A 60,948-nucleotide genomic window follows, 5' to 3' on the forward strand; every position below is an offset into this window, starting at 1 on the left:
CTCCAGGGTCAGTGTTGGCTGAGCCCAGCAGCATCTCATCCCACATGGGTTACATATGGGTGGTAATCCCTTTTAAAGAATCATAGTGTAGGCATACGGCCAGGGCTTTTTTCCTCAGGTGATTTTATACCTCCCGAGAGGTATGTGCTGAGGAGCTCAGATTTATTGCAAAGGAGTTGGCACCACACATAAACCACCCTACATTGTGTTCAAACAATCCTTACAACAAGTCTCTCTAAGGCGCTGTTTCTGTTTGCTGGCAGCTTGGAGTAATTCAGATGAAAAAGCATAGTGAATTTTTGCATGCTGAAATCTCCCCATGCCCTAGCACAACCTAGGAATAGCTCTGCAAGATTAAAGTCGCCTGAGAGCAGCACTGGCAGGGGAAGTGATTTATCACAAATCCTTGTAGATTTAGAGGTGAAGTAAACCTGCAGCTGTAAGGCTTCAGTTTTGGGGTCTTGAGCCTCTGATGCTTGTGCCAACACTTGCCAAGGGATGCGTGGTGTCGGACCCTATCCAAGGGCTACCACTGGAATTGGTGTCCTTGGGGACAAAGGCAACCCTGACTGTAGTGGGGTTACAGTGAGGGCTGTAGAGACTGATGTTAGTGTGCTAGTTCACTTGAGGCTTGCTGGGCACAGCCTTCAAAGGTTTTTGTCCTTTTTGGACTTCAGATGGAGCTCCCTATCTGCACAGAAGTATTGTCAGTGTTATCTTCCCCTCCCCTCATCTGTGGCACCTTTGAAGTGTTTGGGCAGGAAAACATCTCATTGCAGGAGCAGTTCTTTTAGTGCTTTTGTGTCCTCAGCTGCTTTCTGTGGGCTCTCTGGCACGTTGTGGTGCCCCTGCTGTTCCAGTTCTCTTTGAGAATCCACATATCCTCACTTTGTCTCACTCACGTGTTTGCTGTCTCTCACTTTTCCTTCCTCACACCTCCCCAGCCTCACTGGATATCCATTCCCATGGCCCAGACCCCTTCTCCCCCCAACAGGCAGGCTGCTCAGGGATTTACTGCTTTGCTTATCATATCTCTCCTATCCAACACTAGCTTTTTAAAACAGCATATTGCTTCAGGATGGTATAGAGCTTTCAGGTCCATATGGACACATTCAGATATAGATTTTGATGATTTCTTAGCCTAAGAGTGCTGAAGCTTCAGGTTTTGCCATGGTTCACTGCAAAGATAGAACCATGCGAAATGCAGCCTGAGGGATGGAGTACACTGAGGGAGAGTCAGGATTTTGGGGATTGAGTCTGAATGCTTGAGCTTCAGGTTTCTCAGGCTGCAAAGTGAATAGAACTGAGCCCATCTGCAGACTTCTCACAGCCTTGGGGTGTCTTTGCTGTGCACAATGCCTCCCAGCAGCACAGCCCAACTCATAATGCGCCTTCAGCTCCCCTCTAGGAGCTGTGCCTATTCTCACAGTTCCGAAAAGGAATGTCATCTCTGTCCTCACAGCTGCTGCCAATGCTCCTTCCAAATGATTTTCAGGTGTTATCACTGCAGGTTGCATCCACTGGCTTCCCTTCCAGAAAGGACCAGATGTAATTACTCCGGTTTCTTCTAAGAGCCTGTATCTCAACAGGCTGAGCTGCAATCTCTCCTCGGGCTCCCCACAACTATCATGTATGCAAAGTGCATTTCTTCCTGCCAGAAGCTTGAAGAGTCCTGTGCACCTGTTATAATATGACTCTGGGGCAGCTTTCGGGTGTTTCATGTGAAATCAGAGCTTTTCTACCCTGTGAGATAACTCTGCCTGAATTAGGGAGCTTACTTCCCAGATTTTTGTTATTCGGAATTTAAGCTGGTGGCATTTCATGCTTTAAAAGGCTTCTCTGAAGAAGCTCATATGAAGTCTATTATTAGGTGTTATTTGAAAAGCATTTAAACTAGCTCAGCTCCATTTTCTCCCAGACTATTTGGATGAGAGTATGCGGCACCAGTCTTTTGTGCTGAAATCAGAAATACCCGTGTCTAGAGAAGTGATGACCAGCGGCGGGCAGAGACATTTGCAGGCTTTTGTGTCTGGGAGAAGCAGACTGTTCAGCTTGTTTTGAGGTGGGATTGTCAAAAAATGCAATTGCAGGGAGCATCATTGTTAAGGAGGCATTAAAATGGAGCATTTCCCTGTAGCGTGAAGGCATCCACACTGCAGCTCCATTATGTCTCAATCCATTGATATTGCTCTTTCCTAGCCTGAATCCTTTGGCAAATTTCATGCATTTCACTAGTTATTACCCATTTCCACATTCATCTGATGATTATAGCTACCCAGTGCTTCATTTATGCTTTTCTATTCCTGTGTCACAATTACATAGTTCTTGACAACTCGCCATATCTTTAAAGCCATTATTACCTTCTTTTCTTCCAAAACCTGAACAAATTCCAAAGGAACAATTTTAGCTTTAACTTAAAACTGTGGAACCCTCTGGTAGCATTGTTTCATAGTAATATCTCTGCTTTACTGCCTTTATTTACTCTGTTTAGCAATGTTTTCCAGTATGACACTTGTCTGAGCACCAACCCAGTTTATGGCACACCCAGGTTACACTGATCTCTAATGAAAGAGTTAATCCCTCTCAACTGGCTTTTGTGGACATGCTCTCAGTGTACAATTCCTTTCTCCATCAGTTTGCATTTCCCTTGTTGGCGTTCTCTGTCACTTCTGCTAATTTGACTGCAAATACTTGGAAAAATGGTTGTATTTCCTGCTGTAGTTGTAATCCCTTCCCTCTGTCACTTGCAGCAATCCCTGTGGAATTTGGCTTGAATTTTTATGTTGCTGTGTTGGTTCCCAGCTTTTTTTCCTGCCTGGATTAGTGCCAGGTATGGTGCCAGGATTAGCACTGACTTATCTGCAAGTGATGCTTCCATTATCAGAGCTTCAATAACTGGATGGGTGGTAGGGCAGCGAAGAAATGGGAAACCCCACTTGTAACTACTTAAATGTTTAATAGTAAGGTTTTATGGCTGGAAGAATCAACAACTTGCTCATTTCTTGGCTCTTGAGCTTTCTTGCATCCCAAGAAGAGCATAAATGGCATCTAAGCTCCTGTTTGCTGGGAATTTTATTTCTTCTACAACTCTTCATGCAAAGCAATGCAGTCTCAGCCAGCCTTTTGCTGAACACTGACTGGTTTTCAAGAACATACAAGATAAACCCTACTCCCCATAGTACCTCTGGGGTGAACTAAAAGCCTTACTGCTTCCAAGGGGTTTGGTTTGGTCTGGCCATCGTTGTCTCTTCCTGAACTAGGAAATGGTGCTATGTTTTAAGGAAGGCAACAATAAAGTGTCAGGGTCAATAAACTGTCAACAGGCTGCCAAATGCTGGTTTAGGATTAGCCGGCTGTGTTCAAACAGCCTAAACTCACACATCCTGCCGGGTCTCAAACCAGGCAGTCGCAACGTTCTGCTTCAGTTGAAGCAAAAGTCAGGCCGAGCTGCTGGGGCATGTCACTGTGATGCTCCTCAGTGGCTGAGTCTTGTAGCCAATTTTGTGTGTTTTAGCTTGTATTTCATTATCTGTCTTGCAGAGAAAGTTTTCCTTATCTTTCATTTAAGAAAGAGCACTTTTCTCACTGAGTTTTCTATTTGGAATCAGCTGGAGCTTCCCATTCATTTCCCTGCTGAAATTAATTGAGCTGCTTTCATGGAAGATCAGTAGCACGTGGGAGCTCTCGCTCTGTGACACATCACAGACTTCACGTGCTGGGTTTGGAAAACAGGTAAAGCCATGCCGATAAGTAATGGTGCATTATGTAGCTGGGTCTGCAGTGCCAGAGTGTGATGAGCTTAATACTGAAATGCTTGTATTTGTGTGGCTCCTGTTTGTAGTTTTTCTTATTTATACTATGAAAGCTACATTCTTCCATTGGGAGATGGGTGCAACTGGAGTCGGTAGCATTACTGGAGTAAAGGCAATATTCTCACCTCTTTTTGTTGATTCAAACTGCAAGTCTTTTCCACTCAAAGGATTACTATTAGTTTGGTTTTCCAGCCTTGCTAGGAAACGTCCTGTATCCTTTGGAAATAGGAACATTTGAGTTGCAATTGGCATGGACTGGGGAAGCCTTTATTAATGCACCATTCTGTTTTTCTGCTGTAACCTTCATGCCCTTGGAGTTAGGAGCAGGAGGCAGCACTTGTGGGCACTGGCCTGTCACACATTGCAGGGCTGAGGTGGGAGCTCAGCTCCTCTAAGGGGTCAGCTCTAATTCAAGCCATCTGGCCACAAATGCGATGGTCATTGTGCTTGGTTGTGACAACACTGGGAATCAGGAGCTCCAATAGCTTGTTCATTGATAGGAAGAATTGCTGTAAATCTGCTTTGGGGCTTTCTTTAAAAAGAAAGACATATTTGTTCCAGTAAGAAACACTTCATGCAGCTGAAGCTATAAGTAGAAGCAAGAAGGAATGGTGGAATTCAGTGCATGATGTTATTTATACAAATGTCTTTCACATTTCTGTGGTTTCTTCAACCTGGAAAAGCAAATTTGCCCGTGTTTTTATTTCCTAAGAGGAGATAAGAACCCCATTCCCTGGAAAAAGCCACTGAAATGCTCAGCTTTGATGTGTGCAAGCTTATAAAGCATGGCTATATGTAAACCGCATAAATGGAATGTAATTGCAAACTTCTTCTCCCTCCTATATATATATACAGTGACTAGACAGTCTGGTCAGCTCTATCCAAAACAGGGATTTGTCTTGAGTGAACTGTAGCTGTCTGGGTGTCTGCTCACCTCTCTCTGTCCCTTCTCTGCCTCCTTGCTACATCCCAGACTCCTTTCTCATCCTTCCCCTACAGTTAGGGGAGGACCTGATGCCCTGAAAATAGATGAGAGCTGAGAGTGGGAATGGGTGCAAAGGAAGATGATTTACTCTACTTTGCAAAACTGCAATCCTATTTCTACTGTAGCCCTCTCTGTCTAGCAGAAATGTTCCTGTAAGCTGCAGGAAGACCTGCAGAATGGGGGGTAGCACAGTTGAGTGGCAATGCTCAATCTGTAGTGGGGTTTAGAGAACACATCCTTCATCTTTGGTCCTCATCCCTGACACATGGTCCAGCTTTTTTGTGTTTTTCCGCTCTGAATCTGAGCCCTCGTCACCCCATTAAATATTTGATAGCCCAATAGGTGGCACAGATCTCCTTTTGTGTTCTGGACTTACCCTGGATGTGTTAAATTGGTTCTTGTTGCTCCAGCCCCCAGAGGTGGTGGTTGGAAAGCAGCTGTCTGCTAAACCCTCTCGCATCCCCTGTGGCCATGGCCTCTGGGTAAGAGGCTGACTTTAGATCCCAATTCTTCCATCTCTGTTCCTGAGAATTTTGAAAGTAAGCTATAGTGCATTCCCACCAACAGTGGCCTCAAGTGTCTAAACTCATAGAATCTTGGAATGGTTTGTGTTGGAAGGGACCTTAAAGCTCACCCAGTTCCAACCCCTGCCACGGGCAGGGACACCTTCCACTAGAGCAGCTTGCTCCAAGCCCCTGTGTCCAACCTGGCCTTGAGCACTGCCAGGGATGGGGCAGCCACAGCTTCTCTGGGCACCCTGTGCCAGCGCCTCAGCACCCTCCCAGGGAAGAGCTTCTGCCTAAGAGCTCATCTCAGTCTCCCCTCTGGCAGGTTAAAGCCATTCCCCTTGTCCTGTCCCTACAGGCCCTTGTCCCAAGCCCCTCTCCAGGTTTCCTGCAGCCCCTTCAGGCACTGGAGCTGCTCTAAGGTCTCCCCTTCAGGAGCCTTCTCTTCCCCAGGCTGCCCCAGCCCAGCTCTCTCAGCCTGGCTTTGTCTCTTGTAATGCTTACTCCTCCTGTACAGTATCATTTGCTTTGTCTTTCTGCATTGTTTAGCTGTGTCATGAGATATGATTATTTGGCTCCTGGTTATCAAGAGCTAAACCGATTTAGCTTGTTGTTTTGTCTTTGCTGCTGCTGAAGCAGTGACTTTAAAGAGCAGTGACCTCAAGAGGATTATGGTCTTTGCAGTGCTTTGTCTCAGCAGTGTGGAGGCTGCTTTGCCCCAGTCCAGCCTCCAGCTTTGCTAGTGGCAATGCCAGATGGGCCAGAGGACAGAGCCGCCACTGACCCGTTGCTGTGTTAAACCACATCCTCAGGGCTGTGCTTATTTAGACTGTGCAAACAGCACCTTGAGCTAAAACCTCAAAGATGCTAGCTAGGTACACTGAGTATTTAGTGCTGTCTATAGGGGCAGCTGAGCCTGGATTTGGGTAACCTGAAGGCATCACACCTAGGGAGCACAGGCAGGATTAAAACCTTCCCCTCTCTCAGTAACGTGATCTCTGAGGGAGGCTGCGCCTCCATCCCCAAGGCTGGAATTGCCTTTTCCAGGCTTTCAGCCTGTAACATCCTTGCAAGCTCCTGTCCCGGGTCGTACCCTATGGGCTGGGAGTTCCTGCCTGCTCACAGCTCCACAGTCTTGGACCAAGTTCATGCAGGCCACAGGAAAAAATACCCAGCTTTTAGCTACTGCTGCCTTGAACTGGGTTTGAACTGGAGCGGATCTATAAATAAAAGACCTTGCAGTCCATTACCAGTCCTCTGCAAGCCTTCAGCCTAGCTGTATTTACAAGGTAGCTATTTAAATAAACTCAATATTTTATGGACATATACACTTGCCCTTTCATGTCAACCATTTAGGATCATGTGAGCCTTTAAAAGCTTTCACAGGCTTGAATTGCCTGAGCTGATTATGCACAAATCTGATTTGGGTGCTGGCTCTTATTCCTGTTGTTATCCTATTGCATTTCAGCCACCCATTCAGTCTCTTTCAGATCATGGAAACCAGATTCATGGGCCTTTGCCAGGGCTTCAAAGAAAACCTGTCTTGCTGAAGCTGCTGGCCATCACAATCTGAACCTGATTGCCAATGATAATTAATCTGTTCAGCAGAGCTCCTTTTGCAGAATTGCAGAATCATAGAACAGTTAGGGTTGGAAGGGACCTTAAGATCATCCAGTTCCAACCCCCTGCCATGGGCAGGGACACCTCACACTAAACCATGGCACCCAAGGCTCTGTCCAGCCTGGCCTTGAACACTGCCAGGGATGGAGCATTCACAACTTCCCTGGGCAACCCATTCCAGTGCCTCACCACCCTAACAGGAAAGAATTTCTTCCTTATATCCAATCTAAACTTCCCCTGTTTCAGTTTGAACCCGTTACCCCTTGTCCTGTCACTACAGTCCCTAATGAAGAGTCCCTCCCCAGCATCCCCATAGGCCCCCTTCAGATACTGGAAGGCTGCTCTGAGGTCTCCATGCAGCCTTCTCTTCTCCAGGCTGAACAGCCCCAACTTCCTCAGCCTGTCTTCATACAGGAGGTGCTCCAGCCCCTGATCATCCTCGTTGCCTCCTCTGGACTTGTTCCAACAGTTCCATGTCCTTTTTATGTTGAGGACACCAGAACTTGTGAAGTTGTGCTTTCACTTCACCAGCTATCAACATACATCCCAGTCACGTTATTCCCTTCTTGCTCTGTTTTATGTTTGTTTTTTCAACATGGAAAATAACATCTGCTTCTATATGCAAAGCAATAACTATGTTTTATAACACAAGAACATGCAGGTCTAGCTGTATTTCAATAAAAGAGACAATTAGAAGTTAATTTACGCTTGGCAAGCACAGAGACGGAGCAGGAGTATGCAAATCAGGTACTGAATCTTAGGCTGTCAAGAAATGAATGTTTAATGGCAGAAGTTTTTTTAATGGAAGTAAAATGGTATCTATTCCTTAGACACATATACCTGCTGCCAGAATTTGGGGGAAAAGTGCTGTGTAATCATTTTTCCCCATGATCAACAAAAAACTCTGTATTTTTTCACTTCCTTTTAACTCCTGTTTAAAGCTGCCATAATCCCCACCCCACCCATTCCCTTTAGGTTTACTTCTGAGTAGGACTTTTCTCTCCCTTTATTTAGCAGGACTAACTGGCGCCTCCCTTGTGCTCCTGTTTTGGGGGGCTGCAGACAGGATGTGCTGGCTGGAACTGATGCTGCGCTCCCAGGCATGAGGATGGGGGAGCTGCAGCTGTAGTTCCCCCATACAACAGCACTATACAAAGTTGTCTTCTGAAAGACCTTACATAAAGAAGCAGTAAAGGGTATAAACTTTTCTCTTTTTATTCTCTGTAAACCCATAGAGGTTTCAAAGTCTTTGGGAAAATGTCCAAAAAAAGAAATGAGGTGTTTAATAGTACTATTTTTGTCCTGGACTCTGAATTCCTCATGTCTTCTCCTCCTCCTCTCTCTTTCTTCCCCTGATTTGCACTTTGGGATTAATAAACCTATCCAAGTGCAGATTTGGAACCAGAAGGGTTGTTTCTCTTTCCTGCTGAAGTATATTCTCCTCTTGGCCAAGCTGGGGCCTGACCTTGATTCCCAGGCAATTTGATGGAGCAATGAGGGAGATACTGTTCACCACAAACCAGGATGGGCTTTCTGAAGGTGGGTGCATCACCCATCTGCAGAAATGGACCACGGAGTTTGTGTTGTCTGAAAGCAGCAAGAAGAAATGGTCACAGCAATCACTCCTTGTGCTGCTTGTCAGTGAGCTTCATCACCGAGATGAGAGACCATGTCCATAGACCAGCCCCAAAGGGGGACCCCATAAACCTCTATCAATGACATCTTTAGTTTTTCCTCAGCAAATTCAAGGTTCAAATGCATCATGAAGTTTCTCCAGCCTCCCTGCCTGACAGTAGCCTGGTGCAGCTGGTGTGAGCAGCAGTGTAGCGCAGAGAACATGGCATCACCAGCACGCTTGAATGCTTGTGCTCCTCTGTCTTGATGCTGACAGTTTTGTCTTCTGATATCAGACAGCGGTAGCTCAGCAGTCCTGCACCGTTCTTCCTATAGGCAGGATTTAATTCAGTCTGAACCGCTGGTAGAAAACACTGCAGGAGGTGAGGCAGTAAGCATATACAGGGGTGCAAGGCTGAGACCAAGCTCCTCTGGTTCCTTTGTCTCTCCTGCAGAGCTAACATGTCTTTCCACATGGGTCTCCTAACAGCCCTGCCATGGCTGATGGAGAAAGATCATTCCTTCCTTCCTTTCTTCTCTTCTGGGACAACTTGTTGTTTTGCTGCTTCACTGGTTTTTACATTTCACATTTCAGCATGTTTTCTCCCTTGTGCCAGTACATTGCCCATTAAACTTCTTTCCTCAGAGTACTCATTAAAAATATTAGCATCTACAGTATGATTTATGACAATCTTACAAAATCACTGAAGGTTTTTATTATCCACATGATCACCTTTTAGAGAAAGAACAGATCTGCAGCTGGAGACTGAAAGCTGTCCTCTCTGCTTTGCACTTGGGTGAATCAAGCCTGGGGCTCTGCCATGGAAAAGACCAGTATGGGAAGGTCCCGTTCCCATTTGCAGGTGGTGTGTGTCATCACCTAGTTTGGTGGGATGGCAATGAGGTTTCTCCAGAGACAGACCAGCCTGGGCTGTTATCAGCTCCTGTTTGGTTTATGCATTGTTTGAATCGTTCAGCAAGTTTCCACCAACAAAAGCAGCTGGGTCACAAGGTGCTGTGGAAGATGTGGCAATGGCTGGAAGGAATCCCCTCCCCTGGTTTTTAGGGTCTTATTATGGTGAGAAAACAAAACAAGTTTATATGCAGATCCAGCCGAAGATAGCTGGAGCATCACAATGTGCAAATCACTGCGGTATAATAAACACAGGAGAAGCCTGAGTGAGTTTGTTTTCATGACAGAACTCCTCTATAACATAGTCCTTGGAGGCTTTACTAACCCGATGCCGGGGAGACAAAGAGTGTCACAGTCCAGGAAGAGAATATTCCTTTTGTTTAAATTAATCTAAATGGTTTCTGAGTATTTTCCTTTCCTGAGGTCCCTCTTGCCTAAGTGCCTAGCTTATGGCTGTGCTTCTTCACCGGCTCTGCCAGCAAACATGTCAGCGACCCGGGCCCTCAGGACAAGTTATGGGTTTACAGCTGTTGATGTTGGCTCACGTGTGAGAGGTCTGCGTAGCTGGAGGTGGAGGCCCCGGCTTCTGCTTTCCCCCAGACCAGTGTGGGAGCAGCATAAGGATGCATTATGTCACATGCAGCTTGGAGGAATCCTGCAGGAGCGGCTGCAGATTTCATCTGCCAACAGTCCCCGAGTCCTTTATGCGTTGTGCTGATGAGCAATAAATGAGGCAATTATGGAAATATCAGTTATTGCAGCTGGGAAGATAACGGGGATCCACTGCATTTTTGGAAGGTGTTAATAATGAACTGGTACAAACAAGGATGATCCATCCCAGCTGTGCTCATGGATGTGCCTTATGGGATCTGCTTGTCTTGGGGTCATCTGTAAGCTTAAAAGATGAAAATGGCCCTTGATGGGCTGCAGAGAGACTTATGTTTTGTGTTGGGGGTCATGTGTGGTAGGGCCAGTTCTCGAAGAGAGAGCAAGATGATCCTTGAGGTCCCTTCTAACCTTGTATTCTATGATTCTATAATGTTGCTATGTGAGTTTTAGAGCTCTGAAGCTATGTTTCATGAAGGCACAAAATGGGAACATAGCACATCAGCTGGATGGGATGGACTGATACAGGATCATCCACAGACAAATCCCCCCCCTCCTTAGTAGGCCAATTTTCCCTTCCAATCTTGCTCTTTGTCCAGCAGGTTTTGGTGGTTCCTGGTTTCCACCAGCTCCACACAGTCACTTCCTTCTGTGGTTCCAGAAGAAATCTGATTTTCGTATGCCTTTATGGCTTAGGTGGGTATTTGGTACTGGGAGCCTGCCAGCCTTTTTCTCCTCCATGTCCTTGGTCCCTCGTACCCTGTTTCTCCTGGCCAAGAGCACTTGGGTGCTGCCTTCTCCCCTTCCCTCCAGGGCAGCAGTTGGGGGAACTGGCATCCGTTCCCTTCTTACTCTCAGCTACAGGTTCTTCAACAAAACACCCTGCAAACAACTCATCAACCAGATACCCTCCCCAGCAGGTGATGATTTCAATCCGTGTGTGTGCTGCATTGATGGCTCCTAATATTCTGTCCATGTTACTATTTGAGAGTCAGTCTTTTTATTTCTGAGGGAGAAAAAAGGAAGTAAATTCAGTGACAGCTCTTTCACAATATGAAGTAAGGATCTGAGTGGCTTGGGTATTTTTTTTTCCCTTCTAAACTTTATATCTTTTAAGGACTTTTCACAATAAATGCTTACAAATTGTAACACCTTTTGTCAAAAGCTTTTGAGGTGGGGAAAAAATACAGTTGATTTGGAGTTTGCAGCTTGCTTTTATTATAAGTTACACTATATTTGACATAGATTTCAAAGTCTTGCTGTAACATTACAGCTTTTAGAGATGTCAAATATATTTGTAGCTGAGCATACTTTCTAAATTTGAAGTTTTAGCCTTTGCCCTTTTTGGACTAGGTGAGAAAGCAAGACAAGAATTCCTTCAGTTTATTCTTTAACAGATGTAAGGATATATAAGCTATCATGGATTAAGTGTACTTGTACTTCATATTCTGCTTAAAGCTAATTTGGGATAGATTAAGACTTAAGTCTTCTGATTAAAGCTTAATGACATGTGAGAAATTACTGAGCTAGGAGAAATGGGAATGAGTCTCTCGTCTTTGTGAATGCAGATGATCTAGAGTATACTTTATAAAATATTTCCATTACACTACTTTGACTGATGGATTTTCCAGCATTTTTATTCAGAGATAAGTTTCTAGTCTGGCACTGTGATTACCTAGATAGTGAAGTGTTTGGCAGAGAAATAAAGGTATTTTAGTTTCAGGGTAAAAGCATCATCCTTAAGTAATGCAGATAATTTTGGCCAGACTTGTTCCAAGTTGCCTCAGGAGCTGAAACTTCCTCTTTGAATATTGTTAGGAAGCTAATTAAATCTCAAAGATGAAAGTAGAGGTATAAAATACACATGAAAATCATGTTGCGAGCCAACAGGAGTTGCACATTGTACCACCATTCCAGTCCATTATTGTCCTAGAGAGCATTTTCTTTCAAATTATCTTCATTTCAGTGAAAACCCAAACAAAATGATTTGATGTTTGTGTCATATTTTAAAATGTACCTATCTGAATGCCACAAAGCCCAAATAATTCTTTCCCCTCATTTTTGAGCAACCTGCTCCAGTGGAAGGTGTCCCTGCCCGTGACAGGGGGTTGGAACTGGATGAGCTTTAAGGTCCCTTCCAACCCAAACCATTCCAGGATCTTGTGATATGATTTTTGGAGTGAAGCGCACAGTGGTGCACAATGGGGGCTGCTAGTTTTATTTTCTGTCTAAATGCAGTTGTTGAGCTTTAATTCCTCTGAAAAGCAGTCTGTGTTGGATGAGACATGGCAAAGACTCCTTGAGAGGTGCTTTTTTTCTGTGTTTAAAGCAAGATCTGACTGCCTGGGATCATGTCAGCCTAATGATCAGGATTCCTTCTATAGTTTGGGATCAAAGTCACTGGTGCTTTCCAGCTGCTTTGCACCGTGCTGGTAATGCAAAGCAGTCATAAACTTGGCTTAACACAGAGACGTTAGGTTTGTAGGCTGCTCTGTATCATTGATATGCCTGGCCAGAGCATACCAATGGATCTGGTGCTATGGAGCCCTGGGAGAGCTCTTTTCATCACTACCTTTCTGTTTCCAGACAAAGTGCCACCAAACCCACGTAAAGGTTGTCATTATCTTAAGCAAAACTCAGTGCTGTTCAGGAACCTGTGTCAAGTCTCAGCAAAAGGGCCTGAGCATCCTTGTCAAGGCAGATTGGGATGATTTTGTGCCTTCTGAGCTTTCTGAAACACCACACAGGATACGAGGTAGCGGCCTGAGGAGGTGGAAACCCCTGTGGTAGGAGTCAAGCGGTGACAACTCACTTAAATTTAGTCATGAGCACTGCACTTAGAGTGCAACTCCAGTCACAGGAACTCACTTCAGCCGGGGGTGCGTGTGAATTGCTTATTGGATGTTAATTCTGGAGGCATTAAGAGCGTTTAGGTGGTCAGCATCCACTTAAAACCAATCAATCATAATGATACTGGATGCATTTTTCCCAGAGTAAATCATAAATTTGAGGCAATGTATTTTCTGCCCCAAATAAATAATACATACAAAAAGACGGCATCTTGCATTTCTCAAGGAGTTGCAAGTGGAAATTCGTTACGTTTCATTTCAGAAGATTTATGGCACGAACAAAATCGCTTCCAGTGAAAAATAAATCAATTCTTTTCAGGTCTCTACTGAGGGCTTGGAAAAACTTCTAATTATATCAGTGAGATAGGGAAAAAGCAAAATACATGTGTGGGTTTTGGAGCTGTATTTTCTCTGAGTTTAACACGCTTGTATATGTGAGATAGGGACTCTAATGCACCAGCCTGTTGAGCATTTGCAACAGCACAAGTTTGTACAAGTCTCCAGATGACAGTTGCATGGTTTTATTTATTGAGTTTTCCTTGTAGAAAGCAGTTTTCCTGTCTGAGGAAAAGTTTTTTTGTTTCCAAAGGTCTAAGTAAATACAGTCATGTTTCCAGGATTTATTACTTCTCCGGGAGAACATTTTATTGGGACTTTCATTCAGTTACAAATGTTGAATAGGAATTCTGGAGGAGTTGTGTTTGTTTTCTGAAGCGTGCTTAATTTCAGCTTAACCATTGGCCGCGACTTCTTCATTACCATTCCCAGTGATGGGCTTGCATACATTAACATTCATTTCTACATCCCCAAGAAGATCTTCAGGAAAAATGGGTGTTGCATTAAATACCCTGTTTTCTACAAGAAGAAAAAGTTATGACCTATTAAGGATGCAAGATCCCAGTTTCCAGTGATGTCAAAGAGCTGAGAAAATGGGAAAATGCTTTGTATTTGACATATTCCCTCATGTAACTTGCCATTGCTCAGTTTTATTTCTTTCAGTGAATAACTTGGAAAGCAACTTAATTTTTTTCTAATTCGATTTGTAGTCAGCTAATCACTTCTGCAGAAGAATAGCTGACGAATGGAAAGGGCAAGGGTTTGAAGTCCCTTGTGGGAAAGTTCAAGTATTACTGATCAACTCAGAAGTGTGGATGCTGCAGCTGGGGGTGATCAAATCATAATCAGGGCCAAAGCCAGCGCACTTGTATGCAGATCACGCAGCACCTCAGCAAGAGGTCTTAGGGGTTTCAAGCAAGTATGTGCGTGTGTAAGGTACATGCTGATGTCTATGCCCCATGTGGAGGGTTAGGGTTAAAGGGTAGGAGAACAGGGCTTTGGGCTTCTCCTGCATAAAACTGGAGGTTCCTAGGTGTGAATCAGCATTACTACAATGAATTTTAATGATACTCCTGACCTACTGCTGCTAGGTGTGCCTCAGTACCATACACAGAACTAAACCTTTCCTTGTCTGCAGAGGGGGCTAAGGAGGGAAGTCGGAAGTCACCTAAAAACAGGGGACTTTTGATTCACCAGATCCCTGTGTGACTAGAGGCACAGAATGTCATGGTCCCCTCCAATGCCTGAACCCAGATACAAACCCTCAGCTCTTTGCAGCGTCAGCATCTTCTCACTCATGGGGGTGAGGCCACCCTGTTGTACCTAACAGATGTGCTCTTCTTTCTCATTTTTGACTTGGAAATCATTCATTTTTGGCATAAATGCGACTTTCTGCCTCCAAGTTCATCTAATCTTTGCTAACAACAGTTAGCTTTTTTTCCTGTATTTAAATAATTTCTAACTTCCTGGTAGGCTCACTGTGACTATGGTCAATATGACTGGGATAGGGAACTAGGAAGAGGAGAGCCAATTTTTTTCCACTTCTGCCATTGATTCTCTCTCTCTCAGCAAGCTGTCAGCATCTCATTTTCTTGAGTTGTAAGATATGGGTCTGCTACTTTGTAGGGTGCTTTGAGTTATATGAGGGGAAAAGTGTGATTTCTGTTTGAAGCTGCTTGGAGAAGCAGTCACGCGCATCAGCAAAGCGATGCACCTCCTGTGTTAAGTCATTTGTATGCACATAAGGCTATACCAAAACCAATGAGGAGGGCTGAGGAGGTGGATCTGCTTCAGAATGATGTTATTCATATGCAGACTTCACAAGGTGTTTAATTCTTTTTCTTGGCTTGCTTATTCTTTAACCTGGGATTACTGTACCATAAGTAGACTGAGTCAAACAACCTCCTTTGCAGGGGATGAAAGTCTATTAGTAAATAAACCAGAGAGAGTAGAGGAGAGTTTCAGCCTTCAGTCACCCTGTACAGCATGTATGTTTCTAAGAGCATATATGTCCAAATGTGTAATGGCCATACCTAAACCCAATATGGCCTGCTTGAACAAGCTGCGGGCTTCACAGAGGCAGAAAAAGAGAGAGAAATAGCAAAAGTTGGGTAAGATCCAACTCCTGGGCTTTGTGATGAGTGAGGAGAGTTAAGGTGAGGGATAATGTGAGCTGACATTGCCCAAGGAAGGGTATGGCTAGACACAACGTGTTGTGCAAAGAATTGTTAAGGAGTGGCAGAAAGAACTGTTTAGCACAAAAACCACTGAGGTGAGCATGAGCAAGAGAGCTGCTTTTCCAGACACATTCAGAGCATCATTCAGTGTGGTGAGAGTTATGGAAAGTCTATGTATAAGGAGAATGGAAGGAGAAAAATAGTTTAATCTGATACAAACCGAGCAAAAGAGCATGCTTAACGCCCTGTAAACTGCTCTCAATCTGTTTCTATACCTGATGGCATAGCTGCATAGCAGGGTGGACTTGGCTCCTGTAGAAGGTAGGGCATGTGTAAAGGTAAGAAATGCAGCTGGATATAAGAAATGCTCTTGATAGAAAAGAGAAAGCCTTGTTTTGTAGGAGGACAAAGACATGGATTCCTGCCTGGCTCAGTTGAGCTACAGAGCTGTCTCTGGTCTGTGGAGCTGCTGTGATTTCCAAGATCACCTTCTCTACCCAGCCTCTTCTTGTGCAATGGAGCAGAAAGCTGTCAGTCTAAGACAGCTTTACCCAAGTGAAGAGACCAGGAAAGATATTCTTGAATTAAAAGTTCTTTTTGAAGCCAGCAGTTTTCCAGAGTCTTAAAAGGCATCTGCAGGACCAGCAGGGCAAGGCCTGGGTGTGTTTGGAAGCTGATGGCATTAAAATGCATCCTCTTAAGCTTCTGGCTCTGCCTTGCAGATGCAAGCTGTTGCTAAGCTGAGGCTCATGCACTGGTTCCAAAGGTTCTTGCCTTGTTTAAGCTTTCTCGTTGCTGCTCTGGAAAGATGAAGAATGGTTTTGTTTTGTAAGATAAAACACATCTGCAACACGCCAGACAAGAGACAACAACCATCTGGCTCTCCTTAGACTTTTCTGAAGGGGAATTGTAGTCTGCAAAGCAGGTGTACAGGGTGCTAAGGCACGTAGATTTTGCTCTGCACACACATAGGAATAAGATGGGTGGAGTGAAAAAATACAACCTCTTTTTAAATTGCTCTTCTAGACACAATTATAATCACTGTACTAAGTAGTGTTCACAGATGCAGAACTTCTGTGACTTCTATTATTGCCTCTTATGTTTGGCTTTTGATTTAGCAGCCGCACAAAGAGATGGGTTTGCTGGCTGTTAGTCCAGGGCCTCTGTAGCATGCCAGCGCACATGGCACAGTCTGAGCCATGCTGGCTCTCTTCAAAACCCCCAGGAAAAGTCCTGATCCTGGTCTGTCTCCTCTTGGTCATGGTGTTAAAGATGCCCTCCATCGTGAGGACATTTATCTGCTAGGGAAAGGATAAGCATAACAAAACCACTTTACTTGGACCGGGAGCCACCTGCCCCACTGTGAAGTCAACCAAAGGCATAGTATTGGCATTGCTGAGTTCAACATGATGAACAATTTCAGCAACAACCAGCTTAAAAAGTCAGTTCGTGCTTGAGTTTCTTCAACAAGCCACAAGTTCATGTTAATTTCCAAGTGTTGCTGTAGTATCTGCTGTACACATCTACTTATGACAAAGAGTTCTAGTCCCATAGACAAGCAAAATAACTTGTCAGCCCTGCTTTCCTCTGGGACAGTCTTTATTGAAGAGATGTCACTTTTGTAATTGAAGTTCCACAGAGAGTTTGGAAGTTGCATGCTCACAATGTGCAAGAATAGCAGGGAGCATAATCACGCTCAGGATAGCGTAGGGCTTCCACTGCTGTCCTGGTAGGAGGGTCATTGCAGGCAGCTGTGGAAGGAAGCACGGAAGCAGCATGCAAGGCTGCAGAGAGCTTTTGAGCACCTGGAGATCCTGAGAAGCCATCAAAGAAAAAAGACAAGTGCCAGTGGTCCCTGTGCAATGTTTAGTTCACCAGAACAGGAGCGTCAAGGAAGTTTTCTCCATCTCTTACACCCTATGAAAGTACATTGCAGTGCTTGAGGCTAGTCACCTATGAGGAGGGACACCTAGAGTAAGGGCTCCTTATATGATAACTGGCTTGGCTGGTGCTGGGGATGCTTCTCCAGCAACTGCAGAGAGCCTGTGGTGATTACACAACATCGTTGGCTTTAAAAACAGATCTTCCACGATGAATGGAATGGATTAATTCTGCCTTGCCAAAGGGACAGCATCTTAAATAGCTGTAACGAAGAATGCTATAACCGGCAGCATGTCCAAGAAGAGGGTTTCAGCTTGCAATTGCATTTTGTGCGCTAACCGCTTCTGGATCGGGAATCCAGCCCTTGCTCTGATCTCTCCAGATCTTTTTCTTCTTCGTTGTGCTGTATTTCAGCAGGTCCCATCCTCAAACCTGCTGCACACATGCCTGTGGGCACACGGGGCTTGCCTACCTGCTCCTGCTGGTGCTTGTCTGGTTGGAATCCAGCCTTCCCCCGTTTTTCTGGGATACAGGAAGGGAAAGACAAGAAGGCTGGAATGACTCACAAAGAAGACAAAAGGATTGTGCAGGTTTTTCACACTCACTTTGCATGGCAGCCTCTCACATCCTCCAGCTGCCCCAAAAGCAAGCATCCCGGAAAGGAGTGAGAGTCTCTGCAAGACTGACAAGCCAAGGGCATGTTGTGTTGTGAAATAACAAAGAATCGTGATTTATGTCATTTGCTTATACATCTGAGCAAGAAATGCTCTAAGCAGGACCTAAAATCTGTTCATTTTAAAGACAGCATGCAGCAAGCCTTCAACATTTAAATTCTGTCTAAGCCATAGAGAAGCTACAGTGTGACTTATATCTAAGTCCACAACCAATAAGTCAGAGGTATTAAAATCAGGCAGAATAGAAAAGCTTTCAGCTTTACTTAACTGGATTTATCTGAAGAGGAAGGCTTTCCATCTCGGTTGAGAAATAAGATCATATAGTAAGCCACCACTGGAATGTGGAAGGGATCACAAAATTAGCCTTCCATCTTTAAATCAGTGTAGGCTTCCTTTCAAGCAGAGGAATGAACTTCTCAATCACTGACTCCTCACCCACACAAGTGCTGGGCGCCATCCAAATCTTATTGGTTAAGGCAGTCCCAACGACATAAATCACCAGCAGCTCCTGGCCTCGTCCTTGAAGTTATGGTATCAAGCTCTGAAGTAGCAATGGTGAAGCTGAATCAGCAACGGGGACTTCTTCCCTTTCACAAATGAATTACAAGAGTTGTTAATTCTGCAATAACAAAGACTTCCCCAAATAATCAAATAGACCTGCAAGGAGGTTTGTAGCACCTTAAACCAAAATGCCAAAAGCTTTTGGGATTTATCTATGAAGATACCCAGCAGCTTTCACCTCTTCGGATCACTTCCCCACCTTATGGATAAGGCACTAATTCCAGCAAAAAGACCCTGACAAATAAATATCAGCACAAAATCTGTAGCTTTGCAATATAAAATTTGGGAAAAAAAATCAATGAATCTGATAGAGAGGGGGAAAGAGGGATCTATCTGAAGCTGAGCAAAACTCCCAACCTCAGGCAAAGATTTTCATCATTGTGCGGCTTCTTGTGGGTACAAAGTATCCTGGTCAGAGATGTGCCTAATATTTAATGTATGCCCATGAGCAGATTGTGCCGTGGGGTTCCCCCTGGCCATACCTTGTGTTGTGGTGTGTGCGAGAACCCACTGAGTTCTGCTTTGTGCCCCATGACAGAGGTGCCTGCCCTCAACAGCAATAAAACACCCCAGGCTGTCTTCAACCAACAATAGGTAAGAAAAGGTTGCATTTTAAGGCTACACTCAGAGCCGATTTGCCTCACCCCTGTCAGGAGGCTGGGTGTTTGCTGCCTACACAAGAGCAGACTTGAGGCCGAATTCACCACTTGTCTGTGCAGCTTGCTCATCCACACACAGATACTTCTGACCAAAAAGCCAGGTTCGTTGCTTGTTAATTTTAAATCAAATAACCTACTGCTTTGCTTGTTTGGAAACAGAGCTCAGCTGATTTCAAATCCGACAGAAACGTGTTAGTGTTTTAGCAAAAATGCCCATTGTTCTTTTGGTTTGTTCTGAAAGTATTTCCTTTTCTTTAGAAGAAAGGCTGCGTTGTCATTGGAAGTAAACAAGACAAATGTTTACAAATGGTTCAAGTCCATATGCAGTTTTGGTTTGGACAGAACATTCTCATTCCACCTGTCAAGCAAAAGCCATTACTCTTCCACTGCTCTTTTTTAATGGCAGTATAATCAAATCAGCAGAATCCAGCCTGATAATGATGAAATAATACGCAGAGTAAAATTAGATCCTCATATACATACATATAACAGTACTTGACTCCATCAGCACCTTGACGTTTACATATAAATGAGAATATGGTGATTTAATATTCACTGATGTATGAGGGCAAGTAGAGAAATACTTCAAATGTGGTCCAGACATTTAACTCGCAAGAGCAATGTATTTAGGGACCAAGGTCAATAGCTCCATTGCTGCCAGCCCTCTCCAGTGCAAACCGGGCAGCTACAGCTTTTTGTGAGTGAGGGGATCTCGCTTCTGGCAAAACAACAGCATGCCAAGTGAGCGTTGGGTAGCGATCACCCCCAGCATTGCAGTATTCTTCTGCCCATCAATGTGCTTGTGGAGTTAGTCCAAGCTGAGCAATAAGGCAGTGCTTTTCAAAAGGGGCCAGCAGATCCAGGGTGGAAATTACTGCCAGGTTTCCCAGTGAATCTGCAAGTTCCCGCTCCAATAACAGCCTGAGTTTTGACCTGATGATCTCTACCTCCACTGTCTGGGTGCATACTGGGTTTAGAGGAAACACAGTTTATCCCCAGTGGGGTTGATGTGCTGCCACTGGATGATGCACTTTCAGTTGCTGTTGGCCTTGTTAGATGATGCACATTCATCTGTGACTGGACTGACAGGACTCAAACCTCAAACTCACCCTCAATCCTTAAAACTCAGCCTTTGCAGTGGGTTAGTGGTCCCTGGAGCTGAGGAAGAAGTAGGAGAATAGTGATGAGAGTGGAAACTCTTCCATCTCTCTTTTTGGTGGAACTATTCAATGGGAGGCTCTGTTACCTTTTACATGTCTCCAATGTTCCACTGCAGGCTGAGGCATTATTTTTAATGTCTGAGGTAAACATAGTGGAAGGAAAAAGAGAAATTTTGCCAATGTTTGCTTAGCCTTACTGATATCCTGCAACTGCCGTACAGGGATTTACATTATGTGCCAAAACTTGATGAGAATGATGGTTCAAGATCAACCCAGAGTGTGGGTGGATCCTGTCCCAAGACGTATTTTTTCCTAACTGGAATTAGTATTTACTTACTGGAGAGTCTACTTGCATTGCTTGTACATTTTGTGCACTGAGGATCAGGTTAAAGTAAATGTTATGAGGACTAAAGGCATGCCCAGGCAATCAGTTTAGCAACGATGACGTTTCTGGGGCAGCTTTGGAGTAGATCACATCAGAGCAGCAATTAATTCCCTACTATTTATGATAAAGTCAAGTATCTGTTGTGTGGTAAAGACATAGGAGAGTTATGATTGACAGCCTTCCATTATCACAAATGCAAAAGCATTTGTAGAGTTGTCAAGCATGAGATACCCAGCATGCTGGATTTGTCAAGCAGGTGTCATCAGATGCCACTGGTGTCTGTTCAGATAGCTGGGATTGTGATTTACAGCTGGGGAGGATTTTCACCATGCAGAAGCATTGGCAGCTTGTCTTCAGCCTAGAAGATGAGCTGGCACAAAAGGTGGTTGTTGGGTCCATGCCTGGATGTACTGTAAGATCCTGCCAGCCTGGTGAGCTCTGGTCAGCAGCCCATCCCAGACAGAGGATGGAGTAGCACAGGTAACAGCTAAGCTTTCTGCTGGAAAGGATTTGAGTCCACCAAATTGAAACTCACTTTAAAAATATGATTCAAGCTATGAATGTCTCAGTGACATTTTAATAACTTGAGGATGGTCAGAGAGCAGAAAACACGCTGCAAAATTCCCATCCTCCTGTCACGTCTGTGATGAGTTAATGCCATGTGGTATGTTCATAATGCATTCACTCTCATTTTATTTCTACTGAGGTCAGCCCATGATATAGCAGCTTGGTTTTGAAGATGATTTGAATCATCCTAAATATGTGCTGAGGAGCAAAACCCCACCTACACGGGTGAGCTCTACAGCTGCACAGCAATGTAAGGAGAGCACCTATAGCATGATGCCCCTAATGGGACTGGGGAGCTCCAGCTCTCAGTCATTCAACACTGGTTGCTGTCCCTTCTAGGGTCAGGAAAAAAGCCCACAGGACTTTCTTTTTGGGTGCAAAATAAGCAAATATTGCACTATGCACCTTTTTTGCTCTTGATATCCATGGAGAAGAGCAATGGGAAAGTGGGAACCCGCCCTGATAAGGAATTGTTCGGGCATGACTGTGATTGCTTTAAAAGCTGTGCAAAGCTGGTCCTTCCTTCTCAGGTAGTTCCCATGAGGGTAATTGCTGCCATATGTTTCACTAATCTTGTGTCAGGGAGGAAGTTTGGTCACTAGTGACCTCAAATTCTTAGGTTCTTAAAAGACCTGAAGCAAATGTATTACAAATAAAGCATACTTCTGTTTCCATTCTCTGTAGAACAACGCAATTTCCCTGAGTTGGAAAATAACTCCTGAAAACTGCTGATGGAGATGGGAAATCTTGGAAATAGTTTGTCATAAATATCACATGGAAACAAAAAAAAAACAACCCTCTTTCGGGTATCTATGCTAAAGCGTTTACATGGGAGGAGTACATAAACTGAATGAAGCGATATTTTCTGCGATTCCAGGACTGATACATCAGGAAAGCCCAGTGCAGCACAAAGCAGTATCTCCCCACTAGCAACTGAGAAAGGCAGGCTAAAAATAAATAGTATGCAGATAAATACAGAGATGTGAAGTACACGATGCTGTTCCTGGGTCTTTGTAGCTGTTGATTGCAACAGTGAAAACCCCAATGCAAAGGGAATGTTTTAGCACCGGCTGTCTCAGTCCAAGAACTGAAATTACCAAGTATTTTTAGTAGGTATTTTGCACAAGTAGCCCATTAGAAGCTGGGCATTTGCAATATACCAGGAACAACAGTTAAAGGAACAAGACTTGAGCCTATTCTTGGAGGGGTAAGTAACCAGGTTTGCTTCAGGGGTCCACCTTATTTTGGGGGAATGTAGAGGGTGGACACAACTACCCTGGTTGAAGTTTGGGCTGTGAGGATGGCTGTGGTACTGGGGAGCTGCAGAGCTGTGTGTTATGCAGCCCTAGGCACAGGATAAAAGTTAAAGCCTTTATCACAGTGCCCTGCTCTGGGCATCCCATTTTCAAACTGGGGCCCAAAAATCATAAAATCTTAGAATAGTTTGGGCTGGAACGGACCTTCAAAGGTCATCTAGTCCAAATGTTGATAGAGAATGGTTTTTGTCACCTTTCTGGAGCCATATGCTCTATTTACCATGAAGCACTCTGCAAGGTGCTTGGAAGAAACTATCAAAGCTATAGAACTGACCTTCAAAGCTTTCCTGTGTGTCAGTTAGCATCTTGGACTCAACCAGAATTGGATCTTTTAGGGCAGCCACCATGTCTGGGGAACAGAGCAAGGGACTGTGCAGCTGGTCAAAGCCAGTTTGATAGCTCCATGTCTGGGGTGTGTGTACTTAAATCTGTACTTAAATCTGTGTTAAACTTCCATTTAGAAAGTGTGGCTGAAATGTCTCCCCAGAGTGCCTCTTTTGACCTCTAATCCCACTGACTTTTCATACGTAAAGTGGGAAGCTGTCCTGGTTCAGTTCTCAGTGAGGATGGAGCTGTGAATGGGGAAGAGGATGAGGTGCCTGAGTATAGCCACTTTTCTTGTCCTCTTCTAGTTCACAACCATGCTGGTCATTTAGAGGCTAATGCTCAAATTCACTACCATTTTTCTAATGAGTTATGTACACAGGCCATTGTAAAAACAAGACTGTGGGATAATAGCTGTTAAATTTCAACTCATTTAGACAAAGCCTATCAGCTTGCTGAGATCCTACCATAGACTGTAGGGGCAGGAAACAGTCACACGAGGTGTTACGAATTAAACCCAGCAATCCTCTAGGAAATACTCTATAAGAAAGAGTCATTTGGGTACTAGAGAGCAAGAAAACCCCCAATTGCTTCCACCATTTCACAAAGATTTTCTGCTTGCTATCAGAGCTGCAAGAATTTTAAGCAGGTTGCCATGGTTTGCACTCCCAACTCCAAAAGATGAAGACATTATTATTAGTCTGAAGATTTCAACTAAAAAGTGGTTCCTCCAGTGCCCAGAAGGTTATGGAGAGAGAACCAGAGAGCTTGGAGCATTGGGAACGCCATAGGGGAATATTGAAAATATTTGTTTTCCTGCACACGTAATTACTGCCACCAGAGTTACCATTAAAGAAAGCAATTTCGGACTGGAGGGTTTAAATAGGATGTGGAACCATAACACTAGGTAACGTTAGTTAATTGCAGAGCTGTAACAATACGCGGTATTTCAGCTGCCCTAAAACATAAGTCTTAGTTCAGTAACCTTTAAGATTTGTTATTCTTTGCCTTATCATTGAGTTGTAACATCATCTAGGTGGTTATCTCTGTGAGGTTTAAATTTCCAATCTATTAAAGTAATTTTGGCAATCTATTATTTCTAGGCCATTGAGGAAAGGTTAAAATGAAAATTATACTGAAGGGAATAAGTTCTGTTCCAAGTACAGGTTGAAAACATCTCAGTAGTAGAAAGCAGTAAGGTTTCAAGGGAAAAGGCACTTATCAAGGGAAATGAAATGACTGATAATAGTCATTCAAACTGATTTAAAATGATTTAAAGTGATTAAAGCAGCTTGAGTGAGGTAATGTGAAAGGATTTTTTTCCCCCACTAATGTAATGGAGAATTTGGAGTGCATGATTTAGACAGCTTCTGCCTCTGAGCTGGTTTTGTATGGCTGAGTTAGACTTTTAGCACTGTATTACAGGAATGGAAAGTTTCATTTTCAGGAGTGCACAGGAAGACTAGCATCCATCTTTGCACAGCCATCCACACAATTTAAATAGAACTACATGGTGCAGGAGAACCAGTGAATGTAGGCATTTGGGAACAGCAGTGAACCCAGCTGAAGAAGCTTCTACATTAAGACTTCCTGGATACCAGCTGGACAAATCATCATCAAAACTTAAATCCATGCAGTTGTGATGGGCAGAAGCAGCAGTGATGTGCTTTAGCCAAGCTGAGTGTCGTTCATCTTGACTTATGGACTGACTGATCAATATATTCCTATTGCAGCACTGAGGTTTTTGTCATTCTCATTCACTCAGTGTCTCCTCCTGCCCTGCACCCCATGCCCATCTTTGCTGCTTGGCTTTGGATGGAGCTGAGTGAATGTGGGCTTGAGCCCTGTGACTGTGAGTGAAAACCAATCCAGGGAACAAACCCCATTTATACCTGTTGGTACAGAAACAGCAGCAGCACCAAAACCTTGGAAAAAACCCAAACCAAACCCCAGTCCTTAATGTTGTTTTTCCTTAATTGTTTTTTAGTACAATAGAAGCAGTTGATTTTATTAATTTTTATAGTGCTGTTGGGAAATTTAATAGTCCTATAAAAGCCAGTTTAAACCTCTCTAATTGTCTTATCTCTTCAAATAAATGCATACTCTGGGAATTTTAAAACTGGAGACTATCAACTGGATAGAGCCATTACTATGAATAATTCTGCTCTTACAGCAATACAGAGCCTCGACACAATAGACAATAGCCTCTGTGGTTCGTATGGGGGTGAATATGCCAAGGCTCACTAAAAGGGACGTTTTGTTCATTGACCCCCGTCTGCTAAGGGCTCCTTTGGAGCTGCCACGTGTGCAAAGCAAATTGCAAGGCACCCAGGCTTCTGGTCAAACGAGCAATTGCAGGGCAAGTTGTTTAGAAACAAATAATTCAGTCACTTAATGTATTTTCACATAGTAAAAGCAGTTAGACGCTGGGAGGGATGAATGCACGTTCAGTGAAAGGAACAACTGGTCTGGGGCCACGGGAGGTGAGGCTTAAGGAGGTGGAGGTATGGGAAGTTTTATAGCAGGGCATAGACTTTTAAGGCTGAGAGTCCCAATTTAGGCAGAGAGAAGAGGAAAACGGACACTTCAAAGCAGTGCAGGGCTGAGCACCCCTGCATACCCTCAAAAATGTCACTATGGGTCATGCAAAGTCTTGATACAGTATGTTATTTTAAAAATGAAGTAATATATCAGATGTGCACAATGCAGATATAGCTGTATCTACAATACAGGGAGAGCATGCATCACTTCCAACACAAAAGTGTGTTCCCTAATTCAGTTTTCTTCTTTTTTTGCATACATCCACAGAGCTACACTGTAGAGATAACCGCTACATGAAAATGACTGCCAGCCCTGTTTTGCTGTGCTGCTATTTTTGTGTCTCTCTGATCATTTCAGAAACCAGCCAAGCCCTTCTAGCTCACCCCTTCCCATTGCTCACAGCAGGCAGTACGACCCAGCTTCACCCTAGCATGGAGCCCATGTGCGCTGCTTGACCCACCAGCCCATCACCCTAGTCTCTCAGGGGTTGCCATAATCATGGGTACCCAGTCTCCTGCAAATAGGGCTTGTCTCACAACTCCTTGAGGCAGTGTTTTTCTCATAGGTCATGCTCCTATTAAGTTATTCTTCCTTCTGATGATGTTTTTCACAGCTGCATTCCCTTTCTGAGGCAAGTGAGACTTTTGAGGCAGGGACTGTAATGAAGAGGTTTTGCCTTCTGGGATCGTCCCTGCTGCTGACAGAAGTTGCAAGACAGATATGTTTTATGCTCTTTTGCATGCCAAAAAGAGAAAAAAGAGAATGAGAGCAACAGGTCCTGAATGACGTTTCTGGTTTTCTTCATGAGATCAAATGGCTCCTCACCCTTCCCAAGAGCTGGCTGGTACCAGGGCTGCTGTACATAGGCTGGAGCTGGAAGGATGTGCAAGGACATGGGGCAGATAGGTGACAAGTAGTGAAAGAGGACATCCTGGGCTCGTTCTGCATCCTCCAGATGTTCTGAAGTTCTTGCAAAACATCTTTGTATATAGTTCAAAGCTACGCTGCTTGGGAATGGGTTGGGTTTGACCCATATCTGTGAATAGTGCGGTTGCTGGTCACCCTTCTCCTTTCCCTCCTCTGCCTGCTGAGCCAACGAGCAGATACAAGCTAAATTCTGTTTTAATGATTTTTAATTTCAGAATGAAAGACACCATCTGTGGCATATCCTGTTTATGTCTGCTGCTCCTCTGCAGACTGCAAACTGTTGTGTGTGTCAGTGCGGAGCTTCTCCACTTGATGAACTTCAGGTTTGTTTTCGTTGTTTTTTTCCCCATAATTGTGCAGAAAGAAAGTAAATTCCAATTGCAGGGCTATTTCTGAAAGTGTTCTTGGCACCTGTGTTGAGATCTTGTCTCAAAGAGGAAGCGTTAGGTCCACAGTTCCCAAAGGCAGACGTCCTGATGAATTCCTCATAGAGTTGGTTGAGCGGCAATTCATCCAGAGACTTGTGGAGGACTCGGTGCCTCTCTTCCAGATAATTGAACTTTAATTTATTTAAATTTAATGGAAAACCATATGGAGAGGAACAGAAAGCTAATTTAAAGCACTGCTCAAAACAATCAATATGTTAACAGATTCCTTCAACTTACCACACTTGGTTGCTGAAAAATGTTTCAAATGTATGGGTTTTCAAACTGGTATTATGAAAACACAGGGTTTCTGGCATGTTGTATTCAAAATTCAAGAGCAAAAATAAGCTTTGTTGTGAAAATGAAAGTGTACTTCGAAAGCACAAATTGTTTTATTAGAAGTGGGAATGACAACTAAGCTATAGTTCATCCAGAAATCCACCAGTCTGAAGTCTTCTCAGAAGACACATACAGATCCTAAAGGGTTCAAATCACTGGCTTTCATACAGCCCAGAAATAAAAGCAGAAAATTAGTTGTATGGATTACATGAACAGATTGAAACTGGCAGTAAGAATACACGAAGGAGCCCTTCAGTATAAACGGATTAAGTACAGATTAGAGCAGGAGAATGCAAAAATACCAATTATGTACTTCAAAGATGAGAAACAAACTTTTGTCAGTTTTCATATTTCCCTTATGCCTTTGGCACACCTCAAGGTCAATTCTTTCCATACTGGGTTTTGAAAACAGACTTTCAACAGATTTCTCAATGTCAGAGTATCTAATATCTCTTCATCGGGGATTGTAGTGATAGGGCAAGAGGTAATGGATTCACACTTAGACAGGGGAAGTTCAGGTTAGATATAAGGAAGAAGTTCTTTACTGTAAGGGTGGTGAGGCACTGGAATGGGTTGCCCAAGGAAGTTGTGAATGTTCCATCCCTGGCAGCGTTCAAGGCCAGGTTGAACAGAGTCTTGGCTGACATGGTCTAGTGCAAGATGTCCCTGCCCATGGCAGGGGGTTGGAACTGCATGATCTTAAGGTCCTTCACCACCCAAGCCATTCTATGAGTCTATGATTCTATGCTTTTACTCTTAAATGCTGATCTTCAAACACTGACCATCTCCTGTCCCACATTCAAATGCTTATATTATTTTGCTCTCAGCAAGTCTTAATTTAATTTACTTACACTAAACAAACAATCTGTAGGCAATTTAAGATCCTAGAAAATAATAAATGTCCTAATTATATTTTATCTTATGAAAACATAACGTTTTAGTGATGTCAGTGAGCTGTGAGTTTTATATACGCAGTAATTTACATTACAGTTAAATCTCTGTCAAGCTTGAAGAGTGCAAACTCTAAGAATAAGCGAAAGCCTGTTCTTTCAGCAAGTTTAATAACTTGAGATTGTTAAGAAGGCTGGAAGCTGAAAGGAGCAGTTACTCCCTGCAATGAAATGTTAGCAACCAGTACAAAGTCTTATGGAAATTCTATAAATAGTCTTCAGTCTAACCTCACTGAGGGCAGGTCTGACTTCTCTGTGGCTTTTTAAAAACAAATTATTCTAAGCAGCCTTTTTTTTTTTTAAAGGTGTTTTTTTATTTTTCTTTAGTAAGCAAATGATCCTGCAGCCTTTTTCATTATCAGAGGCCTGGAATTCATTTCAGATTTGCCAAGTCCTTTCCCAGAAACTTATTAGCACAGTGGTACAGCTCTGCAGAGATTAATAGCTCCGGAGGAAAAAGAGCAAGTATTTGGTACAGTAGCTTTCTTTTTCTTTTCCTTCTTCCTTTTTTTCTTATAATGTATTATTCTGTTTCTTTGTATCTTTTCCCCCTGGATTTGTTCTGTCTTGGGATAGTCTTGACTATAGAGCAACAGATAATGAAAATCCTGAGGTCCCGCAACCGCTGCTTATTTCTTGCGAGATCAATGTAATAGTAAAACTCGTGGATGCCAAATGAAAAGACTCTTTTAAATAAAATGTATCATAAAGCTGGTATAATTAAAGCATTTGTTTTTCAGTGCCTAGTCTGCTGCAAGCAATTTCACCTATAGTATAACATTGAGGAGCTGGGAATTGTATTTTCTATGAGCTTTTTAAGGCCCTATGGGAAAAAAACATTATGATCAGTAAAAAACCTTAAAGCCATTAGAATGCCAGCATACCAAAGAGAGAGTACAAAGCCAATGGCAGCATTCCAGAATGCCTACAATGGCCAAGACATTGTGGTGTGTGATGCCCATTTGACCATGTTGAGAACTGATGGCTGTGTAGCTTTGACTGTCCACACCACCTGCATCCTGAAAACAGCTCTGAATACAATGGGGGGTGGCCTCGCACCTTTCCAAATATCCCAGCCCTGCTGATTTGGTAGAAGGCAAGCAAAATGTCTCCAAGTCAAAAAAAGCCCTTGTGCTCTTTCAAGCAACCAGCAGCCAGAAGAACCAAATTCATTAATAGCCTAAATATGGTTCAATCAAAGTTCATCAACAACTACTCAACTAATCTCCTTTCAGATCCTTGTGGGGAACACCATCTTTCAAAGCCTTTAATTTCTAACCTAAGGATTCTTTCTGTTCTCTTACCAAATCCCACCCAGAAAGCTGCAAAGATCCATCTTAAAACAATTTCTGTTCTTTCTTCCACCACTGTGTTTGATGGAGGGTTTCTAAAATTCAGTGTGGTGATTACAGACCTTCTAATTTCACACTTAAACATATTCAAGACCGATATACATATCTATATCTATCTCTCTATATATATCCCCACTTGATCTTGTACTACCCTTCAAATAGATAATTCTTCTGGTTACCCCAAGATGATTTTTACAGAAAATTATAATATCTTTCTTGGTCTTTAATTTCCTGCCTTTCCCTGTGGTACCTGAGCAGCTGAGTTTGTTGAGCCACTGGCTTTGGCTGCAAGACATGAGCCACTCTGCTGATTTTACTTTACACTCTTTCTGCAGTTCTGGTGGACCAGTGCCTACTTATATTACCCTTCTCAACTTTTTGTGGGAAATCAGGGGCAGTGGTAAGGGACAATCAGTGTGAGAGCATTGCTTTATTTGTTAAGCAGAAACCTTGTGACAATAATGATGATGGCTTTATGAAATTAGTGGTGTAAGTGGTTGAAGTTATGAAAGGAGCAGGCAATAATAGGATTTTAAATGACTAATTCACATAGGATTTCAAAGGCTTACTCACAGGCTAAACTGGTGTTTGTATTTTTATATGGTAAGTAGTGAAGTGGTTTCTTTTATTTATTCAGGTCCTTCTGTTAGAGGCCTATACCCAAACATTGAGTGACCTGTAACTTTAGACACCTGCCTTTGGAAATTGTTTCACAGCAGGAGCCTCATTAAACATCGTTTGAGATTGACAGTGAAGTGTTTTGAAACACCATAGGCTTCCTGTCTGCCTTAAGCCTTCTGTCAGCTTGGCTGTATAAACATACACAGCAGTGCTGATGGTCATGTACTTGGCAAGGGGAAGGTACCATGGCAAAGTAAATGTGAGGCCAGCACTGAGTCCTGATGACTAAGTGATGAGAGATGAGACTTGGCCAGTAATGGGCCACTTGCTGTATGTTTGCACTTCCCACCTCTGCTTGGAGGGCAGTGGGTGTTGGGGCTCCCTCTCATGAGGATGAGTTCCCCTCGTCCTCATCTTCATTCTCATCCTCGTCCTCTGCATATGTGGCTTGCTCATCTCCATTCTGCTACCCTGTAACTCAATTTTGTGAGGAGGTGGATCAGATCCTCCAAGGTGGAGCAGTGGAGACAGCATCAACGCTGCAGACACTCAGGGTGTGATGGAAGGGTTGCAGAAGTCACCACTGACTCATGACCTGAAAACTGTACCATTTGTTGAGCCTTGTACCAAGGAATGATCATGAGCAAGGCATGGGCCTTTGAGGGATCCAACACTTCAAAATCCCTGTAGCCCACCAGCAACCAAATGTGTCTTCCCTTGCATATGTCACTTTAACCCTGTTTAGTGTTAATTCTTCAGGGCAACCATTCCACAACTTGTCCTTCAAGAGGAAAAATAATTAAGGAAATATGCAGTAAATTAATATTCACAAATTTGACCTGAATAAGGTAAATGGAGAAGGACGTTTGCATTGGGGCTTGCTCTTTTAGTAACGCCGCTGTGATTCCCTTCATCTCCTGAGGAGGGAATCCTAGAATGGTTTGCGTTGGAAGGGACCTTAAATCTCATCCAGTTCTGACCCCTGCCATGGGCAGGGACACCTTCCACTAGAGCAGCTTGCTCCAAGAACAGCTTGATTCTTTCTGGTGCACAACTTCATCTCCTGAGAACTAATGTCACAGGACTCAGCCTCTCCAGCTCCCAAACGTCAGCAAGCTGCTGACCTTGGGTATGTTGGGTGTGCTTCCAACAGGTGAATGCAGGTGTCTACAAACTGATAGTAATTCATAGTTAGGCAGCTACATTCACAGCTGAAGCGTGGAATTCCTCCACATGCTGGCAATGTGATTCATTACCTTGTCTGTAAAGATTTAAAGCTCATTGAAAGGAAAATCACAAACCTCTGGCTCACAGTATCACAGGGCCTCCTATAATGACACAGCTTAAATGAAAATGCCAAACATAGCAATGCTGAGCCACACAGAAGATGGGATCTCCTCTTCCCACAATCACAAGCAGAACTGTGGTTAGCTTTCCAGGCAGTTGGTCACAGGCTGGAGAGCCATGTGTGTTGTATGTGTTATCATAAGCCTTTGATATAAGCCCAAGAAAAGCATACACAAGCCTGAAATGACATGCTGTACAAACAGAAGGGTGCATATGGAGGTTGGAGGAACACACTGGGGAGAGGAAGGGATAAAGGAGCTCTGAATCCTGCTTGCAGGTTGTGTGCACAGGACCTGGGAACTTCACATCTCGATGTGTACATCTGTGGCTAAGCAACCTGTGGCTCCACGGGCCCCCAAAATACTCTGAGTTTAGTAAATATACTAAAATCTCTCCAGAAGGTCTGGATAACATCACGTAACACTGATAGTGACTTCCTTAAACTGCACATGAGATTAAAAATAGTTTATGTATATGTGCTCCACTCAGCTACCTACAACAGAGCATATACGCAAACTCCATGTACAAACTGCGGCATGAAGCTTGGTGTGTTGGGTCCCCCATGTCATAGAATCATAGAATCCCAGATTGGTTTGGGTTGGAAGGGACCTTAAAGCTCACCCAGTTGCACCCCCCTGCCATGGGCAGGGACACCTTCCACTAGAGCAGGTACTTCTAGATCTCCCCTCTGGCAGGTTAAAGCCATTCCCCTTGTTCAGTCCCTACAGGCCCTTGTCCCAAGCCCCTCTCCAGCTTTCCTGCAGCCCCTTCAGGCACTGGAGCTGCTCTCAGGTCTCCCCTTCAGGAGCCTTCTCTTGTCCAGGCTGACCCAGCCCAGCTCTCTCAGCCTGGCTCCAGAGCAGAGCTGCTCCAGCCCTCGCAGCATCCCCATGGCCTGCTCTGGCCTCACTCCTGCAGCTCCACGTCCCTCTTGTGCTGTTGGATCAGGGCTGCAGGAGGGGCTCCCCATAGCACAGTAAAGGGGGAGAATCCCCTTCTTTGACCTTTCCTTATGCTTATATCCGCATTCCTATAAAGTGTTTCAAGTGCTTGTGACTCGGGCTTTTTAACGTCTTAAAGAGTGACCATGACCATTAGTAAAATAGTGAAGATACAGTTTCTCCCATAAACCTGCATCCATGCATGGTGTCTGAGCGCATTTACATAATTAAAAAGAGGAATGCAGCATAAGGAGTAGCGCTAATGGATGACTCCCCTCACCCTTTACAACCAAAGCACCATCTGTCATTTACAAAGAAAGCTGGCTTTTCAACTAACTTCATTCTTTATTAGAAATTACTATTTTTCATTTCCATGGCAGAAAGCCTGTTCTGGTTCCTAAGATACAATTTGGGATATATGAATCAAGTGGTGCAGAAAAATGACAGATGTCTGTTGAGTAGAATAATGAGTGCTGCTGGCATGTGCCTCTGCCCAAGCAATGCACTTATCTCTGGAAAACTTTGCTGAAGTTGGGAAACCCATGTGTGCCTGACCCTCCATCTACCACGTTATGCGGATTGCCTACACGGAGCACATCCTTTCCTCCTTAATGATTTCCTTCCCATCTTCTGAACCTTCACTCTCACTTAGTCCTCACCTCCTTGTCTGAGTCCTGTTCGGAAACAGAAATGCCTGCAGTCTCTCCCTGGAGTTTTCCAAGCTGTATGGAAAGGTTGGTTAGTTCACCCTGATTTGTTGTTTTCCTTCCTCAGCGTGAGTACATGTGTTAGACTACCTGGCATAGAGAAAGATGAGGGGAGGAGAGGCTGAGGTGTGGGTCTGGAGCTGGAGCAGGGTGCTACATGATAAAGGAACGATCTGTTCCTTCAGCATTTCTGCTCCTTTTGGGAAGAAAGGGAGGGAAAAGAAACAAACCAAGCCTGGTCCCTCCAAAGCTGACGTGTTTTCAATCCATTCTCTTTGAATTTCCTGGGGGTAATGCTGCCAAGCAGAGCATCTGTCCTCAAAGCAGACAGCCAAAGTGAAGCAATGCTGTCCTAATGAAGATGACAGGAGCGATAGTTTCATCAGCAGATGAAACTGGAGACCACGTCATCCTCACCAGAGTTTAATAAAGTTGGTTTCTAGCTCCTTTCGTACTTTGTTTTCTACCCATAGTTCTTCTGCCTGTGCCACCGCAGTGTCACACAGGGTTTTATGATTCTTGTCATGTAGCTCCTTGCCCTCGTTTTATGGACAGGGTGAATCACAGTGAGACTGGGATCTCTTCTCGTGAGATCTGTGGCCACTGTTTTACAATTGTGCACTTGGGTGATGCACAAAAGACAGCGAGCAGGGAAAGAGACCTGGGCTTTCCAAGTGCCCCTGACCACCATGGATGCAGCGGATCAGAAATACTCCATGGGCAGACCTTTACAGCCCAAACAGACATGGCTTTCTGCAGCACCAGGAGGTTCATATCCCTGGGTTAATATCATAGAATCATAGAATCCCAGCCTGGTTTGTGTTGGAAGGGACCTTAAAGCTCATCCAGCTCCAACCCCTGCCACAGGCAGGGACATCTTCCACTAGAGCAGCTTGCTCCAAGCCCCTGTGTCCAACCTGGCCTTGAACACTGCCAGGGATGGGGCAGCCACAGCTTCTCTGGGCACCCTGTGCCAGCGCCTCAGCACCCTCCCAGGAAAGAGCTTCTGCCTAAGAGCTCATCTCAGTCTCCCCTCCGGCAGGATAAAGCCATTCCCCTTGGCCTGTCCCTACAGGCCCTTGTCCCAAGCCCCTCTCCAGGTTTCCTGCAGCCCCTTCAGGCACTGGAGCTGCTCTCAGGTCTCCCCTTCAGGAGCCTTCTCTTCTCCAGGCTGACCCAGCCCAGCTCTCTCAGCCTGGCTCCAGAGCAGAGCTGCTCCAGCCCTTGCAGCATCTCCATGGCCTCCTCTGGACTCACTTCCACAGCTCCATGTCCCTCCTGTGCTGTTGCCCCAGAGCTGGATGCATGACTCCATGGCGGGGCTCTCACAAGATATCTATCCTTTCAATCTATCCCTATTCCAGCCTGTATGGACCAGCTCGATGGCAATGTCTCCCATGAGTGCAACTTTTCCATTGCTGTTCCCAATACTTGAGCCTTCCTCATTCCCTGGTTTCTGCACAAAGCGGACGGTTCTTGTAAGACACAGCAAGAAATTCCTGTGGTGGTATTTCAAAGTGCCAGCACATGTGGACTGCTCTCTGGGTACATATTTTTACTGTTTCCATTTCAGCATGATTTAAGGCTGTGGGGAAAATAGTTACAAAGGGTGAGGAAAAAACCCAAAACCCCAAACTCTCCAAGACTGCTGTGGCTGGGCAGCTTAATTCATACTTAGCAATCACAATCTGCACTGAGATAATTAGCCTGAAAAGTCGAAAGAAAAGAGCCAGATGTTTCCAAACCTGTTCAGCAGAGATTCTGCCTTTGGTTGTGACATTTTAGCATGCGAAATGAAAATGTCCATAGCTGGAACTCGAGTTTAATTTCTGAGTTAAAGAAAATCATCATAGGAAGAAGCTGTCTCAGAAGAGAACAACTGGTTTGTGAAAACCAGCACATAAAAGGCACAGTTTAGTAAAAAATTAATGAGTTTTGCCCTCTGTAGAATTTAAGCCCTTGCTACAACAGAAAGGCTATTGGAGTCTATGATAAGCTATTACTGCACGCAAAGATAAAAGCAAAAACATCCTGCACTTTTGATCTATTTCTATTTTGAGAAACAGAAGAAGTGTATATGCCATCCATGTCCATCAATGAATTTGAAGGAAAACATACAGAAGAATCATGATACTTGAAGTTTTTCAGCTGAATTTTCAGTGTTTTTCATTTTATTTCAGTACTGGACTAGGATGAAGTCAGCAAATGGCACCATGAATTACCCCGGCTGAAGATCTTATCCCATTTGTTTATATTTGTTTGTGGAAGTCCAGTTCCCAGGAAGCAACCAAAACGATCGTAGGAGGATTGAGAAAGAAAGGAGGTAATTATGAGGGAAGCAGCTAATTGGGATTCTAGACTATTGGAAAATCCCAATGCCACAGAATATGAAAGGTCAGGTAACTAAGAAACAGTCAAATTAAATTTACTTTCCCCTTTAGCTTTCCAAGAAAACCTCTGCAGCCACAGCACATTTCAGACCCAGAGGAAAATTGCATGGAAATATTAGGTGCGCTGTAGAGAAAGGCCTTATTGAAGTGCTTTCTCAAGAGCATTAGACTATTGCTCTGAAACACACAGGTATCTTCCAACTGCCAGAACAGAAATCAGTAGAACACCAGCACACGCAGCAATTATGTGATAATCCACCCTTATGTGGACATACAACAGAGGCAGAGTTGCTCTGAGTCTTCTCTGCGGCTGACCTCTCATACTGCACTGCTGTAATCCAATACTTAATGTGAAACGTGTGGTCATGAATAAAATCTCTCTGGACCGGTCAGGGAGAGGGATGTCTGTAACTGTGCCAGAAGGAAAGAGGTTACCATGTTCAGAAGTCTTTATTATATTGTCTAAGTGACTACTGGGAGAGCTGGTTATGTCCTACCCAGTGGTAAGCTGGTGTCAGAGCTCACCCTCTGGCCAGCAAAGCACTGATGTATCTAATCTCCATGTCTGTGAGCTGTATTAATCACTTCCCAGCTAGAATCAGTGACTGGAGTATCATAATGCAATGGTTCACTGCAATGTCACATACTGTGTTATGATTTCCTTTCTAACAACATTCGGAATCCAGACACAATTCTTACTGGTTTATTTTCCTCATAAAATACCCTACTGAGCAGTTTCCACATATGGCTGAAGTTACCTGGAAGGATTTTTGTAATAAACTGTTGCGTGATGACATAAAAGTCTCTTGCAGCTACAATTACCCTGCACAGATCACAGCCCTCAAGCAAATTGTTCTTGTTTTCCGTCTTCCCTTCTCTAAAACATGTATACCTAGATTTCTGTGAGCCAGCTAACAAAGTTCGTTTGAGGGTCAACCCATTCCCTAAGCAAAACCGACCCAGATCTAAATTTAGCAGCTCCTGGTATGCCATAATGCTTGTTTGGCTTTTTAGACATTTGCAGTTCCTAGTCCCATTTCATCTCATCCCTGTCATCCTTTACTCACAGCTTCCTGTCAGCCACTCTCTCATCACTGTTCACTCTACCCAGGGTCTTCTCAGTGTGCTGCTCAATCTCATCACAGTCAATGCCTCTTCTCCAGAGCAGCCCATCTGACACAAGTGTGCTACCTTTTCATTAGTGAGTTGCCCCCAGTGCTCAGATGATCTAGAATGATCACAGAATCCCAGCCTGGTTTGTGTTGGAAGGGACCTTAAAGCTCATCCAGCTCCAACCCCTGCCATGGGCAGGGACACCTTCCACTAGAGCAGCTTGCTCCAAGCCCTTGTGTCCAACCTGGCCTTGAACACTGCCAGCGATGGTGCACCCTGTGCCAGCACCTCAGCACCCTCACTGTAAAGACATATTAAGCTTTCAGTCCCTCTCTCCCTGGCTGGTTGTCTCCCTTCCCCACCGTGCCCACATTCACTGTAGCCCACCTTTGCTCTGTCACTCACTGCTTTCTCCTGCTTAGTGAGTGACGAATGCTTCAAGCTCTGTACCAGTGTCCTGGTGCTGCTGTAACGTGGCTGGCCAACGCACAGCCATCACGTCATTCGACCGAAGGGGTCAGTGTTTTATTAGGTGATACCAATGAGGATAGGCAAAAGGGTAACAGCCTCAGCCTTAAATATCTTTGAAGTAATTTGCTATTATTATCTTGTCTAATGATAAACACCCCAGATGCCTAGCAAAACTGAGCATTGCTCCCACTATAGCACAATGTAGGTGGTACACCCTCCAGATCGCTGCAGCTCCCAGACCAAAGATAGCTGAGAAAGACTGATGGATGCGAATTCTTTCTTCATATATAGCTGAATGAAACTGTGCAAGTAGAACCAATTTGCTTTTCAAAACTAGTGAATAATGTGATTCATGGAACTAAAAACATCTGCAAAGGACATTCTCTTAGATCCTTGAAGAAAAGTGCTGAGACTACAGTGTCTACTGGTGTGTGTGCATTTCTCTGCGTTTGCAAACAGAATTTTCCCTTCTGTGTTTTTTAGATATTGAAGTCAATACTGAATTTTGCCAAGCAGAACTTGTTCTTTTACTGGTATTTCTTTGCTGTTCTTCAAACTGCTGTTGTCTCACCCTACTTTGTTAAAGCTTCTAAATTCCCTGTGAGGCAGGAGAGAATTAGCTTCATTTTTCAAGGAAGACAATTGAGATTCAGAGACTGACTTATCTAAGGCATGAAGTAGGAGAAAAGTAGGTACAGAAGAAGATCCAGACCACCTGAAGACCAGACCTGTGTCAGAACCCTTAAACTTCTTTCCTGGGAGCAGAAACTGGACTCAGAGCTGTAGAATATCTTGGTTTATTATAGAGCAATTGATATAGAGAAATATTTTCAGAGAAAATTAATGTTTAATGAATTGGTAAAAAGAAAAGCTGTTCTTAAAATAGCTTCTGCCTCCAATTATAGTAGGAGAGGAAGAAGACACATGAGCTTCTTTGGGAAAATTCTGCTGTCCTTTAGTTTGAACCACAGCAGAATTCAAACCCTATGGGAATACAGCAAGACTTATTTATATACAAATAGTTGTTTATACAGTATTTATTCTATTCTGTTAAAATACTTGCTAAGACTTGTCTTCATAGCCATCTGCTTCCAAACAGAATCCACACAAAATGCCACTACATTTATTTAGACAAATGTATATGCTTTCTAGCTTTCACTGGTCATACAGGCAAAAAAATAATTGGATGAAAATGCATCCCAATTTGATTAGTACAAAAATATAGCCTATTTGTACTCTGTTATTCAGAAGAACACACTGAAATACCGGTCACCATCAGACACAGATGAGTGTAATTTCTGGCATTCCGAATCTATCAGTGCAATATAGTTCGGTTTTATTTACTTTTATTCTGCAGGACTGTGTAGAAATATTATCAGTCTGCACTACTCGGATGCAATTCTGACATTCAAAATTCCTGGGGAGAAATTAATCCCTGCAATATTTTCACAGGCTTTGGAGGGTGAGGATAAAGCAAACACAGCGGATCACATTCAAAGCACATACTGTGAGAGCAACACGTCTTATTTAGCATCAAGCATCTAAAATGTATTTATCTGTATTTAAGCTCAGTTTCTAACCTCTCCGTAAAGTCCATAGAGAGGAACTTCCCTGGGGCCATTTCTGCTAGCCTTTTCTTCTTATTGACTCTAAAAGAAGCCTAAACCTAAGGTCTTGAATGCTCATCACCTGACACTGGAAAGATCACCCCCTTTGTCAGGGGCAGAGGTGTAAGTGCTGTAGCAGCTCCTCTTCCTGAGCTGGTACAGCTGGTACCAGCATCATCCCACCCATTTTTCACTCTCCCAACCTTTGATGCTATGGGACAGTCACCATGCTGCAGCATGTGGCCATAAGGATTCACAAGAACAAAATCTGGACCATCAGGGCATTTTGCATGTTGCAAAGTAGAAGAGCAGGACAGCTGATAGCCTCACAGTCATAGAATCATCATAGAATCTCAGACTGGTTTGTGTTGGAAGGGACCTTAAAGCTCATCCAGCTCCAACCCCTGCCAGAGGCAGGGACCCCTTCCACTAGAGCAGCTTGCTCCAAGCCCCTGTGTCCAACCTGGCCTTGAACACTGCCAGGGATGGGGCAGCCACAGCTTCTCTGGGCACCCTGTGCCAGCACCTCAGCACCCTCACAGGGAAGAGCTTCTGCCTAAGAGCTCATCTCAGTCTCCTCTCTGGCAGGTTAAAGCCATTCCCCTTGGCCGTGTGCCTTCCTCTGATGGCTCTTCAGAGTGCAATTAGGGAGCTGCAGCAAGGTTTTCAGGAGGTTTCCCACATCCCACCTTGAGCATGTCTCCATTTGATGAAGGTTTTCACACAACCCTTGCTCCAAACCTAGCCAGAGGCTTGGTCTGCTCATTGGAGTTGGGGGAAGAGGTCCGTGAGTCAGTGGGGCAGTGGGAGTTGCACAATCTGTGAGTTCCCACAGTCACATTTGTGACAGGAGTAAGCCAGATGGACACAAACTGCTCTCCACGGGCTGGAAAACAGTGTCTGGATTGTGCAATTGGGGTGTCTGTGATGGTGAGTATTTGGCCATGATGCAAGGAGTCACATGCAAGGGAGGACTTATCCCAGGAAGCTCACGCAGTCACCCGGGGGTCATCTGTTGCTGAATGTTGTTATCACGAGAGACAATAAAACCAAATCTCCTGTGCTGCCTGGGTGGCAGGAGCTGCTGGGGACTGTGATGTCCTCCTTGGTTTGGAAAGCAGCAATATCAATGCTACCGTCTAGCAGGCAAGGAGGAGCAAAGGAGCTTCTCAAAATGGGAGCAGCCTTGCTCCACCTGTGTTCTCTCCTTCTAACCTCTGTGGGTATTTCCATTTGGCTTTTTGCAAGCACCAATATCTTGATTTCTCTTTCTCCACTCTCAATCATATCTAGCATCTCTGACTATGGAGTCTTTCTGTATCTTCTGCCCCAACCCAGATTTGACCTCTTCCTGCAAGACAACAGTTTGTTCATAAAACACTTCCTTCCTAAGCCAGTTCCTTATTTTGGCAGCTGCTTTTCTCTGTCTGCTTGCCATGCTAAAAAAAAATCACCGTAGACTTTGTGTGATGGTAGAAACCTTCACAGTTCTGCTTTTTAGTTTCAAACCTAGCACTGCCTCCTCCAGCAAAGGGAGATCACCCTTGTGGGATCCCTCAGTTTACCCTATAGATCTTTCCAGTCTTTTCATTTGGGGTGAAAACTGGACTCCCATCTTAAGAAAGGAACTAGCTTTGGTTCCTTCCACACCAAAATGATTGAAGGTAGGTCCCCACTTTTGGGCCCTACATTGTAAAGTCATCTCAGATCAGTTCTATAAAGCAAAGATTTCCTCCTAAGGTTGCAAACACCCAACTGAGAGGGGGTGACACTTGAGACAAGCAGGAAAGCAAACAGAAAACCAGTTAAAAATAAAAGTTCCCTGGAAAACAGCTCAGGTTTTTGGACATTCTTAATTTGGTTCCTTAATCTCTTTTTCCAGGCTGAAAAATTCCCCCAGTGAGAACCGTGCCTCAGACATCAAATAGTTCCCCACAACTCTGCCTTACTGAATGTCTCGGAGAAAGCTAAGCACTTCGGAAACAGCAGCAGTAATGTGGCCAGGAATTACTTTCCATCTCCTGAATACCCTTTGCCACACTACAGACAGTGTCATTTTGCCTTATTTTGGCAAAAATAGAGATACTAAATATACCCCTCACCTAACAAAGGAGTGCTATCAGCACTTGTCAAAGTAATGAAGAGGGAAGACATAAGGAAATGGAACTAAGCTCTATAGCGTTCTTTGCTGTTAATTGGATAGCGGGAGCACAGGTTTGGGGCTGTATCCTCAACTTTCAGAGCAGTGCATGGAGAATTAAGCATTAAGAGGAATAGGAGACATCATGAGGAGGGAAAACAAAAAAGCTTGGCTTATAGCTATGAAAATGCAAGTTTAAGTACAGTGGCTGCCAACAGAGACATAATGAGGTGAACTTCTGGCCTTATCACCAAACTCTACTGTACACTGCACCGTTAAAAGCAATCTCCTACTGAAGATGAACGCCTGCCTCATATTAAGCTGTTCAAGTGGTGCACTGTAATTATGCTTACAGATGTCTCAGGAATACACATGTAGTAAACGGCAGGTCTTTAATTATAGGTAAGCCTGCCTACGGTGCACTTTGCTCCACTGCAAATGAGACTGGGCTGACACGGGAGCGACCTTCGAAAGCCTGTTTGAGGAAGCTGCTTTCCTGCCATGATCTTTAGTCAGTCGCAATGGCAATGACCCTCTTTAAAGCATTTCCTTGCCCCTGCGCAATAGTTAACCTCTGGCTTTCCGTGCAAGAGCTGATCTCCTCTTGGGAATGTCACTCTGGCAGGATGGAGGCACATTTAGCTCCTGGTTTTTCTTGCTGCATGGCTGCGTACTCACACCAGGGCCTGGTCCCATGGGGAAAGGTAACAAAATAGGGATGAATTTTCCCATCCCACTGAAGCCCAGACCCACAGCTCTTTGAACCTGGTGCTTCTTTATTTTTTACCATATTTTCAGCTGCACGTAGCTCATGAGCTTCCTGCCGACGGGGAAAATTGGCAGTTGTCAGAGCAGGTATCACCCTTTCCTTCCCCTTCCTTCTCTTGTCATGCTTTTCTACCTGCTGAATGAATCCAGCCTGGAGACACGTTGAGTGCAAAGAGGGAGCAGTAGTAATTACATGGTATGTGGCATTATTATTGTTTACTTGATTCAAGAAGAAAACCACCCTCCCCATCCTGTCATCTGCTTAGGTTCTTGCACCCTTTCCCAGAGAATACTTCTTCAGGGCCATGTCCCTGGCTATGCATGAGCGTGCAAAACCATCAAGAGTGGAATTAAAATGCATTAACAAGAGCAACAACATCAGCATGCTTAAGAAGCTGGTTAACTAAGAGCAGGGGCTATGTTAGATATGGCATGTGAAGTGTTTCCTGTACATCCAGTTAAAACTTGGCACTCAAATATTGTGTCTCTTTTAAATGGATTTGTAGTTCTGTTAGCCTGCAGAGCACACTTACTCAACAAAGAAACCCAGAATTGATGCCATTTTCTGTATTGGTTGTCAGCTTGTGCTCAGACCAGGGGATGGAGATGGGAGAGAGCTGCTGTACCAGCCCAGATGTTTCTCTGTGGCTGCTGTACCTCATTCAGCAGGGCACAAAAATGGACAAGACTGAATTTACTTTTCACTTTCTTCTAGTTTTCTAATTGTAAATCAAGGGACTCAGGATGTAATAAGTTCATTAAGAGGATTAAGCACTTTTTCATTAAATTAATTAATTAATTATTAAATGTTTGGAGACAGCAAATGCTATACAAGTGTCAAGAGCACATTGCTCATATGAAAGTATTTTTGTCACTTGGAAAGCACTCTGAAATGATACCTTTCCCCTCTCTTGGGTTAGCTGTGTGATCCACAGATGTGGCAGATACCCCTTTATTTTGCCAAGAAAGGGTCCCACACTCAGTACGTTGTTTTATCCCTACCATTGGTTTCTCTTTAACTGAGCAGCCCCACAGGGAGAGAATCTTTTAGGTTGCAAAATTGTACAACTCCTCATCATTGTGATGCTGCAAAGCAACAGGGAAGAAAACCATTTCAGTGGGTTTCAGAGAGATGGGCAAAGTGAAGGGACACAAAGAAGGTGTTAGCTGGATGGCTGGAGGCACAGGGATGTGCAGCCAAAGTGATGGGAGCCACAGTTTTGGGGGTTATGTGGTTTTATACTTTCCAAGGCAGTAAAAGCCCTATCTGAGGACTAGTTAGAGAGGCTGGACTAGTGAAGTGGAGGCTAAGTCAGGATCCTGCTCACGGGGCAGCATGTAGAAGCAATAATTGTGACACAAGAGAATTTCATACCTATTGAGAAACCATCTACCATCTCACCATGTCAGCTAGAAGAGTAATAGTGGCAGCTCACAGCGATGTGCTCCTGCCTGTGGCAAACCCATCATAATGAGTCTGTGGCTTGGGGGGAAGTTATCATAGCGATCTCTCCTTCTTTTATTAAAAGAAAATAAACTAATAAACAGGAAGGAGACACATGTGGAGAGGACCACAGTAGATGGAAAGAAAAGGGGGAAAAGGTTAAAGGATGGTTAGCAAGTTTAAATGTGTTTCCAGACTCTCTTGGAACTGGATGAAAGCTGATCTCCTCCAGGCTATTCTCAGTGTTTTTGGTTCAGGGCTGAGAAGAACATTATGTAAAATATGCTTCCCTGAAACAGTTTCACTGTTTCACCATTTCCTGATCTTACAAACCAGAATAATATAACTATTTTCATTGATTGGGCATAGTGATGTCTATTGATAACGTGGGGCTAAGGCCTTGCCCATTGAAAAGGCCCTGAAAGTGATGCATAATCAGAGGGGCCACATCTTTCACTAGATTGGGTTATCTCCAATGCCAGAGTACACTTCTCAGCATGAAACTTCTGTATTTTGTGTCACTTCAGTCCATAACAAGTGTTAATCTTTACTGGTTGCTAGTGGAGGAAGTGTCTGCAGCAGATGGAGAGGGGCAAGTCTAAATAATGAGGCCACTGATGGGACACAAAGACTAGACACGACTCATGTCTCACACTGGTTTTTATACTGCTGTATATATAATGCTTAATCTACTGTAGATGGATATGAACTTTTTAATTCATAGGAAGACATTCCTTACGCTTCTCTTTAACCTGAGAAAAGTTAACTTCTTTAACCTGACAATTCGAGTTCTCATTTCCCTGAACTACAGTTAACATGAGACAATTATACATGTGAGTCACAGAAGCAATCGTGGGATGGAGACCTGTGCTTGCTCTCCTGCTTCTGGCAGAAAATGATAATTACTATGTGGAAAATCAGTTAAAGGACAAAGGCAATGCAATCTTCTGTCTTCTTGGCATTTGGGAGGTTATTCTTCAGGATAGCACTGCACTCGTGAGTAAGACTGGGTTGCATCTGAAAACAAAGAAGTAATGGGGCAGTTTAACTACCATACATTGTCTTTTAAAGTGAGATTTTCTCTTTTAGGTTCAGCTTTCCTGTGGATTTTCATTATAAATAGGTCTCCCTCTCCCTTGTACTTTCGTTCCTTGCCTGTTGCAGTTCTGATGACCTGAAGTTGTAAATAACTCAGGAGCTTTACATCTGGTGTTGCAGTGAACCATAACTGGATTTTTTCCTGTACCTGGACAATAATGGAGATTTGGAAAAAAACCCCACATCATTATGTGCCCACAGTCTTTTCTATGCAGGAAGTTGCTGTAATGCCAGCTCTGCTCATTATATTTAACAGATATACTAAAAGCACTGGCTATTAACAGGACAACTAAAAATTCCTTGGCAGACAGACCTCCCCCAGCATTTACCTTCCTTAGCACGAGAAGGCATGTCCAGAAGCTTTCTGTGTTCAAGATTTTATGATCACAAAGTCATCTGCAGATATCTATAAAAGTAATGAACCATTTGCAAGTATCTCCTGTACAAAACCATTTTCTTTTAAAGCAGTGATGAACTGGAGAATGGTCCAAGTCATGCTTACAGTGCAGATGCAGGAGTAGAACTTAGAAGATTCTTATGCTTCACTGGAGTTTCTCCTTAGCCTGCTTATGCTTAAGAGGAGATGATTCTCTACCTAGGGAAATAGCAAGTAGTTCTTCAGCAGTTCATGCTGTGTGTGGCTTTCTGAAGTTGAGATCGGAATGTAAGTAAGTAAGCACTACCTTGGAATGAAAAGTCTAGTCTGGACACCTCACCAAAATCAAGGAGCTTGTCGTATGGGAGTTTTCAGTTCAAGTCCATCTGTAATTTTATCTTCAAATCTGCAAGCTCATGGGTTATGAAGTGACAGAATCCAAAAATGCCTGCAGGTTTTCAAGCTTCAGCCTGCGTTTATTCTCACATCACTTCTCATGGAAGTCAATTGAACCTTCTAGCTTCCAGAAGCACAGGGAAAAGCCTTGTGTCTGACAGTTAGGGTTTGCTATCAATCAAATGAGATATGGGAGGTAGAGATTCAATAGAAACTTCAGAGCTGAGACACATCCTATAGCTATCACCTCCAGCTGGGTTGTGCCTGGAGTTTCTCTCCCTTCTCCACTTGAATGCAGGCTGCAACTAACTGGGGAAGCTGAAATGAGGAGCACAAACAGATTATGTTCATTCTGTATGAAGTTATCCTTCTTTAGTTAAACAGAATCTCTTCTCCTTGTCTCCACCATCATTTGTGAGATTATGTATGGTATTTTAGCCATGGTTTAAGTGAGGCAATGGCTTTTAGGGGGAGAGAGTTTATGTTATACTGGATTGCTGTAAAAGAACAGATAAGCACCCAGGCACGCAAGGCCAAATGGTCACAAAGGAACTGCTTATTTGTAAAGCTTGCCCTTTCTCCAGCTTTGTTAGTTTGTCTAATAACAGTATTTCTCCTTCAAAACTTGGCTGCCCCTGAAACGCTCCACAGAAGTCAGGGAATGGCAGTCTGGATTCCCAGTCAGAAAGGGCTCATGGACAAGTTTTGAAGAGCTGGAATACCAGCCACAAGCATGAATTATGTGTAGGTCGCATGGACTCAGATAGGAGCAGGTCTGGCTTTTTGGCTGCAGACGTTCAAGGCCATTCCTTGGCAGTGTTACAGGAGCAATATTTATGCAAGGATGAAGCACAGCTCTGTCAAAGCATTTGCACAAATGAAAAACTTTGGTTTTCCTTGCTATTATTTATAATAGCAGACTGGAAAAAATACCCCCAAACAACCCAAAGCTGGTTTTCTTATGAAGGAATTTTAATTGGTGCTCATGGCAGGACTACACTGTGGGTCCTTTCTAATGGATGCAGGTTCTGGGTTTCTTCCCAGACACAAGACAAGTAGTTTGTTACAGGTTTTAGCTGAGGCAAAGCAACACTGAAGAGTGGTGAGCTCTTAGGCCTGGCATACTTACTGTTTTGCTTTAGCTAGTTGAACAGCATCTTACCATCCCCCTGTTAGTGCAGTCCCCCATACAATTCTTCAATGACTGCAGATACTCCCAGTATAGATACATGATGAGCTGCTTGGTAGCACCCCTCTCAATGGGTACATCAACTCCCTGAAGATCTTACTCAAATATTCATGCAGCTGTTTCATGGACAGGATGGACTTGGAGGTGACCGATTTTGCCCCGATATCCTGGTATAATTATGTAGAGTGGTTCTAGCGCATCCCTTTTCACCACTACAGGAGCTTGCTTCTGTAACTCTCTGTTTAAGCTTTTCAGTGTTGAAGTAGATATAATAGCATAGGCTAAACCTTGTGTGAATTGTGAGAACGAGGAGGAAAAGGAAAGTATCTTTTCGTCTTATTGGGAATGCTGTATGGGCAATGAGAAGCAGTGGCTTTAATACAGGGAACTTACGTTGAGTGATTTGTCTCTGCTGAGCTGGAGAACAAGCTGTCCCCCCCCCCGTCCCCCCTCATAATATGAAACAAATGTGTTTTGGCTTCAGGCTGATCCCTGAATACATGATAATGTAGATAAAGTTTTCTTGAATTTAATTTCAGCTTTAAAGGAAAAAGGAAATGTCTGTATTTAAAATCTATGCTCACATGTGGACCCCGGTAAGGTCTGTTGATACTGCATGCTTCGCTGGCAGCTTTGTAATACACAGGAGATGCACTCTATGCACTAGAGAACAGATAAATAGCAATGACCTACTAACTTTAATCTCCTGATTGCTCTAGAAATGAACACGAGAGAGGCATTACATAGCTTTCTGGAATGAATAATCCCATAGGCCTCTATCAGAAATATATTTGTATACCTGCATAGGCTCATGATGGCTGGAAATAGGACATCATTATTTTCTGATGTCTTGGTAGCTGGTTAGAGCTATTTAGAAAATAACAGTTTCATTTTGTAGGCAAATGCTGGAATGTCTTAATTTCTTCTCATTCAAAACTGGAAGAAAACGTTAACTTTCCTGATACAATAATCATCAAGAAACAGTATTTTTGTGTTACAGTTTAAAAAACCCAAAGCAAATAAGCAGTGAAGGTAACATCTGATTGAAACAAACTATTGACAGTTGCATTAGGAAACTAGAAAATACAGTCAAAATTCATATGTCACCTCAAACACTCTGCTGCTGCAAAACCAGACTTGTCCAGGTCTTGCTCCAGGTCTGTCTTAGCAAGGGCTGCAATGGGCACGTACCCATGGTCAAGACTACATCCTGCAGTTTGTTTTTCTCATGCATTAACAGGGCTTTTGTAGAATCTTCCAAGAGTACCAGTATGTGTCCTGTTAGATGTGCTGGTATCTAAAGCTCTTGTGCCACGGTACCCTATACAAGGGTGTATATCCATATCTCTCTCTATATATATCCCCTATACAAGAGATGACTGCTGGATGCAGCAGGCAGAAGTTCCTTCTACCCACCTCAGCAGTGGCTCGGGGTGTGTGTGTATGTGTGGTATGATACACAGTGAGATCAATCCTGACATGTTCTGGGGGTGAAAAAGCATATTTTGGGGAATCTCTGATGTCTATCTTTCTAATCCCAGTCTTACTCCCTCTGTTCAAAAGGCACTTGGTGTGGGTTTGATCTTGGCACTGAAATCCTACCTCACCCTTGCAGTGATGCAGTGGTGGAAATGGTGGGAAATGTTTCAGCATAAAGTCTGGTGAAGCAAGTCCCAGGAAGTCCATTTTGCTCCAGAGTTCCTTAAAAATGAAAAGCTCCATACATTTATTCTTGCTGACAGAGTTAGAAATGCATGAGGCTGTCAAAACCAAACTCAGATGCAATGTTGTGTCTGTCACCATGTTGGTGGAGTTTAGATAGGATTGAGAAAAAGAATTTGTTTCCTTGGTAGCAGAAAATTGCTGATTTTACAAGGTGGGAGAATGTTATCTACGTGGGATTTATAGGGGAAAGGCTTTAATAATGCATGTCATCAGGAAAGGAATATTTGTTTTATGACACACTTCCCAGGGTGGTGGTTGGCTTTTAGCTGCACTGTGCCTCGGAAATTAATAATGCACCTATCAGAGAGCTGTGATACCACTTGCCCTAGGGGCAGGTAGGATCTGCAAAGGAGCTAGAGCTCAAACTGCTCCCAAGACTTGAGGCAGATGGGCTGTGGAGGCACCCCAGCTGCCAGGCATCCTGGTGGGACGCTGTCAGGAGCAGAGCATCGATGCATTAAGCGTAGCTTATTATTTTGGACAGCACATCTTTGTGTGGAAATGCCGTTAGCAACAGCAGTGGTGTTGAAGCCATAAAAAGCTATTCCTGTAGGACAGTATCGGGATGTGGTCCTATGAAATAATGCTTGCTGATATCTGGTAACAACAGTGCGATAGCACACGGTTTGAACCAAATTTAAAGAGGATAAGTAGGTGCTGTGGCTTTTATATTGAAGACAGAGGATCAGAAAACACAATATAACATACAGTTATGTGGTGAGCAGCAGCTCTGTCAGCTGAGTAGAACTGACACAGCAAACTGAGTGGGGGGAAGGCACGTCGTGTGACAAACAGCTAACAGGAGGATAATACCAAGTAGGTGCAGTGAGTTGTTGCTTAATGAAGATCCTCTCAAGGTTGGAAATTTACAGTTCTTTCACAGTTCAATTTTGTTGGAATATGAAATAGAAATAGCCATTGAGTAGAGTGCAGTGACATGGTGCATGAGGGAAGCAGTATAGACCTTGCAGACCTATGGCACAAAGTTATATTGACAAGGGAAGACAGAGTGAGAACACGAGCCAGCAAAGGTCAGCTAGTGCATGGCATGGGAGTGGTAATTAGGCCACTAATTAGAGTCTTAAAGGCAGGCTGGGGAAGGAAGAATGCTATACAGTAGAAAAAGGAAGAGAAAATTCCCAGCACATCATCAGACAGGCATCAGCTCTTCCTTTCGGACCAGTGTGCCTCCTGATTGCTACACCGAGCCAAGTTCTAGGTGAGATGAGGTCTGAGCAGCTGGTGGTGGGATATGAGGAACTTCTGCCAGAAATAGGCACATTTTCATTGCAGCAGGTTCAGAGAAAAACCTGCTGCAAGTCCTTCTCTACTGTCCCCAGGGAAAGCCCTTAGTCAAAAGAAGTGGGATCAAAGCTGGAGTTTAGTGAATGAGTAGGAACAGAGGTGTTCAAGACAGGAACCATCCCTTGCAAGCCAGGATCATAGAATCCCAGCCTGGTTTGTGTTGGAAGGGACCTTAAAGTTCATCCAGCTCCAACCCCTGCCACGGGCAGGGACACCTTCCACTAGAGCAGCTTGCTCCAAGCCCCTGTGTCCAACCTGCCCTTGAACACTGCCAGGGATGGGGCAGCCACAGCTTCTCTGGGCACCCTGTGCCAGCGCCTCAGCACCCTCCCAGGGAAGAGCTTCTGCCTAAGAGCTCATCTCAGTCTCCCCTCTGGCAGGTTAAAGCCATTCCCCTTGGCCTGTCCCTGCAGGCCCTTGTCCAAAGCCCCTCTCCATCTTTCTTGCAGGCACAGAGTGCACTGCCATCACTCTGCAACATGTAGGTAACATGAGTAACGTAAATTAAAAAGGCTGTAAGTGTTCTCTGGAGAAAAACAGGTCCCCAGTGAGTTCAAGAAGCTGAATTTATCTCATACAAACACCACAATTTGATTTTCTGAGGTGATTGGAGTCCCTGCACAATCGCACTCCACGTTAGCTTCATCCTGACCCCCTCCTCTGAATCAAATTTAAAGATCACACTCATTTCATCTTATTTTTCATTTCCTGGGCTGTGAGATCAATAGCCCAGCCACATATAAATATCATCCAAATCTTGTTTTCTTTCTGTTTTAGTTGTTATCACAAAAAGGGCTCAGACTGAAAAGAACTACAGAAAATTGTTGATTCCACCAGGATGGATCAAAGCTAAATCTGTAATATGGAGAAAAGAGAGAATTCAAGTAGTAAGGAAAAAATGAAGGCATCCAGGGTGTAAAAAACCCCTGTCACTTTAGCTGTGTTTTTTTCACCTCTATGTTTTATCATGTTCATGTTCTTATTATCCAAAGTAACATCTCCGATGTAAAGGAAGCATACTACCAGAAACAGGAAAAATCTGCTCAGGACCTTAACAGTAAAATTAATGTACTGTAGGAAATATTTAGTGGAGTGATGCTTTCCAAGTACATGTGAGATTGGTATTGACAATGGTGTTGTAACTGCTGGAAGTTATGACTTAAAAGGGCAAAGTCCTATGTCAAGTGTAGCCTGAGGAGCGTTTGCCATCCTTTCTCCTCTCAGCTCTGTATCCTAGCCAGACTGTGTATGCCAGGGTACCTGACCCTCTCTTCATCCTCCAGAGCAGAACTGTGAGTGAGCACAGGCATTATAATTCTCTGCAAGTACACGGTAGTACCCAGGGAGGAGAGTGTGAAACATGGCTTCAGATGCCCATGTCTCATGGCTACCATCAGATCTCTGAGCACAGAAGCTCCTATGAGCCAACACTTTATTGTTTTTTGCAAGCAGAGGCACCAAAAAAGGGTTTGTGATCTGAAAGAGCTGGAATAGAGGGACTGCTAAAAAGATACAGTGAAATTTCAGCAGTTTCTGCAGGACCAGCAGCTAGCAGTGGGATCTCCGGAGGGGTAAGCAGAGCTGAGTGACAGCAGCACACCCCGAGTGGCTCTGGGCAATAACACACCTCTGCAAAAGAGCAGACTGGGACATTAGATTACCTCCTGTGATGAAAGCATTGCTAAACATACTGAAAATAAAGGTTTACGGATGTGTGGGATGAGCAGATGTTCAAGTAAATACTTCTACATTGGTCCAATCTACCCACAAATAAAATCAGTGAACCATGCTGGGCCAACCAGACAGGAGGAAAACAGAACTTAATTAACATTACACTTCACTGTAATGGTATTTCATATGTTTGTACACCTTGAAAATAAAGCCTGGAGTCCGGGTACATACTACATTGACTGTACAACCCACACACATCATGAAAATCTTCTCCCAGAATCAGTTATCCTCCGTTCTGAGCTGATGGGGATGTCCATCAGATAGAGCACAATGCCTTAGCCTCCACTGAAAAGAGTTCCCTGCAGAAAAAAACACACTCCAGAAAAGAAAATGACTTAGTGGTGCAACTTTTGTGGTTGGATCTTTCTAAGGATTCAGTGACTTCGGTGAAAGATTGCATCCAACTCAAGACTATGTATGCCCCATCCCTGGCAGTGTTCAAGGCCAGGTTGGACACAGGGGCTTGGAGCAAGCTGCTCTTGTAGAAGGTGTCCCTGCCCATGGCAGGGGTTGGGACTGGATGAGTTTTAAGGTCCCTTCCAACCCAAACCAGGCTGGGATTCTCTGATTCCGTGTCACTCGCACTTGTCCTCGCATGTTCTTTTGGGCTAGCATTTGGAAAACATAGAGGAGACTTGGAATAAAGGGGAGAATTTCTGGAGCAGCTAATGACCAAGCTGCAGTACACAGTGGCTGTGAGTATAAGAGGTTGTTGGCCCAGAAAGTTTATCAGAGGTCAGCTTTTCATCTCTCCAAAAGCAGAAAGAAGCAGGAGCCATTGCTCAGCTGGTGACCAGTTGAAAAGCAAGCAGAAGATTGTCATTTCCCCAGGAGCAGCACTTGCCAGGCTCAGCTGCAGCCTGGCAGTGAGACTTCGTGTTGCCTGAGGAAGTCTCCAGCCGAGCTCTAAGGGAACACGGTGTACGGGCGGAAAGGACTGCTCTTTGTTTGCCGGTGTTTTGGGAGCGCGCTACCTTCGCGGAGCTGCCGGCCCTGGAGCCTGGGTAAATAGCTGAGCAGAAAGAGAAACACTTCTTGTCCTGGAAAACAAAACAAAAGAAGAGCGGGAATGAAACTGGGATTACAGAATTGGAAATAGAGGGAAGTGCCAGTAGCGGGAGGAAGAGGAGCGCCAGGTTTGGCTGGAGCGGGGTCCCCCGGGAGGAAGCAGTCACTGGGACAACAGGAAAGGCTTGACAAACACCAAGCGTGTGGGACTGAAGCAAATAGTCTGAGTTGGGATGGGAATGATGGTGCTTTAATTGATGGTGCCCCATCTTTTTCATTTCCTTGAAGAAAGTGCAAAATGGATACAAATTGGGAATTTTATCCCACAACAGACTTCCCACCTTCAGCTAATGTACAGGGAATGCAGGGGGAGTTCACAGCATCCCAGTGACTGCCGAGTGCCTTCCCAAGTTCACCATTCCATACTTTGATGTTCTTTGCAGGCAGTAATTGACAGCAGCAGTTTAATTAAACAAAACCTGCAAGACAGTTCCTTGCTAAAAGGGCAGACAATAATCATCGTCTAGAAATGGATCCCTCCAGCTCTCACTGGGGATGAACACTCAGAACACTTGCAAATCCTGATAAGCGACTTCAGCTGTTATCTTGCTTTTTTTTCTTAATACTGTGAAGTTGTTGGGAGGAATAAGAAGAGCCAGAAATCTTTATTAGTCTTCCTAAGGGATTCATTGCATTCTACTTCATAATGCTTCATCATATTACCAATTTTCACTGTACATGCTTTTAATAAATACTTATTGTTCTAAGGATAATAACACTCTTATCACATTAATGACTTTGCAGTAGTATAAGTGGAAACGAATATTAATAAAGTTAACAGTAACCTTGATAGAGTAGAACACCAGTAACTGGGAAATTTACTGTTTTATAGTACAAGAAACCTTTCTTTTCCATTTTTCCCTGCCAGCACTGGAAAGGAAAGTATATGAGATAGAGATATAGATATTTGTAAAAAGGGTCAATGATTATTTCCTCTTATAGATCACTGCAGTCTGTCTTATTAAAAATATCTTCTCACCTCCAATTTATCCCTGAGGTATTTCTGCTGCCTACCAGCACTGCAATGAATGGAGACACCATATGGGCACTTTTCTTCCAGCCTGTATATAGGTCTTTGAGTGTTCTGCGTGGATTCCAACATATGGGTCAGACTGACATTTCTTTTTTGATTCAGAAGGAAAAAATAACAACAGTGCTAGAGCAGCCTTTCTAGGCAGGTCTGCATTTTCTCATTCAAAGAGCTTTCCTTTTAGACCGTTTTTCCCTATGGCTTGTACACCAGTTGAGATTGCAGCAGGCTAGCTGCAGCCAGGATACACCAGACCAGCTTCACCCCTGGTTTGATAGTGATGGCTGTGCTAGCCCATGGTTCTGCTCCTATGTGGTAAAAGAAGCAGAACCAGAGGTCATGTTCCAGGGCAGTCCCGTGCTCAGGGAGCTGAGAGCTTCCAGGAAGGCACAGACATCCTGTCCACAGGGAATCTGCAAGTGCACGGTCAGTTCAGGCGGCTCAAGGCACATCAGACCTCCTGCACAGCTCCAGCCCATATGTGCAAGGCAGGAGCAGTTCCCTGGCCTGGCTCAGAGACACTGGACAGGCTGTGAAAGATCCCTGCATTTGATCTCCATGACCATGGGAAACACATCAAACATTTCCAGAGGTCTTGCTGCTTGCTATGAATCACAGGAAGTCTTGGACAAGTGGACAAAATCCTGAACTTGAAGGTACCAGAGAAGGAAAGTATGGAAGCAAATGCACTCATTTAATAAATGAGTCAATGACACAGAAGTTTGATCCCTCCTGTATCTGCACTAAAAGAAGAGTCACCTACAACTAAATTACCAAAACCAGTGATTTTTGCATCCCTATGTATTTCCCAGGCATTTTTCTTTGTTCATATGTAGGATGAATTTGGGAGTGGGAGCATGTGAAAGCGAGCACCAAAGCTTTTTGCCTGATTTTACTACCCCAGGTAGTAGCTGTCCTGACTTAAAAACTCCTGTCGGAACAATTAATACCAGTTGTCCTATGTTCTACAACAGAGAGAATAACCTATTCTCAATAAAGAGCTCTCAAACTTGTGGTACATTGTTAGTCCAATACAAGAAATACCCTAGTGTGCTGAAAGTGCAGTCAGAGGGAATAAGAGTATTGCAAGATTTGGAGTGCTAAGAATAGAGATTTGAAATTTAAAAGCCAAGGCTTTACATAAGGTTAAGCCTTGATATTTTTAAGCCTTCAAAATCTGATAATTTCAAAGTTACTGTCCTCACTGTGCTCACCCCTGTCACATTGCTCATTTGCTTTTATACTTTGTGGACGTTTTTACATGCTAAGGCATAAATTTAACAGAATAAACAGTAAAGTAAAAAGCTACAGCTGGCAACTGCAGAGCAGCCAAGCACTGGTTCCGATAGTGAATTTAACTTCAAGGTCTCCTGGTTTAGCAGATGGCAGAGCTCAAGCCTGACAGCGCATTAATGCAACTTTCTTTTGGTGGAGGGAAGTGTGTGGTCAAATTCACAGAGAATCTGCATTAGCTGATGCTGCTACATTAGCCAAACCACAGTAACATCACAACAAAAAGCGTGTATGTGTGGATATATAACTCACTGGGTCATAGAATCCCAGCCTGGTTTGTGTTGGAAGGGACCGTAAAGCTCATCCAGGTTAAATCATTGTGCAAAGAACATTGTGCAGATTTTGAGTATGGCTTTCCAGTCTGGGGAAGGTAGATGGATTTTATAACAGAATGGAGAGCAGAAGCAATGAGATGTCTGAAATGAAGAAGAAATTATTGTAGCCTAGAATAATGTATTTCTCAGATTCTGACTGGGAGATGCAAGGAGAGTGGTAGATATAAATAAGAAAATGTGGCTGTATCACTGTGGGCACTTGTGCTAACTCAGTCAATGACCCCAGAAGAGCTTAAGGAACTGTGCAAGAGCTTCACCTCACTGTCAGCATCGCCTTTTTTTTTTCCCCACAGCATTGTGACAGTGTTACTAGCATTGGATAAAAGTGACATATACAGATGCATTTTACAGGACTATGTAGATTCCAGCATGCCCATTCACCTCTCTACACTGGCATTGCTAACCTGCCCCTCTCTCCACCACTCCGATTCGTAACAGTCCTTAAACTGCATTCTCAAGCCTCTGAGTAGGTTTTATGTCACTGTCATTCCCATTTTATCTTGCTATTATGCTTTCAAGCAGTCAGAAGCTGGCAGCCACTGTCTTAAGCCTAAAAATGAATTGCATAAATTAAGAATGGCCCGAGGGTATCATGGCAACAGAGGTGTGAAAGAAGGTGGCCAGGTTTCCAAACAGAGTGATTAAATATGGCAGTATAGCCTTGGCAAGTTAATGCAGCTTCAGTTGCCCACAACTAACGTGATAATTTTTCCATCCAGAAATACTCCAGGGAAATAAACGTTTCTCATCAGTGCCAGGAAAGCAGAATCATTAACGATGAGAATGATGATGAAACGCAGAAAGCCTTGGTTCTTGAGCAAAGCACATTAGTTTCTGGGACATGAGGCTCGTTTGTAGTAGGGATCTAATTCATATCATCAACACAAAGGCTAAACACTGAAGAGGAGATTTTCAGAAATAAAGATTAACTTCTCTACCAGTCCTTCTATGTGAAATGCACTCACAAATTGCATTTTTGTGTCCGGGGGAGATATTTAGATGCCTTAATATCCATTTTTGCATACCAATGGGCAGTTTGCCTGCACAGCTAGAAGAAAAGCAGTAGAGATAGGTTTTCCAAATCTGAACTCCCTGGTGGTGCTTCTTGGCTCTCACTTTGAGGAGAACTGGCTACTTCTGGGTAGAATTCATAAGGCATTGAAGTGCTCCATGGCACTAGTCCGACCTCTTTGAATAAGGCTGAGAGTATTGCTCTGTCTCATCTGCTCTATAGTAACGGTTGACATTAATATTTCACTTTTCACCAGCAATTCTCAAAGCTCTTTTCAAGCCTAATTAAGGTTCACATCACACTTAAGAATGAGGCAGATATCCTAATGACAGGAAAAATGAGGACAAGAGAAGCAAAGTGACTTGCTTGATATCACACAGTTGCAACCAAGAGACTGAAACACAAAGATCTTGAGTTATCTCTAACCACTAATGAATGATAATGACTGACCATATTGATAATTAATAGCACTTTCACCAAGCTTAATACATGTAAAGTGCTGTTGAAATACTGATTCATTCACCATTACTGATAGCTGGGGCTATGCAAAGTCTTCATCCCGCAACCCACTCCACTTTGCATATGTGGAAAACTGCTGAGTTAATCAGATACTGCTCCACAGTGGAAAGCTGACCATGGAAATGGTTTCAGGATGAGGTATGAAAAAGGATGCTCACAGTGGCTGGCTTTTGGCATGAAGTGCCTGATGTAGGAGTGCTTGGGCTGAGAACTTGGGTCTCCCTTACTGTCAGCAGAGAGAAGCAGGTTCCATAGAAAGCCCATTCAAAGCATTTCAATTAGAAGCTATTTCTTTCTGGAGAGACTAACATTAGAGGTCTGAAGCTAGACATGTGAATACTCTCCCTAAGTTCTTATTATTCCCATTTTGCAGGTGGGTGAACTGGAAAGGACAGGACTGTGCTGAATTAAGTGAGCTGCCTGCAATGGTTAGGTTTCTTCTTCACTCCTGCATAAAACCCCTGGAAATGTCTGTGAGCAAAATAATGCAGAGCTGAATAAATACCCAGGGAATATGTTTAGGTTGTAAAAGTAGAGACAGATCAAAATACCTCAAAGTGCTCTTGGAAAATATATGGTGAGTCATGAGCAACGTATATTAAATGGTCAACGCTCATTCAACAAGAGCAATTTCTCATGCGAGACCACAAGGAGTCACAGGAATTGGCTTTGCACCAAACTGCCTGATTCAGCAAGATATTACCTACGTGCAGAAGCTCTGCTGTTCTGTTTCAACTTTTAGGCATCAGGAGAGAGGAAGAAACCAGCACAAGGAGAAACTGAGAGATCCCTCACAGCTTCAAGTATAGCAGTGTTCGAACTATATGAGTAGAAACTGAACAGGAAAAATGTGCATTAAGAATAGATAATATATGTATGAAATTCATCCCTCCCATGCTATTTCCTCAGCTTGAATGATGGAGGCTGAATTTTATCTCTCTGCTTTCTGCCATCTCTGGTATTCTTCCTAAAGCCAAAATTCTGCGGGTAGTCATTAAGAATTATAATATAGGAAGGTGTTTATCAGTTCTATCATTGCAGGTGTACTGGAAGAATGATTGCAAATTGAAATGGCTTTGTAACGAGGCCTGAGTTAGCAACAAAACCAAACAGGAATATTCATTTTCCTGAAATTATCAGAGAGAATAACACTTGGAGAGAACATTCATCATTATGTCAGCAAGGAGGTATGTGATTTATCTTTGTAGTAATGGTTTTCATAACTTTGAAGGTAAGGACAGTTGATCTATCTTGATCTTTTCCATATAACATCTAGCAAGTATATTACTTTATTTGTCTATCTCAAATGAAGCCTAAGCTAGCACAAGCATGCTTGGAAATTCATCTCCTTGAGCCGTACAAGGTCAGGGCCCATCCTCTGGTCCTGAGGGAGGAAGCACGGCACAGACCACCTCTGCACAAGTAAGCCCTCTTTGAAAAGCAGGCTGACCTCATGCATTGACCTCACAGGTGATGTCACACCTATGGGAACAGTTGCTGACCATGTTATTCCCTTAGCCGTGTACTGTTTCGGCTAAAATGGAGTGTGGAAAAGCATAACAGAATGGGACCTCATACTGGGCTACAGATTTTGGCCCTCCCTGCCCTAATACTGCCCAGAGAGCAACTTCTGGTCAGACGGGAGGGATGACTGGAGTCCCCCTGGAAGGAGGCCATGGAGATGCTGCGAGGGCTGGAGCAGCGCTGCTCTGGAGCCAGGCTGAGAGAGCTGGGCTGGGTCAGCCTGGAGAAGAGAAGGCTCCTGAAGGGGAGACCTGAGAGCAGCTCCAGTGCCTAAAGGGGCTGCAGGAAAGCTGGAGAGGGGCTTGGGACAAGGGCCTGTAGGGACAGGCCAAGGGGAATGGCTTTAACCTGCCAGAGGGGAGACTGAGATGAGCTCTTAGGCAGAAGCTCTTCCCTGTGAGGGTGCTGAGGCGCTGGCACAGGGTGCCCAGAGAAGCTGTGGCTGCCCCATCCCTGGCAGTGTTCAAGGCCAGGTTGGACACAGGGGCTTGGAGCAAGCTGCTCTAGTGGGAGGTGTCCCTGCCTGTGGCAGAGGTTGGAGCTGGATGAGCTTTAAGTTCCTTTCCAACACAAACCAGGCTGGGATTCTATGATTCTATGATCTTTCCATCATCTGTCTGCTTCTTAGACATCTCCAACGTTAATCAAAGTTACCAATTTCCAAAGACTTTCTGTTTTTCTTTATTAAAGCAAACAGAACAATTGAATAAGAGCCTGAACCAACCAATGTCAAGCTCCTTGGCTGCTGGCTCACCTAGTTTTGTTGCTGTGATGAGCCCTTGGTTGGTGTCACATATCCAAGAGTGATAGGAGAAGCAGCGTGAAACCCCCAGGCAATCAGCACAGAGGAGCTATTTCTGCTGCCAATTTGAACCCCATCTCCATTCGTCTTCTAAATTATAACTCCTTGTTCATACTCCTTTAGAGAATCACAGAGCTGTGCATGCAGCAGGTTTAAAAGCTTTGCCTGCCCTAGAAGTCACACACATGCATTTCCAAAAGCAGCAGGCTTCAAACAGCTCGAAGCCTTCTCATTGCGTGCGGTGCCACAGAAGCATTATGGTAATTCTGAGCATTGAACCATTTAAAATCTATTTTAATTGATTCCCGGCTACTTCGTGATTCCAGCAGGTTATTGAATCAGTGGTAGATAAAAGTAGCAGGAGGTAACATCTTTTGTGTTGCTGCAGGGAGATCACACCTAAAATAAGGCATTAAATTCTGGGTACCTCATTGCCAAAGAGATGGACAGAAACTGGGAGAAATTCATAGAAGAGCAATAAAAATGATTAAGGGTCTGAAGAGGCTGAGTTATGAGTGAAGATTAAAGGAGCTTAATATATATTGCTTGGCTAAATGATGACTAAGAGGGAGATGATACCCTTCGACAAGTACTTGGAGGGCATAAATATCACACATAAAAAAGGAATAATTTAGGGTGCTGAAGGACATACAACTTGGGATAAAAGGATGGTGTCGGGGATGAAAGGATGGCGTTAGGGAAAAGGAAACTGGCTGTCCACATGCATCATTAAAGGCCATTTGTGGGGAACCAAATTCTGACACATTTATCTCATTGTGTTTCAGTATTAATTTTTGCCTATTCTAGGGGAAAAAAAGGCATTGTTCTCAATTAAAGGCTGAGCCGGAACTCCCAGATGCACTCCCAGGATATGCATGCCAAGACGGGTAATTCCCAACCAAACTGGGAAAATAACAAACAAGCTTATCAATTAGAAGATTGATATACCCAAGAGCTGAAGGATGTGTAAGGTATGATATTAGTGATCTGTATTTTAGGGGTGTGTTGGCTGTTGCCAGGATACCATGGGGAAAATAAAATAATGCATTTCTTTAAAACAGACATATCCCATTAATTCCAGTGAGAACCATACCCATATTTTAATGGGTATTTTTTTATTTTTTCATTATAATTAAGCAATTATTTAATAATTATTTTTAATTTTACAGCTAGAAAAGCAAATCCTTCTGCAATTTTCTCCTAGCACCAGCTCACAGCTCAGAGCCCAGCCTTAGATTCGGAAGAAGAGCCGAAATAGTCACCACGGGTGTTGGGGTGCTGTGATTGCCCATCCTCACCTCAGCCTGTGTTAGAAAGCAACCATGCATTCCACAGGATGGAATGTCTGTGCGAAACTGGGCTTTGCTGTGCCTCTGCTCAGCAGCACAGCAGTCTTAAGTCCTGAAACTGTTAAGTACAACATATATATCACCTTGTGGTTTTTCAGGCTCACTGCATGGAAACTCCCTGGCTGGATTTAGAAGTCCCCACCCAATAAGTTATTCGCTTCCAGCTCCTGCTATTCCTTTGCTTTTCTGGGCAAAGGTGGAATCCTGAATCTGATGCTCAGGCAGCTCTCCTGGGGAATGTCCGCTTGCTCCCCACAGTTCACGGCACAAGGCAGGCAGAGATGTTTTGGGGAAGTTTTTGTCTTTTCCTGTCCCAACCCACAGCTGCTTCTGCTGAGATTGCAATCTGATGTAAGGGTTTACGCTGGTACCCTACAGCAACATCCCTTGAGAAAAGCTTTGGGAAGTGGTGCCTGATGATGGGAGGTCATGGGAAAAGGGCTCCCCAAAAGCAGCAGGAGTGGGAAGCAAAAGGCTCTGGAGTGCTTGCGGGCAATGAACTTCTTCCTCTGCCTTTTGAGTTTGGGAGAGAGGAAGCACAAAGCAGAAACATCTGCATTCCTAACTCCTCTGTGTGAGAATAACCTAAAGATGCTGATGCTGTAATAGGCAGCAGAGGAAGAGCAGCTCTTTTCCCCGGATTAGCATCCCATTACAGCAGTGCTTTGAGGATATGATCTGATGTGTTTATCCCAGAGTTCAATCTGGCTATGAATGCACAGCTCTACTGCTCTCAAACCCAGCCACAAACCTCTATGCCCCACTCCTGCCCCAAACCATGGTCAGGAGCAACAAGGAAGCACACCCCTGCGTTAAAAAAAATCATCTTTAAAATTCACGCACTTACACTTCCCATTTTATGTCTGCTTTCCAACACTGCTAAAGGGGTCTCCCATCTTTTTGCTACCAGATAAGCCTTCTCAGAGCTAAGAAATACAAACTTGTTTTGGAAGTGGGATGATCCTTTATACACTCACTGCATAGTAAGCATGGCAACCAGCAGAAATCACATATACAGAGGTGGAGGTCAGAATCTTTCATTTTAAGAGAACCAATCTAGTCAGACAAAGTTTACTCGAATTTCCCTATTGAAATCTTTTCTCTTCTCTCTTTGAACATCTGGAATGAGGAGAATTAAAGTTCAATTTTAGTTTTTAGGCTTTTTAGA

General features: G+C 43.8%; 1 long non-coding RNA gene across 1 annotated transcript; it reads left to right on the forward strand.

Annotated features, from left to right (window-relative positions):
• Positions 1-22,380: 22,380 nt before the first annotated feature.
• LOC134172253 (uncharacterized) lies at positions 22,381-60,707 on the forward strand. The gene is made up of 4 exons (XR_009967885.1): positions 22,381-22,512; positions 26,629-26,736; positions 57,147-57,292; positions 59,601-60,707. It is a non-coding gene; the product is annotated as an uncharacterized LOC134172253 (long non-coding RNA).
• Positions 60,708-60,948: the final 241 nt, after the last annotated feature.

The sequence above is a fragment of the Pezoporus occidentalis genome, unplaced genomic scaffold (genome assembly GCF_034315485.1).
Source record: "Pezoporus occidentalis ecotype Australia unplaced genomic scaffold, CSIRO_AGI_Poc_V1 ctg45, whole genome shotgun sequence".
Classification (NCBI taxonomy): Eukaryota; Metazoa; Chordata; class Aves; order Psittaciformes; family Psittacidae; genus Pezoporus; species Pezoporus occidentalis.